Source organism: Nicotiana sylvestris, chromosome 1 (genome assembly GCF_000393655.2).
Source record: "Nicotiana sylvestris chromosome 1, ASM39365v2, whole genome shotgun sequence".
Taxonomy (NCBI): Eukaryota; Viridiplantae; Streptophyta; class Magnoliopsida; order Solanales; family Solanaceae; genus Nicotiana; species Nicotiana sylvestris.
Genome location: NC_091057.1, coordinates 66,216,796 through 66,288,884, shown reverse-complemented (window position 1 = coordinate 66,288,884; position 72,089 = coordinate 66,216,796). Strand labels below are relative to the sequence as shown.

At 39.0% G+C, this 72,089-nt stretch overlaps 3 protein-coding genes across 3 annotated transcripts; 1 reads left to right on the top strand and 2 right to left on the bottom strand.

The window, feature by feature from the left end:
• Positions 1-29,857: 29,857 nt before the first annotated feature.
• On the bottom strand, positions 29,858-31,636 carry LOC138878742 (uncharacterized). The gene is made up of 2 exons (XM_070158444.1): positions 31,465-31,636; positions 29,858-30,992 (listed from the first exon to the last, which is right to left on the bottom strand). The coding sequence occupies exon 2, from the start codon at positions 30,982-30,984 to the stop codon at positions 29,950-29,952; it is 1,035 nt and encodes a 344-aa protein (XP_070014545.1). The 5' UTR covers positions 30,985-30,992; positions 31,465-31,636; the 3' UTR covers positions 29,858-29,949.
• A 450-nt stretch (positions 31,637-32,086) lies between these two features.
• Positions 32,087-32,956, top strand: LOC104241826 (uncharacterized). The gene has a single exon (XM_009796779.2). The coding sequence runs from the start codon at positions 32,153-32,155 to the stop codon at positions 32,873-32,875; it is 723 nt and encodes a 240-aa protein (XP_009795081.1). The 5' UTR covers positions 32,087-32,152; the 3' UTR covers positions 32,876-32,956.
• A 315-nt stretch (positions 32,957-33,271) lies between these two features.
• LOC104241825 (probable LRR receptor-like serine/threonine-protein kinase At1g67720) lies at positions 33,272-39,211 on the bottom strand. Its single transcript, XM_009796777.2, has 9 exons — positions 38,962-39,211; positions 38,170-38,716; positions 36,937-37,391; positions 36,511-36,646; positions 36,272-36,343; positions 36,125-36,193; positions 35,763-35,834; positions 33,777-33,848; positions 33,272-33,694 (listed from the first exon to the last, which is right to left on the bottom strand). The coding sequence occupies exons 1-9, from the start codon at positions 39,038-39,040 to the stop codon at positions 33,652-33,654; spliced, it is 1,545 nt and encodes a 514-aa protein (XP_009795079.1). The 5' UTR covers positions 39,041-39,211; the 3' UTR covers positions 33,272-33,651.
• Positions 39,212-72,089: the final 32,878 nt, after the last annotated feature.

Below are 72,089 nucleotides of genomic sequence, written 5' to 3'. Positions count from 1 at the left end.
AACCCAACATATCCTATTCGAGGGCGGATGAACCCGACATATCCTGTTTGAGGGCGGATGCACCCAACATATATCCTATTTGAGGGCGGATGAACCCGAAACTATCCTATTCGAGGGCGGATGAACCCAACATATCCTTAAAACTTGAAAATGTCTTACCTCAATACTTGCTGGGGATTATTTACTTACCTGCTGGGGGATAAGTGTTATGAGCTGGGGATAACGCTGTTGAGGATAACACTGCTGGGGGGATTTGCATTCCTTCAAAATTGGTGCTCCACTCTTCTGAAGCCTGCTAGGAGCGACACTGGCCCTTTGCCTTTCCAAACACAAGTTTCAATCTTTTTGTTCGGTCTGTTGAGGATTCATCTTCCTTTATTAAAACTTGGGGATAACACTGATTCAAAGATCAGCTCCCTTGAGACTGGTGTTATCTTTCTTCTTCACCAAATGGGCACCCGCCTTCAAGAAAATTTTCACAATGAGAAAATTTTCTGCCCCGGTTTGATGATTTTCTTTATGGCATGTCTTTCCGCCATCAATAACGTTCATTTTCCCTGTTTCTAAATCAAAGAAAATTTTGTTAGTTTAAAAACATGGTAATAGGTCATGCCACTCTTGTTGTGGATGGTTTCCTCTTTCTCCTTTCCCAGCTTTGTGTTCCATTATGCTATCAAAACTTGCTGGGGATGATATTAATTGCTGACACTGGCCCATCCCTTTTATCAATCTCATCTTGATGGGGATACCCTTCTTGACACGGGTTTTGCGCCTGTTCCTTGTACCACTTGGGTGTACTAGTTGATGGCCTATTTTGAAGTCATTTCCCACTGGTTCTGACCAAACAGACTCTACTAGGGAATTTTTTTATGAAAGGAAAAAGATAAAAAGAAACAAAATATAAGACAAAGGAAACGATGACTCTTTTACAAAAGAAACTATAAATAAAAATCTATCAAACGCAGATACCGACTCTATTGGTCATGACATGCACATGTGGCCTATCTTCTGTCGTCAATCATCTTTCAAGATCTTCAATTGGCAATTCCCCATCTGATTCTCAATCTTATTCGACTTGTAGTGCCCGAAGGGTTTTCACTATCAAGCCTCTCTCATTTTGGTTCTCTCAGCTTTCATCGCCTTATGGTGCCTGTGAAGGTTTTCACCGATAAGACTCTCTCATTTGTATCACTTTCCAGCTGGGGATTTGGAGTGTTGCCGGTATGACTCTCTCTGCTGGAGATTAGAGTCCTTTCTGCTATGGAACAGAATGTTAGGTTTGCCGGTAAGACTCTTCATTTGTCTGACTTGGCATCTTTTGAGGACTGATCAGAAGGTCTTTCTTTGAACCGTAATGTGGGTTTTGGATAGGGTTAGAAAGAAAGGGTATAAAAGGCTCAAAAATTCAAAATAAATTCTGGGTTAAAAATTACAACCTTCGGAACTAGATTTATTTACAACAAACGCAACCTCTGCCCCGGTTTCTTGCTTGGGGATATCCTAATTGATTTTTTCATTTTTTCAAAACCATGACCGAGCCGTGAAGCGCCTACGTATCCTCTTTGAGGAATCAGGTCAAACGTAGTTCCCAATTCCTCTTTTTTCATTTGACTTTCCCTTTTTTGTTATCATTTCTCTTTTCTTTTCTTTTCTTTTCTTTTTTTTCGTTTAGTTGTTTTCTTTTCTTCCATTTTTTTTTCGTTGCTACTGATTCCGAACAAGGGGTATGAAAGAAAATAAATAAGGCTCAAAAGGGGTAACGAAGGATAAAGTGTTTAGGTAGCAGAACAAAATTCCTTCGTCATTCCAGTCTTCAAAACATGCCAAGTGCAAACAACACAATTTAAATTTGTAGTCTCTTCTGATGGTGCTGGACCTGACAATTATATTCAACATCTGTTTGTTCATTTGTCACTTCTAAATCACCGTTGGGCGACACTCTCATTCTCATTATTATGAACGACCCTCATGCCAATTTGGCGAATCTTTGCTTTCTAACGGTTTTCTTTGTGTTTAACTTACCCCAGTTCCACATGACTCGGGATCCCAATAATCTCAAACCGTTCTTATTTCCTTTAAATGCTTTGATCACCTTCCCAGGGTTTTATGATTAACTTTAAGATTGGGCCCAAACTGTGTGCGCATGTCATGTCACTAGAATCGACGTTGAATAAAATGATAAAAGGACTAAACAAAAGAAAATTGAAAATAATAAAAGACCGGATTTTGCATTAGACTACCGGTGAAATGGTTTGAATAACAAAACAAAACAAACCAGAACAAAATCCTAAACAATCCGAATTACAATCCTAATGATCCGAACAACAGAAATGACAACAGAATAAGCCACCACAAGCTTCTCTCTTGTTAACCAAGGAACAGAGCGTCCTTCCACTTTATCAAGACTGGCATCTTAGCCACTGAGCTTTGCATCGATACTGCCAAGACCATTACCAGCCTCAACATCATCAACCTCCGTCGACAAGTTCTCGATAGGGTTCGAGTGCTCCATGTCACTGTTATTGATCGCAATTCGCCCTTCTTGGATCATTTTCTCTACTTTCCTTCTCAAAGTATGACAACTCTCAATGTTGTGCCCTATGCCATTGGAATGGCATGCGCATTGCTCTGCCGGATCAAAGTTCCTTGCAAGTGGATTTGGAGTACATGCGGGGAGTGGCTCAATCAAGCCAGCATGCCTTAGCCTTCCAAACAAATTGGCATAAGATACTCCGATAGGGGTGAGAGCCTTTCCTCGTTTCAACAACCTCTTCATTCTTGCATGTTGACAAGGCCGGAAACCTGATCCAGATGGCTTTTGGTAGGCTTGTGTGGGTGGGTAGGCATTTTGTGGAGCTGGGTACCTGGAAAGTGGAGTATGGCTTCTAAGGTCACGGGGAAAGAAGTTGTGTTGGGGAGCAGAGAAGCATTGAGGAGTGATGGAGCTACTCGGGTAACGGGGAAAACTGCCATAAGCGGGTTGGGATGGTGAGTACGGGGGATCTTCCATTATGGTGTTGGGTGCTTGGGAAATGACAGAGTTCAAGAGGCTTGGTGGTGGAGGGGGTGGTGCTTTTCCAATTATCCATGCCTGATACATGTCTGACACATGCTGTCTCAGCATTTTTACTTCTTCCACCAACCCGTTGTTCCATTCCACCAATTGTTGTCGGTTATTAGTACCGACCCACTCGGTTCTACGGTTCTGAGCCATTGTCCTTTGACTTTGCTTTGCAGGGAGGAGTTACCACAACCAACCACTTTTCTATATATGAACACAGCAAAGGGAAGCCATCACGTTAGTGTTAGGGCATTTGACAGACAATCATATGTAAGAAATACAATGCACCTAAGCAGTTAGACAATTGTGCCCCTCTGAAAATCCTCCCACACTTTCCTTTATTTATTTATTTATTATTATTATTATTATATTTTTTGTTTTTTTTTGTTTTATGGTAGCGGTCGAATCCTATGGAGATTGCCTACGTATCATGACCCCGCATGAATCAGACCTTGCGTAGTTCGGACAAAATGAAAGGTAACAGCAATGAAACATTTTTTTCTTTATCAATTTTCATAATAAAACAAACTGGGTTTCAAAGGTTGGAAGATGACCAACAAACTCAAAAATCAAACAACCCACATATTCTAGTCAAAAGATTTATAACCTCAAACGACTATTTTTGCAAATGTGGACCCTTCCAAATTTCACATGAATTTTGAGGCCGGGAGGATTATTTTATGACACTTTACAAACTTGTCCATTCTTTTACGAAAATAGCCTTTCGACAACTGAAAGATACTCTAAGGCTATTTCGACAAGAACGGTTTAAGACGCGGCCGAAGCTGGCTCGGCTTGTTTTTGACAAAAAAATCCAAACGGTATTCACCTGACCGCTGACTCTTTTTTTTTTTCAAATTACAATAAAAACCTGGTGTTACAAACACGACCCTTCAGCGCCTCGGGGACGAAGATTTAAAAGGCTGTGTGGGTCATCTAGACCAAAAATCCTAAACATGACCCCAAAAGGTGGTTGTTTATGTAAAGTTAGCCTTCCGGCGTCCCTTTCGAGAACATCCGGCTATTTATGACAAAACATCACCTAACTTATTTATGACTCTTTTTATCGTTTTTCGAATTAGAAAAGTCAGTATTGCAAACACGGCCTTTCAACGTCTCGGGGACGAAGATTTTCAAGGCTGTGTGGGTCAACTGGACCAAATCTTAAAAATGACCCGAAGGTGGCTGTTTATGCAAAGTCAGCCTTCCGGCGTCCCTTTCGGGAACATTCGGCTATTTATGACAAAACAGCATCACCCGACTTCTTTATGACAAAATTAAAATTTTGACATATTATTTTTTTTTTTATTATTATTATTTATTATTTGTTCGTTTTTTGGTTTTTTTTAGTAAAAGGTGGGGTTGGACCCGATGAGGGTTGCCTACGTATCTCACATCCGGTGAGAATCAAACCCGCATAGTTCGGGCAAATAAACTATTTTTTAGAAGACCCTTTTCCATTTTCTATTTTTTTTCACAACAAACAAACAAACTATTATTTTTCATTCATAACAAACAAACAAACTAACGTAAAACATAAAACATTCCTTCTTCTTTTTTTCAGAATTTCGGCAGAGTTTCGATACTACTTGGACATTGGTTTTTTTTTCTAAAAATAAGTAGCTATATCTCTACACTGTTATTTTCTCCTCTTTTCACGATTTTTTTTTAATTTGTGGAAAATGTTGACAACATACAAAATCTTTTGAATTTTCATGTTTTTTTATATATATATTTATTTTTTATATTTATTATTATTTTTCAAAAATGTGGCATGGGGGACATAGGGAATTCCAAGACTTCTTGGATTCCACAAATGTTCCCCATGTGCTTTTTCCCAAAAATGAAGCATGGGGGACATAGGGAATTCCAAGTCTTCTTGGATTCCGCAAATGGTCCCCATGTGCTTTTCCCAAAAATGAAGCGTGGAGGACATGTGGAATACCAAGGCTTCTTGAATTCCACAATGTTCCCCATGTGCTTAATTAACATAATAGCATGCTTATCTAAAAAATCGTGCAACTTTCTTATTTAACGTGATCAGCATGATAAGGAGTGTCATTTGTCATCAACTATCATTGGTCCGCCGAATGACCCATTCACCCTTGAATAAATAGTACAGAGCAAGTAGGATGCATTAGAATGGTCTTTTCATTTCAGGTTGCTAGTCCTAGACGGACCCAACCCCTGTGTTGAGTCCCCTAAGTCAAATGCAACGTGATGCAAATAAGCGTTCCTACTAGGGATCCGGCATGAGGTTTCGTTATACTAGGTTTATAACCTGGGTATATGTTCTAGACTGTGTACCCGAGCGGACAACTCGAGTCGAGGAGGGGGCAACTTACCGGGAACCAAAAGGCCATCCGGCTTCGTAACTTATCCGTCCTCTTTCTTATTTCAGGTATTGACACTAACAGAATAGGGAGCCTCGACCAGCGAGCTTCTCCCCGGAGGTAAGAAGAGAAGGGTTTCGGCACAGTTTATATACAGTTCAGATAATATCAAAGCGGTAAAAGACAACATTTAGTATGTTATGTCAGAACATGCAATATATATCAGATAATAAAGCCAAATATAACAATTATTCTAAGCTCGAATTCTTGAACCCTGAACTAGTGGTTCTGGGTCGTTGTCCCCAGCAGAGTCGCTAGAGCTGTCACACCTCCTTTTTCCGTACCCGCGAGGGTACAAGGGAGTTTTTTCCAATTAAAGGACAATCGAAACGGGATTTATTTATTTATTTCAGAGTCGCCACTTGGGAGATTTAGGGTGTCCCAAGTCACCAATTTTAATCCCGAATCGAGGAAAAGAATGACTCCATATTACAGTCTGCGTACCAGAAATCCGGATAAGGAATTCTGTTAACCCGGGAGAAGGTGTTAGGCATTCCCGAGTTCCGTGGTTCTAGCACGGTCGCTCAACTGTTATATTCGGCTTGATTATCTGATTTTATACAAATGTGAACTTATGTGCCAATTTTATCTTTTAACCGCTTTTATCATTCACTATTATTTTTATAGGACTTGCAACGTCGTGAAAACATATCTCGAACCACGTTACATCAATGCACCCGTGGTTATTGACATATCTCGACTCGGTTGAGATTTGGATTTGGGTCACATAAATGTGCACCCGAATTAAGGAGAATAAATTATTAAGACGCGCCTAAAGCAACTAACGTATTGTTATTTTGGGGAAGGCCGTAAAATTTGTTAAACGGCCTGTCCCGAATTCTAAGTATTTTAATATATATGCATTTAGAGGGCCCCGCAGCTTCTACATTTTTTGTTTGTCGAGGCTCGTCTCATTTTATTATTAAAAGGAATTTACAACGTCATGAAAATGCATCTCGGGCCACGCCACAATCAATGTGCCCGTGACTAGAGACATATTTCGACTCCGTTGAGATTTGGATTTGGGTCACATAAATGTGCACCCGAGTTTAGGGAGATAACATTATTAAAGGCGCGCCTAAAGCAACTAGCGCATTATTATTTTTGGGTAGGGCCGTGAAATTTGCTAAACGACCCATCCCGGAATCTAAGTATTTAATACATATATTTTGTGAGGGCCCCGCAATTTGTCCCTTTTATTTGGCGAGGCTCGTCTCATTTTATTTTTTTATTATTATTTTTTTTTATTTTTATATTTTTAAAAGGATGCCATTTTTATGCCTTTAACAATACTAAACCTTACGGCTTCTTTACAACTAAAATCTCATAACTTGTCAAGATTTAATAAAATGAGTCTAGTGAATGGGTGTTTCGGAAGTGGTAACAACAAGTACTAATGCTAATTTTGTCCGAACGAACTAAGCAAAGGACCACGAACAAATTAACGTCAAACTTGTGTCATAGAACAACTAGCCCAACTTAATTAAATGACATCAAATAAACAAGAATAATACAACGCAAAATGAACAAAATGCATACGGTGAAAACATAAGCAGAGAATTATCATACGAATTTCTATATTGCATCTTCGAACATTTAACGTAACATTTTCTTATCTAATACTTGAGGTTTACTAACCTGAACAAACAGAAATGGATAGAGCCATGGACCAAACCTCTACATCGACCTCAACGACCAACCTCGACGTACCGGACCTCGACGAACAAAACGACCTCACAGGAAACTGAAAGCTCGGCCCGAAAGTGCTAACAACCTGCCATGTTCGCTGCTACTGACTTTTCTCGACGCAGCAGATCGGTGCGAAAAGATGAAGCAGAAGGGGTCGAGGGACAGTGACGACGCAGCAGCTGTTGCTGCTGCTCGACGGGGGCTCCGATGGTCGTTTGGCTTGAGGAAGGAGCAGCTATGGAGGGTCATTTGTGCAGTGACGACACAGCAACAATGGAGGGTCGTTTGTACAGTGACGACGCAGCAGCAATGGAGGGTCGTTTGTGCAGTGACGACGCCGGGGAGTGGGGGTTAGGGTCCCGACGAGGGTTTGGACGGTAGGGTCGAGGGTTATGGAGGTCTGGAGACGAGGAAGGGTGACGACGCGACGGAATGAGCTGGGTTGGTTGGTTGTTGGAACTGTGGTGTTTGGACGTTACTGGTTTTGGACGAAGCAGCAGCTCTGCTGCTTGACGGTGGTTGGGTTCAGGCGTTGGGAGGGAGCTGGTGGTAGGTGGTGTTTGGACGGTGTCGATGGAGGTGGTCTCACAGAGGTTATGGCGTTACTGGTTTTTTGGACAGTAGGGTCTTGCTAGGTTTTTGTTCAAAGGAGGAAAGAGCATCAACAGTGCCCTCCTCCAAAAAATTTTAAAATCTCCTCGTTCCAAATGTTTTGCCCTTGCATTTGTAACCTTCTGCCAAAAAAATGAGCCCCACGCGTGGTGGGGTTCAAGGTTTGTGTCCCCCATGCGCGGTGGGGTTCCCCGTGTACGGTGTTCCGTCCGTGTTCCCCACGCATGTCCCTCCATGTGTGATGGACTCGGATTATTATGGGCTAGGTCCGAAATTAGGCCTAAAACCAGGTAGTTTGAACCCGAATATTATTCTTTTGCCCAGACCCGAGAAATAGGAACACGACGTTGCTCAACTGATTATGTAAGCAAAATAGCTACTAAAATAAGATTAATTATTTAAAACAAAACTATATTATTGTTTTATAATATTTTTTCGAGATTAAAATAGCTACAAAACATTAATAAAACTATTTTTGTAATTTTCGTTTTTTAATATAAAGACAAAATATAAAGTAATATTTTTTGTATTTTTCAAAAAATGAAAATAACTACAAAACATTAATAGAACTATATTTTTTGGTAATTTTCGAAATTATATAAAGTACAAAATAAGGTACTATTTTTTGTATTTTTCAAGTTTATGAGAAATACATAAACTAAAATTTATATATATTTTTTTTTGCAATTTTTCCTTTTGCGACGAAATAAAGTAAAAATAGTCAAAATAGCTATATTAGACCTAAATTAAATATTTAAACTAAAAATGTAAAAATTCCCGGGGAGTGTCAAAAATCACGTATCTACAGCTATTATTGCTGATTTTTGCTTGCGCCGAGCTTTACTGAGCTTCCTAGCTTCTTTTTGTTTCTTGCTTGTAGAGGTACGATTCCTACTATTGAGAACTTTCAAATGCTTGTAGTCGCTGAAATTTGTGAGATATAATTATTAAGCCTCATGTGTGTTTTCTTTCATTGTCTTATTGTTAATGTCCAAGTTGCAAGTAAAATGAGTTGAATGACCAATTTTGCTAGTTCTTCAACATATTTCTGTTTGAACACATTTGTTTCAGTTGTTCTATGTGATTTCTACTCTGAAATGATCTATATGCAAAGGCATATTTCAAGATCTGTTAATTGTGTGGGTTTAGCCCCTTTTAGTAAGACAAGTACTCCACCTTTCAATTTGTTTGCTCGTGGAATGAAAGAACGAGTCAGTAGTGTATAGTACTTGGTTGTTTTGGAAAATTGATCTTTTGGTATGTAATGTTATCTACCAATCTTGTTTTTTTCTTTTTTTAGCTCTATTTCTTTATTTGTTCAAAAATGAATAAAGAAAATAAAACACTACAAAGGCAAGACAGTAGGCATAGGATGGCATGAATCTTGGGACAAACATTTTGGTTGTTTACATCGGCAGCTAATTTTGATTTAATTCCATTCATGTAATTGTACTACCGGATGTTCTAAGTGCTATGAAACCTGCTTATATATTCTTCATTTCGACACTTTGTCGGACTATTTTATTCGTTTACCATGTAATTTGCAAATTGATGTTAAATGCTTGATGAAGTTGATCTTTGGAGTATGTGGTAGATCTTAGCCCTTTATGAAAAAAAATGAATAAGATTTTCCTATTCACTATCACGCCTTGTTCTATAAAAGAAAAGTTGCAGCTTGTGCTGCACATATACCAAAAGGCAAAAGTAGTTAGCCGAATAGTAATCATGTTGATAATTAGCTTCAGTTTTTCCACCTTGGTATCAATTGTGCATTTCCATGCGTTCTGTTGTTGTTCTTTTGAATCTCGTGCGTGATCCAGGATTGCAGCTTTATCATGGAAGTTATAAAGTAAAGTCACAAATTGTTTTCAGTACTATAATCCACCTTCCATGTGAACAATCATAGTTTGCTTTAAGCTTGATTTAGATTAGTATTGCAATTATGTATACGTTCGCGTAACATGATTGCGAATTTAATTCTAAAAAGTAGCTCGAGGGATGCGTTCGCGCAACTTCAACCAAATTTTTCTTAATAAAATAAATAAAGCGTTATTAATTGTGGACACGTTCGCGTGACATGATTTTTGACGCGCTAAAGGAAAAGAGTATACGTACGCGTAACTCAATTCTTTAATTACGAATAATCAAGCAAATAAAAGCGGTAAAAAGGTAAATGCACATAGGTCCTAAAAATGAGTAGTTAAATAATTTAAGCCAAGTATAAATTGCTAAGCGACCGTGCTAGCACCACGGAACCCAGGAATGCCTAATACCTTCTTCCGGATTAACAGAATTCCTTATCTAGAATTTTTGGTTTGTAGACTACAAAAGGAAAGTCGAAATTTCCTCGATTTGGGATTTAAAATAAACCGGTGACTTTGGACACCAATTAAAACATTCCAAGTGGCGACTCTAAGAATTAAATAAATAATCCTATTTCGAATAATGTCACTTTAATTGGAAAAACTATCTTATATAGTCCCCTCGGGTGTTAAAAAAGGAGGTGTGACATACTTCATGCTATTACTGCCCATTATATGGCAATAATCAATCTGTCCTCAAACGGATTTCTTTCATTAATTAAACCTGCTACTGCCCGTTAAACTGTGATTCCTTAATTAAAGGGAATCACTTATGTTAATTGATTCTGATTATGATTATTTCCATGTTTGTGTTTAAGACTTTACCTCTTCTTCACTCATTTTCAAAACTATAAATACCCACCCCCTCTTCTTTCAAAGACACGAATAATTTGAGTTCAAGAACACACACTTACACTCAAAACTTTCTCTTTTTTTTTCTATTACTACTTGTGCTACTGCTTTGTCTAGCCAGTTGAAAGCCAAGGCTAGGCTGTGAAAATTTGCTTACTCTTCCTTTTTGCACTTTATTTCTCTACTGGTATATCCTAGTTAATTTTCAAGCATCAACAACAACATGTTTCTTTAGCTGTTTCAGTTTCCTTCACTCTTGTCTACTTCTGTTTCTGTTTATGCAATCAAGTTACATTACTAGCATGCTGTAATATGTTCCCCTTCCCTTTTAAATTAATGTTTCCCTATGTATGTTCTCTGTCAGTCACTTGTTATGTGATTTGCTGACATATGAATCTCACATCCCCCTATGTGTTTGTGTTCTCTGGCTGGTTTGTGGGCATGCCAGCATCATCTATTGTTGCACATGACCAAACCTGACCCTTTCTGGGGTCATATGCTTCATACAGTGTATTCCCAAAATCCCTTGACCCCTTTGTGTAACTACTGATCCAGTTTAGTTTAAGCTTTACTACTACCATTTTCAAATCATCCTTACCATTTGATATTTCCCAACCTAGTTTTAAATAAATCTCTTTCAACTATGTTTTGCACTTCCACTATATTCTTAGAACCTAGGTTCTGCCCCTCTTGTGTGAGCCTTGCCTTGGGACCCTTGTGCTCCCTCTGAACTTTGACACATAAGGGCTGGCCCTTTCACACTGCACTCATCTCTGTCTAGTTATGCAACCTGGGTGTAAGCACTGCACGGGGTCTCTTGAGACCCTTAGGGAACCTTGACACATCTAGGTATGAGAAAGGCTTTGAGAACATTGGCATTGGAGGTAGTTTATTCCATAACTCAGAGAGGAACTCAAGAATCAGGCTTCCTATGATTGTAACTCCTTTTTTTGCACTTTTCTGATGTAATTCATTCATTTTTGGTCTGTAATAATTTGTAATAAATATTGGGGTTGGCTAGTGAAAAGGGATGGGGTAATTATGCATGTTTTAGCTATAAGAAGGGTAGATAACATGCCTATAGGATCTGTCTAATAAATTCTGCATATTTTATTTCCACACTTAGACACCATGCCTATAGGATCTAAATGGCCATAATCAGACATCATGCTACAAGGTTAAAATCAGCTTCGAAATTAGATGTCATGCTTATAAGGTTAAAATCAATTTTTTCAAAGAAATCATGCCTATAGGAATTTCGTTGTGATCAAATAAATTCTGCCTGCTTCATTTCACGTTCGACTAGATACCATGCCTATAGGACCCAAATCAGCCTTTAATATTTAGATACCATGCTTGTAGGAATTAAAATCAGCTATAATAGAAATCATGTCCATAGGATCTGAAACCAGTTTAGCAACCTACTCCTTTTAATACGGTTTAGAAAGCATGCCTATAGGATCCAAATCACCTGATTAAAAATTAACCGCTGCTCTGCTGCACTCATAATTAGTAATAGATATCATGCTTATAGGACATCACCAATACACACTTAGGCAAGCCTTAGGTAATAATGGTAAAACTGAATCCGCCTTTGTTAATTAACAACTGCTACAACCAGCAGACAGGCCTGATTCGGACTTCTTATCTGAGTTATATAATAAATTGGCCTGCTTCAACAATTAAAACACCTTGCCTTAGTACCTTTAAATTCTGACTCTAACTGTGTTTAAGTCATGCTATTTATTGCATTGTCTGCGGAGGTATATATGAGCCTCTTATTTGTTTATATGTTTCTCCTAATATGCAGTCCTATGTGTTTTGTATGTTAAAAAACACCCCGTATATATGAAGAACCTAAACTACGCAATCTTCCTCCTCTTCTGCTTCTAACAGGAGCAAGAGGAAGTTCATCAATAATGGGGACTCTTCGAGGATTAGGGGTTGAAGAAGACATGGCAGTACGAGCAAGAAGAAAATAAGAGTGAACATTTCAAGATATGAAACTTTTTATGAGAGAGACAAAGACAAAAGCTATATTTATACTCAGAAGCAACCATCAAAGAAAAAGGTGTAATGATGGATACGTCATGATGGAAACTGTCGCTTCGTAATTGATGAAGCCGCAAAAAGCCCTAAAACACGCTGAAGAGTTGCAGAACCAATCAAAAGATGCCACGCATCATGAGCATTAAATGGAAGTGACATATGAAGCGTCAGTTCCAGAGAAAGTATAATGGCGGCAAAAATTCCCGCATTAATGAGATCCACTTTCCAAATATTCTATTGATGAATAAATGGCAAGTGGGGGACTATCTGTATTGGGGAAAATTAAGTTAATATATCGAATTAATTATGTGCTGACATGTCATGACACGTGGATCAGTAAAGGAATGACAGTTGGCGAAGAATAGTTGAAGAGGAACGAGTTTTAGCAGGCACGGGCAAAGATCCAAGAAAACCAAAAGGAATGGGTGCTCGAACCTCTTGATAATTTGAAGAAGTATCGGAAGAATGAACCTAAATAGCAAAAGAATATAGATATTTATTATTCGTAGTTAATGAGCATTAATTACGGAAAACGTTATAGAATCTGTATTGAAAAGTTATGATTGTCAATTATAACGTTACATTAAATGTGATTAATTATCCATAATGACTCCATTATGGAAGGAGTGAAACGTATTACTTAGAAATAGCTATAAAAGGTGAGGAATGAACATTTGTAAGGACACGAAATACTATTGAAATATACTGATTTACTTTGCTTACTATCCAGCTATTATTTACATCAATTACTCCTATTTCTATTTGATTATCAGTAACCCGAGTTCTTCTAAAAACAAGCTTTAACCGAAATCCTTATTTTTGGTTAAACACAATACATTTTGTCTGCGGCAGAAGAATAGGTGAAAAACAGCAAGGGTCATTGCTTCTTTACTGGAGTCCGGAATCTATTTGTGATCTTTTTGGACAAGTGTGACATAAATGAGTGCAAAAAAAAAGAATGACCATTCTATATACTTTAATAGAATTTTGAACGTTAAAGTATAGCGCTCTTTAAAAAAGAGCTACATATGTATAACACATTAAAGAACTGCGCTATGTAGTGCTGATAAGACAGATAAGCATAGCGCTCTATATAACCGCGTTATATGGGTATAGCGCAGTAATAAAAAGCATTATACATAGATGAATAGGGCCCCTTCTTCTTCCCCACGATCATCGAAGCAGACGACCCCATTTTTCTTAAAAAACATAACAGTCCCCCTCTCCCAAAATTTCATCTTAAAAAAATTATAGTGGACCCTAACCCTCACACAAAAAGATAAGATTGTAGGTCCCACATTCTACCCAAGTATTCCATTATTGTGGTTTCCTCGTTTCAGGCTCAAAATTTCAATTCATCGACTTTTTGAAAAACATAAATCAAGGTATTCCGATTTAGTTTATGTCGAAACTCATATAATAATGCATATTAGTTATCTTTAATGTGTTTCTATGTTGTTTTGTGTTTTGTTTGCGATTAAACTAGTATGTTATTTTTATCCGGACTAAGATATTAGTATTTTAAAAAAATATTTAAAAATTGAGAAATTATTTTTTGTTAATAAAAATGTTCATAAATTTCTTTTACTGTTTTATATGTAATTTCGTAAATGTTGTGTTATTAAAATATATTTGTTATTTTTATCTAGTTTAGATTATTTATTTGCTTAAAGACTAGTGCCCTTTTAGCGGAGTAAAATGTAGAGTCTTTTAGCGTAGTAAAATATAAAGCCTTTTAGCATAGAATCTATATAGTTTAAGTATCTATTATATTGATAGATAAAACACAAACTCTGTCCAATTACAATTTACATAAATTAATTATTTAATTTATAAAACAAAAACACAAAATTATGAAAATATTAAAATTGACATACATAAGAATTCAGGATAGTTTTGTGTTACTGGGTCTCAAATATCGAGCCTGGAATCCATAGGTATATACTCTGTCCAATTACAATTTACAAAATTAATTATTTAATTTATAAAAACACACAAAATTATGAAAAATAATGAAATCGACACACATAAGAATTCATGATAGCTTGGTGCTACTGGGCCTCAAATATCGAACCTGGAGACCATAGCTATATACTCTGTCCAATTACAATTTACAAAAATTAATTATTTAATTTATAAAACAAACACACAAAATTATGAAAAATATTAAATTTTACACACATAAGAATTCAGGATAGCTTGGTGCTACTAGGCCTCAAATATCGAGCCTGGAACCCATAGTTATATACTATATCCAATTAAAATTTAGAAAAAATAATTATTTAATTTATAAAACAAACACACAAAAAACAAACACACAAAATTATGAAAAATATTGAAATTGACACACATAAGAATTCAGGATAGCTTGATGCTACTGGGCCTCAAATATTGAGCCTGGAACCCATAGGCATATACTCTGTCCAATTACAATTTGCAAAAATTAATTATTTAATTTATAAAACAAACAAACAAAATTATGAAAAATATTGAAATTGACACACATAAGAATTCAGGATAGCTTGGTGCTACTGGGCCTCAAATATCGAGCCTGGAACCCATAGGTATATACTCTGTCCAATTACAATTTAAAAAATTAATTATTTAATTTATAAAACAAACACACAAAATTATGAAAAATATTGAAATTGACACACATAAGAATTCAGGATAGCTTGGTACTATTGGGCCTTAAATATCAAGCCTGGAACCCATAGGTATATACTCTATGCAATTACAATTTAAAGAAATTAATTATTTAATTTATAAAACAGACACACAAAATTATGAAAAATAATTGAAATTGACACACATAAGAATTCAAGATAGTTTGGTGCTACTGGGCCTCAAATATAGAGCTTGGAGCCCATATGTATACTCTGTCCAATTACAATTTAAAAAAATTAATTATTTAAAATATTGTTTAATTTACAGTAAACGACATGGACGTGCGCCTGTGCATCCTAATCCTGTCTCTGATGAGCTATTAGTGTTACAGGGCGATCATAGGTCCGCCTACGTATGGGAGGGAGAACTATTGGCCCAGCCTTTCCACGCCAGGAGAGTGGACGACTTATGGCACTTTATGAGGGACAGAGATCTCCATCCTCGTGTAGTCCAGCGCCTGTGGGATACGGGCTTCTACAGGATTTTTGAGATTGGGCGGCTGCAGCTCGACTGGTCTATGATCATGGCCTTGATAGAGCGGTGGTGATCGGAGACGCACACTTTCCACCTGCCTATTGGCGATGCCACCATCACGCTGCAGGATGTGGAGGTTTTATATGGGATGCCTGTTGATGGACGTCTCATTGCACTGCCTCAGGGTATGAGATATATGACGCATGTGCAGTATTTGGACTTGCTGCAGTAGCTCACTGGTTTCAGGCCACAGGATGAGACTATACATTTAGAGTCCAGTCGCATGAGTTTGACAGCTATTAGACAGCATTTGGAGATATTTCACCCTGACATCACCGGCGAGATAGATAATCTACATATTCACCGGTATATGAGGTTGCTGCTTCTTCTTTTGGGGGAGAGGTCTTGTTCCGGAACACTTTGTGAAATCTAGTGAGTTTGCGATTTCTACATCATCTTCAGCTGCTAGATGATTTACCCCAGTACAGCTGGGGTGTTGTTGTTCTTGCTTACGAGTACAGGCATCTGTGTTGGGCGAGCATGGGCGCCCAGAGCGACGTATGTGGTTTTTTGTCGCTTCTACAGGTGACAACATATTTGAATACTCTGTTCATTACTTCCAATTCTATCTAGTTAAAATTTATCTTAAACTTTACGTCAACTTTGTATGTTAGGTTTGGGCCTGGGAGCGGTTCCTGCAGTTGCAGCTACCTCTACCACCATTACCTCTGGATGTACCACCTCCGTTTCTCCCTCTAGCTAGGAGGTGGGTTCTCTGGAGTGGATATGTACGAGATTATGATGCTCATCATAATCTCCCCCTTTGCAGGGATGTGTTGGATATGTTGGAGGGCGCACATGTAAATGTGTACCTAAACTTACTTGGTATAGATTCGCTTGTGTTGCGCATACTCACTTTTATGTTCTTATTTTATAGTTGATCTGGACACCATACATCGACGACTTGATAGGTGGCCTGCCCGATTATTGCTCAGCCAGCCGACTGATTTGGAGCACTTTCGTCCTGCTGATGTGCCTCGATATTGTGGAGCATCATGCCACGAAGCGGGTACTTCGCCAGTTTGGCCGTTCGCAGTATATACAGAGGGGGCCTACATAGGAGGCTACACATTATCAGCGGGATGATCATTCTAGGAATGACGACACATTTGTAACATGGCTAGAGGCGCTTGTCCATACTTGGGACTAACGAGCTGACCTGATTCCGCCCCCATCTTCACAGATCCAGACGACGACTATTCAGCTCTATACGTCCTGGTACCGCCGTGTTATCCGACTTTTTGTTGGGAATCTCATTCATCAAGTTGGCGGTCAATACGTTCCATACACCGGGAGGCACGGGGTACTAGTATGTTATTTGGTATTTTTACTTATAATTGTGATATAGCATTCTGTAATTTATATTTTACATGTTGTGCAGGCTATTGGTCTACATTTATTCACCAGTTGGGATTGCAGATGCAGCAGCATGCCGGTGATCATGCGGTCGCTTTGCAGGAGTATGGCCGGCAGGTGACAAAGCTGGATACTCGGACACTGTAATGAGCCAGAGAGGGTGAGTACTTAGATCATGACCCTGGTTATGTGGCGCCAGAGCACTACCATTGGGGTAGGCCTGTCGCATGCACGAGGGGACGGGGACAAGGCAGGGCTTTCCCACGAGGCAGGGGTGCACCACGGGGTCGTGGGGGCTGGCGAGGAGGTGGTCCCCAGCAAGGGGGCATTGAGGCACCTGTTGAGGCACCTAATGAGGAGGTTGGAGCTGATCTACAGGGTTACATTCCTCAGCCAGACGAGCATCCCAACAGCATGTCGTCGTACATCCTTCAGCTGTCGCTGCCAGCATCGCAGGTGACCCCGTCAGATCCATTGTTGATTACGGGCATGAGTTTCACCGGAGATTGGGAGTAGTTATTTTTAGGCCCATAGACCGCAACTGAGGATCGGCCGACCCGAGACGTGGATGGTGGGCGCAGGTTGAGTTTTGGCTCATCGTCGTCGGGTGCTGTGGATCTATCACAGGTGCATGTATGCTTGTATTACTATTAAATTTTAATTTGTTTTTTTTCTCATTGATTTGCCATAAATTAATTTTTAATTTTATTATTAAGGCTTCATCCCAACCCGTCACGGAGGCCATTTTGTGCGATGTTGAGGACACCACAGATGCTTATATTCAGGAGCCCGACGAGACCATGGTAAGAAAATGTTTTTGACTTAACACGTACATTATTAATATACATTTGCATATACTGAGCTTACTTATTGTTTTGTAGGTTGCTGATGGACCGACGACCCCTTCTACCGACCCTGCCAGCCTATCTGTCGATCATGCTGCAGCGCATCCTCATATAAAGAGGCGACGTGATGAGGATGATCCTGATAGTGTATCCAGGCGGGAGGGGATGCGCCTCAGGCCAGTGGCTGCATTGAAGGACAAGGGTTGTGGGACTCATTGATTTTCTTTTTTTTTTGTATTTTATGTAAATAATAACAATAATTTTTTATGCTTACATAATATGCGCATTATATTTTTATTACCCCATTTCTTCTTTATTTTAACACTACAATATAAACACAAATATAGAAACTTAACATAACTTAAATTCAGTACAACTAATGAAAACACATGACACGGAAAACATAAAGATACACTATTACGCTCAACACATACATGTCATTGTTTAGTCACCACCGCCTAGTATTCTCTGCTCCAACCACCTAAATTTTTCTTCCAACTTATTTTTTTCTTCTTCCACCTCTTTGAGTTTCTCCTTCAACTCCGCAACTTCTCGTTTGTATTGTCATTCATATTCCTACTGTTTTCTGATCAAATAATGAAGATACTGCAACTTTTCTTTGTAGTATTCATGCTGACAGGGTTCATCAATCCATACCTCAAAATTGCAAACAGGTTCGTCGGGAACCCTATTGAACTTGTTCATACACATCCAGTAGCAGCGTCCAGCTTCACCATCATCCCAACAATCATTCATCATGCATTTTTTTCCGCACTCGCACCTTGGTACATAAAGGGGTTCAGACATTTATTAAAGCGTAAAAAAACCTTGCTTTTATGAAAATATTTGCTATTGCTTATTGTTAAGCACAGAAAATAACTAAAATGCGCCCGTTATTTATAGGCAAGGCAACACAGAAAATATAGTACTTAACCGCGCTATATATATTCGCGCAAAACGTAGTATTTAACTGTGATATTCTTAGCGTGTTAAAGATTCTTTCTGATACAAAACAACTTCTTCGCAGTCGGTTAGCTTTTCAGAACGATAAGACAACACACAAAACGTACTATTTAACCGCGCCATACATATTGACTTTTTCTGAAACGAAGCAGTTTTTTTGCAGTCGGTCAGCTTTTCAGACAGACAAGACAACACACAAAATGTAGTATTTAACCGCGCTATACATATTGACTTTTACAGAAACAAAACAGCTTTTTCGCAGTCGGTCAGCTTTTCAGACCGACAAGACAACACACAAAATGTAGTATTTAACCACGCTATACATATTAACTTTTTTTGAAACGAAACAGCTTTTTCGCAGTCGGTCAGCTTTTCAGACCAACAAGACAACACACAAAACGTCGTATTCAACCGCGCTATATATATTCACACAAAACATAGTATTTAACCGCGATATACTATGTGTGTCCCTATATATATAGTCACATAATCAAAACATAAAACACACTCACAAATTCAAACCCTAAACTATGGTTGACTCTTCCTCTACCAAACGAGTCTTATCTTACTCTTCTACTAGCAGTGATGCTTACTCTTCTACTAGCAAGGATAATGAAGAAGAGAATACTCTAACACTTGAAGTGGTTATGACTGATTCATGCATCGACGACAACGATCTGGTAAATTATTATGTCCATTAAACTTTATTTTTTTAACATAAAATACTTTTCTTTGTTATACCTTAACTCAAGAAAATATATATACATCAGTATTGTATATCTTTATTCAATTTCATATTTTCCGTAACTTAATAGTAATACTATTTTTTAAAGTATATTCCAAGAAAAATCAGCAAGCATCTTCCTCCAACATTAGAACATGCGCATCTTCACCATCGTGGAAAAGAGTGGCATATAAATATGAGTGTTGGTAATCAAAGAAAGTTCAAGGTAGGCTGGAGACTTTTTGTGTTGGAGAATTTTATCAGTCGAGGTTTCGTTGTCAAATTTACGTTGGTTGATATTTCACCAATGCGTGCTATCTTCAATGTGGACGTGAAGGGAGACGGATATCCTATTTGTACTAATCCATTTTTTACTTGGTACTAGGATGTGTTTGTCTTGATTTATCTTTTTATTATCTTTTATTTTCATGTATGTTGCTTTAGTTATGGTTGTTGTGCTTTTTTCTCTTGAAGTATTATGTTATGAAATTTCAATCTTCATATTGGTCTTCTTTACTAACACCAACAAGTTGAATGTTGGAACTATTATATCACCATCCCAATTCAAAAGGTCATGTTAGATAATAAGATGTAACAAGGCTGTGGAACATTATTTTATTTGATACATCTTGCAACATAAACAAGTACAAACACTTATTAAAAAAAACATTACGAAAACAAAATACTAGGTGTATCCTTAATAGTTGGGTACATTAGACAAACTTGCACCAGGAGCTGGATTACCACCGCCACCCAAACCAGCTGAAGGACATTTATGGCGATCGTGTCCTGTTTGCGAGCATATGCCACATTTACGAGCATAAACGGTATTACCAGCATCCATTTGGTTCCGTATACGCGGTATTTTGCACTTGCAGCTTGCGCAAATAGTCCTTGTTACCCAGCATTTTAAATGATTATGACGGCCAATAATGCTCAGCACCCAATGGCTGCAACTACTCACTATATGTGTTTACGTATGCAGCAATACTGTATTGCCTATCAACATAGTTGGTTGCCCCTAAACCAACTTGTTGAAAGCACTTCATGGCATGTACGCACGGCATGTGGTAGATGGTCCATTTCCCACATGAACACAACCTACTAGCTTCATTCATGGTGTGTAAATTATTCCGCCGGTGTCCGCGGATAGCGGTGTGAACTTCAAAAACACCTCGGTCGTGATCATACTATAAATATGAATGCCAATGTGCTCGCCTCCTATATTTCTCAATCTTCTCATCGGTATTGGCATAAATTCAACACCCTTGTCCATCAATTCCGGTGCAGCTCTATTCCTTTCAACAAACCTCTCCGCCATCTGTTTGAATGTCATCCGGACCATGGTAGTGACACGCAATCCACGTGCAGACTTCAATAACCCGTTGAATGACTCCAACACATTTGTAGTCAAGGCTCCCCATCGTCTGCCACCATCAGCATGCAATGTCCACTTGTGAAGCTCATGTCCCATCAGCCAATTATAGGCTCTTTCGTCTAACTGTCGGATCGCTTACGCGCGCCTCCTAAATTTGCACTGCTTGTGCTTAGTTGCAGCCATCCACATTAAATCATGCAATTCCTTGGTAGGATATTTCTTCTGGAAATTGGCCTTCAGGTGCCTCACACAGTAACAGTGGTATGCATAGGGTTCCTGCCATTCAAGCAAATGCCGTACAGAACTTAAAATACCATCATACCGATAAGATATTAGACAAATACCTGAACGCTGTTTAAAAATGTGTTGCTTCAAGTGGTTCGAAAATAGCGTCCACGTCTCTTCTCTTTCATTGGCACAAATGGCAAAAGCTAGTAGAAATATTTGTCCATTGGCATCTACTGCAACGGCGATCAATAGCTTAATATCATTCTTTCCATAGACATGAATACCATCTATGGAAATTACCGGACGATAATGTACAAGAACATCAATTGTTGGTTTAAATACCCAGAACACGTATCTGAATATATATTCCCAGACTCCGCTCATTCCTCTATTCAACAACAGTCCCGGGGTTAAATTGTTTCAGTGCGGCCATGTACCTTGGTAGAGATGAAAATGACTTATCCCAGCTACCATAAATAATTTCAAATGCACGTTTGCGCCAGAGATATACCTTTCTTTTGGTAATAGTACGCCCATATTCCTGGTGGACGGATGTAATACACTATTTGATCTTGTACTTAATGGACACTTCCAAATGTGGAATCAAGACAAGAGAAATCAAGTCTACATCCAAGTTGAAGTGATTCTCATTGGATGTGTCCATTTCACAAATGTGGGTGCTAATATATTTACCCACTTTCCACAACCCTTTTTCCTTCTTGCTCGCACGCAAACATCCAGTTACAACCTATAAAGTATCTACGGCATACGACCTTGTATACCTCTGGAGTTGACTTCCATATCGTCATCTCACGGCACTCTCTTACGCTGTATGTTTTTACAGCCCTGGTTAGGCAAGCTTTATCGGGAAAATACATGCCCTTTTCCAGCAGCGTTGGCCTAGACTCATCCCACATTGCTGACCAAAATTCGTCAGCATTCCTTGTGAGGGCATCCACATCCAGCATACTTGGCAAATTATCAAGGTAGGGAATATACCTTAAATGAAACGACACGTGGGACTCGTACACTCTTGGTCTAACGGGAGGTGGAGGAGCATGCTCCCTCGTCAGCTCAGGTTCGACATTCACTTCCTTATCATCATCACCCTTGTCAGGGAAGGGTGTGTCATCTCCAGACTCATCGGCATTGTTGTCAAAGTCACTATTATCTTCCTGACTCTGCGCATCTGCCAAATCCCGAGTAAATATGTCGTCTACATGCAACTGAGTGAGTTCAGGACCATCAAATTGCTCGTTTTCACTGCACAAACAAAAAAATGATAAGCTATTCAAATTGATAAATACTTTACATATAGCTATATCACTTCACTTACAAGTCGTACTGTGTTGACATTCTATGATGGATATTTTTCTATTGGTGATGACTCCCGGATAGACCACCGTGATCCAACACGCCAAAACTACGCATATTCCAACTAGGCGTGGGGCCATAACTTGCAAAATTCATATCCGGACGGTACCCCTTATGAAATATATGAGTGTTAATATAAATACAATTCAACAAAAAAAACATCGTAACAGAAAGGAAAATTGAAGTTTACCAGTCGCCTTGTGGATTATGTAAAGTAGGAGAGAAATTATTTCCTCGCTCCTCGTTTGCCCGCGGAGATAAGTTAAGATCCGGCCAAACTCTTTCAGCCAGAACTTGTTGGGCTAAAATTGCTCCAGAATAACCACCCGATGACTGGGAGTTATCCTTGCTTTCGCAATCTCATTATTGCGAACGTCTTCAGCCTTGACGTACATTTCCAACAATTTTATCACAATAATTTTCTGTATTCATCCGGAATCCGCAAAAAATCTCTCAGAGTTTCATCATCTTCGATGTTAAACTCAGAATAACAAGCAAACCCCTGTGGAGTCACAGAATACGAATATCTACCAGTTACTTTAAGGTTCACCGAATGTTTCCTCACACTCATTTTACGTAACAACGATACCAATGTATCGTACTCCATTGTAAGCGGCAATTAAGCGACAATTTAACATGACACTGTGAAGATAAAATATACATCACAGAGTTGTTCTCCACTACAACCTCACCCCCTCCCCCAATATAATGAAACCCTTATTTTTTGCTCTTCGGACATTATAAAAGATGCTTGATAACAAGAAGAAAAGTTTACTGGAGTTAGAATATTTTTTGAATGGATTTTCGTAAAATCCTAACGCCTTTAAATAAGGCAATGCCTAGCTCGGGGGCTGAATTTTTTTATGTATGGCGCTCTTTTAAAAAACACTATACTCATTTGAATCATTGTTATATCAGTTAACCGCAAGAGACTTATTGGTAAGCCCACAAACAGGTATAGTGCGGTACATAATTGCACTATATATATATATATATATAGCACGATTATATAATGCGTTATACATATCTGTCACATCAGGTCAACATAGCACCGTTTACTCATGGGTTATACATATATAACCTTGTTTGACTGCGTTGTCATTTTCCTCGAATCTATCAAAGTAAATCGAACTTACTTATTTTTGCTGCAGGATAATTTTTTTACTCGCTCGATCTATGTGAAAATTGTATGTTAACATCTGTTTTTCATTTTTTACAAAATATTTTCCACTGTATACTATTTAGAGAATTAAATAATCTTTACTACAAGTTCTTACATATCTTGTGAGTTCTAATATTATTAGCTGTAGGATTTTTGGATTTAAACTACTTCTTTGTTAACTTTTCTGTACTCTCTTTCCGGTTGTTAAGAAACTATGTTTACTTAAGAGAAACATTTTTATTGTATATGCATTGATGCTTTTTCTACTTTACTGTAGGAAATATAAAACCTGAACTTTTATCTCCACTTAATTATATACTAGCCTTAAGCTAATCATTCAACTTCTCCTTTAGTACATATTCCCTATAAAATATATTAATAATAAATGCAATACCCAATAAAATAGGTTAACAATAAAATGATACAGAGAGAACCCATACCATTTCCAAAATAAATAAAATTGATTTGTTCCTAATTTGCAATTTGTAATGGATGGATTGTGTCTATTAATTATTAATCATATAAGTCTACAATTTCTCAAATAGAAAATAAATTGAAAGACAGATCATTTCAAAGTTATCAAAATTGCATCAGGGTTATTTTACTTCTTCTACTTAATTAGATACTTAATAAGTAACATACATGTGCATATTGACCAAGATAACATAAAATAAGAAAAACTTATCATTTTTTCCATCTCCCAAGATCATCAATTTTATTTATCATATGAGCCGTTGTTAAACTCCACCAGTATTTTCTTAATCACAATTAAAAAAAGCCACTGATTGTGCAAAGGTACCCTGTCATTAGAAAAAGAAAAAATACTAGTAAAACTTGTCATAACACCTATGTATACATGTAATAATGAAAATGATTCACCCAATGTTTATAGCTGTCTTAATTAGATAAGATTATTATAAAGTTCTAAATCTTCATGTAAGCCTTCCGAGAACAGGACATGATATGTACCACATTGTAAACTTTGTCAAAGGATAAAATTACCCTTTGCAGTGTGAAGAAATTACAAAGTGACCAGCAAAAAACAAGCTATTTCAAAGGGCGGTCCTGTCAAAAAGAAAGATTATTTTGTGTATTCTACTTGATTTAATTGGGAAGTGCAGAGTCTCACATGGCTTACAAGTTAGTCTCATGTGAGTGTGACCACATGCCTAGAACTCCTCCCATGTTATTATGAACTATCTATTATATGAAGGGTCAAACTGCTAAAGCACCCTCTTCCTTTGACTAATTGATACTTCTGTTTTTTTAATTTTATATGATATAGGTTATAGAGATAGTGAAACTGAAATCGGAATGGATATGATTTATTACATACAGTTGATGTTTTGCTAAATTTATAGGTATACATTTATGGTCTAAGCTGAAATTAGATGCAACTATATCTTTATCTATCGTCAAGGTAGATCTCAATAGAAAAAATCGACTATGATAAAGATTTTTAGAATTGCATTTATGAATCTTAATTGTTACTTTTTGCCGACCTCCTAAAAAAATAATCATACAACTAAAAGAACATTTGTAATGGACCATAAAATCAGATCTCCTGGGTGCTGAGATGTGGGCTATATTCTACCTTTTACTTTCAAGGAAATTTTCCCATTGTTTCACTAATTATGACAGCTTCTTGCGCCGGTTTGTCATTTTAACTAAACTAGTCTAAGGTCATTGAATCATGGGCATTTTGACATCTGAGAAAAATGGCATCCAAATTCACCAGACCAACTATTTTGCTTAACTTAGTCGACGGATTACTTCTTTAAACAGAAGTTTTACTAGGTTCATTCTATTGTTCTACTGATTAATATTACAGAAGCTTTTCATTTATTTTGTAATTCCAACTAAACTTCACATGCAAAGAAAAATTTAGGTTGTAAGAATTAAGCATATGATATATGTACTGCCATAAATAAAATGATTATAATGATACATACCTCAATAAAATATGGCTCAACTTAGCTGGAGTTAAGAATAAAATTAGAGCTTCGTGCTGATAACGTGTTATGAAATATAACCCAAAATAACAATATAGAACAAGCAAAAACAAACTAAGAGATATAGAGAGAAAGAGAGGAAGAGAGATTCTTATTTCTTCTTCAATTGTGTATTTTTCCTATCTATTACAAGGCCTTTATATAGGCATAAAAAGTGAAGAAAATATGTCATGGAATATGTCATTGAACATACAAATTATGTCATTGAATATGTCATTAAGCATTTTAGCTAAAGATCATGGAAGAAGAGTAGACATCCACCATAATGTGATATTCATCATAACACTCCCCCTTGGATGTCCATAGATAATGTGCCTTGTTAAAAACTCTCTAAAAAAATATTGGGATGTACATAATTATTTATGATATGCATTGCTTGCTGCCTCATTAAAAACCTTACCAGGAAAACCCAGTGGGACAAAACCTTGGTTAAGGAAAAGAGTGCAGCGTGTAGTTACTCCCCCTGATGAAAAATCACTTAATGTCTCGAAGACGACGCATTCCAATCTTATATATCAGCTTTTCAAATATTGAGGTTGGTAATGCCTTAGTGAACAGATCAGCCAAATTATCACTTGAACGAACTTGTTGTACATCTATTTCACCATTCTTCTGAAGATCATGAGTGAAAAAGAATTTTGGTGAAATGTGTTTTGTTCTATCTCCTTTGATATATCCTCCTTTCAATTGAGCTATGCATGCAGCATTGTCTTCATACAATATTGTTGGAATATTCTCTTTCGAAGAAAAACCACATGTTTGCTGAATGTGTTGAGTTATAGATCTTAACCAAACGCATTCTCGACTTGCTTCATGAATGGCTATTATCTCTGCATGATTTGAAGAAGTAGCAACCATAGTTTGTTTTGTCGAACGCCATGATATGGCTGTACCTCCACTTGTAAATAAATAGCCTGTCTGAGATCGACCTTTGTGTGGATCAGACAAATATCCTGCATCTGCATAACCAATCAATGATGGCTTGGATTCGTTTGAATAAAATAAACCCATATCAATGGTCCCTTGGAGGTATCTGAATATATGTTTAATACCATTCCAGTGTCTTTGTGTTGGCGAAGTACTAAATCTTGCCAATAAACTTACTGAGAAAGCTATATCTGGTCGGGAATTATTGGCAAGATACATTAATGCCCCAATTGCACTAAGATATGGTACTTCGGCACCAAGAAGCTCTTCATCATTTTCATGAGGTCGGAATGGATCTTTCTTTATATCAAGTGATCTCACAACCATTGGGGTACTCAATGGATGTGCTTTATCCATATAGAATCGCTTTAAAATCTTTTCGGTATATGTTGATTGATGGACAAATATTCCATCTTTCATATACTCAATTTGTAGACCAAGACAAAATTTTGTCTTTCCAAGATCTTTCATTTCAAATTCTTTCTTCAAACAGTCTACTGTTTTTGGAAGCTCCTCAGGAGTTCCAATGATATTTAAATCATCAACATACACAGCGATTATAACAAATTCAGATCCAGACCTTTTTATAAAGACACAAGGACAAATTGGATCATTCTTGTACCCTTCTTTCAACAGGTATTCACTCAGGCGATTGTACCACATACGACCTGATTGTTTCAATCCGTATAAAGATTTCTGAAGCTTTATTGAACAAGTTTCTCGAAAACTTTTATATGCTTCTGGCACTTTAAATCCCTCAGGTACTTTCATAAAAATTTCGTTGTCTAATGATCCATACAAATAGGCTGTAACAACATCCATTAGATGCATATCAAGTTTTTCTTGCACTGCCATATTTATGAGATACCTGAAGGTGATAGCATCCACTACAGGAGAATATGTCTCCATATAATCAATTCCAGGCCTTTGGGAAAACCCTTGTGCCACAAGTCGTGCTTTATATCTAACGACTTCATTTTTATCATTTCGTTTCCGCACAAAAACCCATTTATACCCTACTGGCTTTATGCCTTCAGGTGTTCGAACTATGGGTCCGAAGACTTCACGTTTTCCAAGTGAAGTTAACTCTGCCTGGATAGCGTCTTTCCATTTTGGCCAATCATTTCTCTGTCTACATTCATTGACAGATTTTGGTTCAAGATCCTCATCTTGTTGCATTATTTCAACAGCAACATTATAAGCAAAAATGTTATCGATAACAACATTATTTCGGTTCCATCTTTTCCCGGTTGAGACGTAACTTATTGATATCTCTTCATTTTCATTATTTTCAGGTACCTGGACCTCCCCTAAGGTCTTATCATTTGTTACGTCTTGGGGCTCTTCTTGAGCCACTACCTCCGTGTTATGTTCACTTTGATCATTTGCTCCTTTTCTTCTTCGAGGATTTTTATCTTTAGAACCGATTGGTCTACCACGTTTCAAGCATGGCTTAGACTCATTTGCTTTAATTAATTGTCCTGTCGGGATATCAACTCGAATTGGTGCATTAGCAGCTGGAATATGTGACTTGGTCACCCTTGGTAGGTCAGTGAATGCATCTGGCAATTGATTTGCAATATTTTGCAAATGAATAATCTTTTGAACCTCTTGTTCACATTGATTTGTTCGAGTATCTAAATGAGACAGTGATAATGCATTCCAATCTATATTCTTTTTCAGCTGCTTATTTTCTCCCCCTAATGTTGGATATACTGATTCATCAAAATGACAATCAGAAAATCTTGCCGTAAATAAATCTCCAGTCATCGGCTCTAGATATTTTATAATTGAAGGAGATTCATATCCAACATATATCCCCAACCTTCTTTGAGGACCCATCTTTGTGCGTTGTGGTGGAGCAATTGGAACATATATCGCACAACCAAAGATCCTAAGATGGGAAATATTTGGCTCCTGACCAAAAGCCAATTGCAATGGGGAGACTTTATGATAACTTGTGGGCCTTATCCGCACAAGTGATGCTGCGTGCAAAATAGCATGACCCCATACTGAAATGAGAAGTTTTGTTCTCATAAGCATTGGTCTAGCAATTAATTGGAGGCGTTTGATCAATGATTCTGCTAGACCATTTTGTGTATGAACATGAGCAACCGGATGCTCAATTGTTATCCCAGTTGAAATACAATAATCATTAAAGGCTTGGGATGTAAACTCACCAGCATTATCAAGACGGATTGTCTTAATTGCATAATCTGGAAACTGTGCTCTTAGCTTTATTATTTGAGCCAACAATCTCGCAAATGCCATATTGCGAGTTGATAGTAAGCACACATGTGACCATCTTGTAGATGCATCTATCAAAACCATATAATATTTGAATGGTCCACATGGAGGGTGAATGGGCCCACATATATCACCTTGTATACGTTCCAGAAATGCAGGGGATTCCATCCTAACTTTAATAGTTGATGGTCTAATAATTAATTTTCCTTGAGAACATGCAGCACAAGAGAATTCCTTAAATTGAAGAATTTTCTGATTCTTCATTGCATGTCCATGTGAATTCTCAATTATTTTACGCATCATATTAGAACCAGGATGGCCCAACCGGTCATGCCAAATAATAAAATTATCTTGATTAGTAAACTTCTTGTTTACTACGGCATGTGTTTCAATCCTGCTAATACTTGTGTAGTATAAGCCGGAGGAAAAAGCGGGTAACATTTCAAGCACATATTTCTTACCGGACGTTATTGTAGTAATATAAAGATATTCAATCTTTTCATCATTTGTAGTCTCAATATGATAGCCATTTTGGCGAATATCTTTGAAACTTAATAAGTTTCTTTGAGATTTACTACAATATAGTGCTTCATCAATAGCCAAATTTGTTCCTCCTGGTAGTAATAAATTGGCTCTTCCAGAACCTTCAATTAATCTTGTACTACCGGATATTGTATTAACATTCGCTTCTTTCATTACCAAATAAGAGAAATATCTCTTATCTTTTAAAATAGTGTGTGTTGTAGCACTATCCAGAAGACATATATCATCTTTATTAATCTTGAGTCCAACTGAAGACTGTGGAATTTTCATATTCTTCATAAAAAAGACAAATAATACATCATAAGAAATATGAAAGACAAGCAAAAATAAAACATTAAGAAATACATTAGAAATATAGAAACTAGCAACACATGATGCATTAGGAAAATACACTCAAGAAAAAATAAACTAGTTGCAAACATAAACATAACAACTTTTATAACTTCATTCCCCAGTAAGATGATTCATTCTTCAGTCAATATCCTCAAAGAAGTCTCCAACTTCTAAATGAGTAATATTTGTTAGGCCTTCAAAATCATCATCTTTATATGCAGGATGTGCCTTAGAATCATATTTATTTGAGGGACCTGCTTCATCATTATTATTTTGAAAGGTCAAGTGTGCCTCCACATTATTTTCTTTTTTCTTGAGGGAGGCTTGATAAAGTTTGACAAAATGTTCTGGCGTACGACAAATGCGTGCCCAATGACCTCTCATACCACATCGGTGACACATACTAGCTTTACCTTTTGAATGATTAATTTGAGAACCCTTATTGTTCTCCAATTTATTTCCACCATAATGACGATAATTGTTTCGCCCCCTGCCACGTCCACGTTTACGACCATGTCCACGACCACGGTAATTATTTTGTTTTCTTTCAAACTTATCATATGTTGCTACAGCATTCACTTCCGGAAATGGAGCTGACCCAGTGGGACGGGCTTCATGATTTTTCATTAATAGAGTATTATTCTGCTCAGCCACAAGTAGGCATGTGATTAACTCAGAATATTTCTTAAAACCTTTTTCACGGTATTGTTGTTGTAGCACCACATTTGAAGCATGAAAAGTAGAAAATATTTTTTCCAATAAGTCCTCATCTGTGATAGTGTCTCCACATAATTTTAATAGAGAACTTACTTTAAAGATAGCAGAATTATACTCACTTACAGTTTTAAAGTCTTGCAACCTTAAATGTATCCACTCATACCGAGCTTTCGGTAATACCGTAAGTTTTAGGTGGTCATATCGATCCTTCAAATTAATCCATAATTCAAGTGGATCTTTTACTGTTAAATATTCAGTTTTTAACCCTTCATGTAAATGATGGCGAAGGAAAATCATGGCCTTCGCTTTATCCTGATTTGATGCTTCATTTCCTTGTATAATCGTATTTCCAAGACCTTTAGCGTCAAGGTGAATTTCAGCATCAAGGACCCATGATAAATAGTTCTTCCCGGTGATGTCAAGTGCCACAAATTCAAGTTTTGATAAATTTGACATAGTGAAAACTATCATAAAAGATGAATAAGTTAGAGAAATAATTATAATAATAAACAATTAATGAAACAAATCGATTAAGGTAAAACAAATGAAAATAAAGTTATATCATGTTAGCAATCTACTATTTCATTTTATTCATGCCATAAAATAGAAACTATATATTATTTCATTTCACTTTATATTATTGATATATATATATATATATATATATATATATATATATATATATATATATATAGAATTTAACGTTTTATTAGTTGCAGTGACTAGATAATGTATACACTACATACATATGCATACATTTTTTTTAATGGTATTGTGTCAGGTGTGAAAAACAACATGATAAACAAAAATATGAAAAAGGGAACAACAACATGAATGATGTAAATTATCAAAAATTGCAAAGAAAAATTTAGGTTGTAAGAATTAAGCATATGATATATGTACTGCCATAAATAAAATGATTATAATGATACATACCTCAATAAAATATGGCTCAACTTAGCTGGAGTTAAGAATAAAATTAGAGCTTCGTGCTGATAACGTGTTATGAAATATAACCCAAAATAACAATATAGAACAAGCAAAAACAAACTAAGAGATATAGAGAGAAAGAGAGGAAGAGAGATTCTTATTTCTTCTTCAATTGTGTATTTTTCCTATCTATTACAAGGCCTTTATATAGGCATAAAAAGTGAAGAAAATATGTCATGGAATATGTCATTGAACATACAAATTATGTCATTGAATATGTCATTAAGCATTTTAGCTAAAGATCATGGAAGAAGAGTAGACATCCACCATAATGTGATATTCATCCTAACAAGTATCACTTTATTGTCCTATGTATTGCTGATTATTTGAATCCATTAAAATACAGTAAGATTCCATGGTAGAAAAGCTTGTCTTTAGTTCCAAAGGTGTCCATGTGCTGTTCCCATATTCTAATACATAACCTTACTTCATTTGTTTCTACTTCTCCAGACCACTTGGTTTAAATATTCTCACCCTCCTTGAACATTTACTGCTAGCAAATAACAAATACAACAGCACACAAATGTCATTACTTCTATATTTCCTCCCCTTATAAAGTATACAAACTTAGGTTCTTACCTTTATCCAACTACATTTCCTCAGTCTCAATCTCTCCCCTTTGTTTCTTACTACCATGGTTTCCTTAGAAGTTGCCTCTAGATCCGATGAGCCAACTTCTAGTCCCCGAATTTCCTTCTCTTCAGAATTTCTTGATGAGAAAAACTTCATATCCATTACTCCAAACGCACAAGCAGAGAAAGAGCGAAAAGATCAGCAAGAGAGAGCGCGGAGTGCAGCAGATTTTGAGTTCCTTTCGAGCAAGTTAACCAGCGAAAAGATGATTACAGCAGACGAGCTGTTCTTCGAGGGTAAGTTACGTCCTTATTGGCAAATGCATTATGCTGACAAGCTAAACAAGATTAGTTTAAAAACTGAACATGCTGAGGAAGAAACAATGAAAGAAGCTGAGGTGAAGAGCAAGGAAGAAAGTAGGCCTATAAATTGGTTTATTGATGAGGATCCATCACCTAGGCCACCAAAATGCACTGTTTTATGGAAAGAGTTATTGAGATTGAAGCAGAAGAGAGCTTCTTCATTATCACCTTCTTCTTCTACTTCTTCCTCTTCTTCTTCTTCGAGTTCTATTGCTGATATTTCTGTAGCAGAACATGAAAAAAGCAAAGGTCAAGGAATCAAAGAGAAGAATGTGAAGAGAATTAAGAAAGGATTGGAGAGAAGTAGATCAGCAACTTTAAGAGTTAGACCTGTGATTCATATGCCACTTTGCACGCAGGGGAAAAACACTGCACTGCCGCCTCTGTTTTCCCTTAAGAAAGGAAGAGCACTAGAGAGGTGAAAACAACTTGCCATTGTTGGTTATTGCGTAGAGATGTTCTTTAATGTTTTTTTTTTTTTAAAAAAAAATTTTGCTTTTTTTTTTCAATTCGTTTTGGTTTTGATGCTTCTTTTCATTTCTTTCATCGCCTGTGTTTTAGATTACATGTTTCATCGTAGGATATGATGAATTACCATGTTGATGTGTTCATTTCTTGTAATGTACGAGAAACTAATTCCATCTAGTTTCAAGAGTTATTGTAATCTGACATTTTTAGCTTTCATTTTCATGCTAAAAAATATTGAACCAACTAGGCATATGCCTCTTGAATTTCTTTTGGAGTTGTGGATGTTTACTTTCTCCATTTAATGTTTCATTGTAGAGGGTAAGGAACAAAGAATTCACTTAACAATCAACTAAAAACAATCATATTGCATCACTTTCATAATAAATAGTAAGAGTTACAAACATGTTTATACAGTTGAGTTTCAGTAGGTATGAATCAAAAGAGAAAAATACAGAAGAATGACTGAAAACCTCAAAGACTGTACATACAGCTATGGACACAAAAAATTACAGCAAAATTCCATTTTACAAGACTATTTGGCTAGACAATGTGCTGGCAACCAATTTGAATAATTGGTGTTGGTGAGTGTATTCCAGAGATCCAATAAATGAACTTTCAAGAATTTTTTTTTTCCAAAGCTTCAAGATTGCAAAAGAGGTTCTGAAATCTAATGCCGAAAAACTGAATATTTTATACTTGTCAATGTCCAAAAGAGCAAGGACAACCTCTTTCATTTAGGGGGTTGTGACAAGAATGGATTCCCAGGGGTGGTCCTACAAAGAAAGCAACCAAACAATGTTATTAATAGAACAAAAGTAAAAAAGCAATGAAAACAATATTGCTATGTATGAGTACCTGAGGTTCAGCTTTGGATTTCCAAGAAGGCTGCTTGGCACATTACCAGTCAAATTATTGTTCTGCAAGAAGCTGCAGCAAATAATACTGTTATTTATAAAAACTCAACATAGACAGTGTTAGTCTGAGCATAAAATAAGATGAGTATATATAACAATATAGCATCAAGAAAGTTCCTCCATTTTATCCTTTTGCAGGGCATCAACTTTTTATAACATCATTTGCATTGCTTGACAAAATGATATTTCATGGAATTCTGTTGCCGTGAAAACTAATGTAGGACGGAAATTTAAGGGAAATATTGTGTGAAATAACGCCAATAACAGATAAACCTTTTTTTTCTTAATTCCTCGCTGACGAACTATAAATGATGCTTTAGAATCAACATGAACGTGCATGATTTCCAGGTGTACACTGATGTTCAACTGACTTGACAATATGTAACATATTTCGGGGGGGGGGGGGAATACATTTTAGAAACACATGCAAACCAATACATCTATCTTTTATTTCTCTTTAAATTTGCATTTGGTATCACAAAAATTATCTGTATTGTGGTCGCTTAGAAAGAAAAAAAAAAAAGGAACACAATTAGTATGTACCTTATGAAATGAAATTCTAGGAGCAAAGTTATATACCAAAAGCAGTCAAAGATGCTCTTTTATGAGCTCTGATCAAATGAATACTTTGCAGTGGAATCTCTATAACATGAGTGTTATCTCGTGGGCTGTAAGGGTCATTTTGCCTGATAGAAATCCAGTTGGGTAAGTGACCAAGAAATATTTGAGCTATGTACAACTGTGGTAACCTTAGCTCTTTGCTTTCTTTGTTTGAGAAATATTGTTCACCCTCAATGACCTCACCACTTGCATCCCGAAACTAGAACTATCACCGGTTAAGCTCTGTGATCCTATTTCTCATGTACCTCATAAATTTTGCAGTAGTGCAAATATTAGAACTTGGGAGCAGACGAATACAGTAAAGGTCAATAACACGTTTCTCATGTATTTCATGAGATTGGATAGTGGTCCAATATTGGTTGTATTACTTCTCAAAAATTCTCCAATTTAATAGGAGAAACGGTGTGACCGTCCAGAAAGTATTCAAAGTGCGGATCCACAATCTCTATCAAGAATTTACAAGCAAGCAGGGTCAGAATACTTTTAGAATAACCAAGTATATATATATATATATATGTATATATATATATATCAATTTTAGCAACTACCAGGAAGCGATCAAAAACTTTGCTAGAGTTTAGCATTACGATTCTGAACGGCTTTATATTAGTCTCCCAGATTCTCAAACCCTGAAACACAAGGGCACAAATTTCTAGTGGATCCGATTATGTGACTAGGATTTCCTACTCCTTTCTCAAAGTTTCGACATATTTTCAAGCAATACCTTTTTGCTTGTTATTCCTTCGAGTTCTCTCCTTTTCCAACTTGAGCAATTGATCTATAAAATTATAGTATATGCAAGTGGAAAGCTCATTTCACACATGAGATCGATGAAAACCTCAATTTGACAGTTGGACTCTCACATTAAAGAGATCTATGGTTGCTCTATCATCCATCAATCTAAGTATCTGACAAATTTTCCAAAAACCTGCTCCAACCTTCTTGAAAATGCTCTCTGTACCAAGAGAAAACCACTTAACAGACTATTATAGGTACTTAATTAAGAGTTTAGCTCCATAACCACATCTACCAGTCTGTGGGTCCAGCAATCCTAATTCCCTCGCTTAGCATATGTCAAATGGTGCTGTGTCCCCCCATTACCCACTTTCCCCGGCTGAGAGAATATCTAACAAATCCTATGAGAGGTGGTTATAGAAACTGTACTTATACTAGGACCATAGGGCTAATATACTTAAGAAAAACTTTAGTGCTGCATATCACTAATTGATATCTGTGCAAACACAGAGAGACCAAAATCCACAACGTATTATACTCATTTTGTTTAATTATGTAAAGCCAAACTTACATTTCATCAAGGCTCTTAATGTTTCCAAGAGATGGCGGAATTTCCCCAATAAGCTGATTGTCTTCCAAATGCCTGAAACAAAAGACAAGAGTAAAGAGTATTAGGAATAGATAAATTATAGTTAGGCAAGGTTGAAGTAGCTTGCATGCTTTTTGGCGAAGCCAATTACCACGTCCACAAAGTTGAGCATCTACATTTAAGCCAAGTTTTGAAAGCTATGGTAAAACACAAAAGTCTAAGTGGTATCAAGAACTACAAGATCAAGAGTTTATTTTTTGACTTTTTCATAAAAGCTTGGGTTGTACTGAAAAAAGTGCATTATTGCAAAGCAATTAGGAAGAAAACTACAGAAACTAACTTACAAAATCTCCAGGTTACTCAATGAACTCAGATCTGGTATAGATCCAGTTAAACTATTATTCCCAAGCCATCTGTGGTAAATAAGACTGTTAAGAAATTTATTTGCAGCTGTAAATCTATCAGCAGATAAGAACTTTATATTCACGTACATGCCACTCAATGCTGTCAATCTGGAAATGCTAGGTGAAATTGAGCCCGAAAGACCCATGCTCATTAGGTTTCTGCAGACGATAGAACACAAGGAACACAAGTTAGTAGATATAATCACATGCACAACCATAATGTGGTTGGGGTAAGGTAAACTACTCTTTTTTCCCTTTCTTTCTTTTCTTTTGGCAGGGGAGGGGAGGAGTTTGAGACTCATGGAGTAAGAGATATCTGAACTCACAAAGTAATTACACGAATTCGTGGTCCTCCAGAACATGTAACTCCAGTCCATGGGTATTGAGGGGGTAAACACGGATCACCATTCCAATCAAGGGGAGGATTCTTCAAACTCTCCTTCAATCTTTCCAGAGCTATCACTGCAGAATGAAATATATCACATTAATGATGCAAAAGATAATTAGTCTACAGAAAAAGAAGTAAAAACAAATTGATCCGGACTGAAAGGTGTTAGCCTTTGATCATCAGATTACATGTTAAATTCAAGTTCTTTGGCGGGCCACAAATCAAATATTTGAACCACAGTATTAATAGCTATTTCACCATGGAGACTGGTCCAAAAGTGATTATTTGGAGACTAACAATACTAGAAGACAGCTCATACTGTCCAAGTACTAGGTTTATATTCGACGCAGGCAAAGCAGATTACCGTCTCGAGTATGAGTTTTTCCACCGAGGGGGAGCACTTCAAAAACCTCTCCTGCATTAATCAAGGGGCCAATACTTGATCCAACCAGAGGAGTTAAAGTTATCTTTGTAATATCATACAGACGCCACTGATTTGCAAACACAACCATGCCAGCTGGAGTAACATTAAGGTTGGGGTAAAACACTATATCATTTATGCTTATGTTGAATGCTCTTCCTGAGAGTGAATCTTGATCTTCAGCAAAGTAAAGAGCTATGTAATATGTTGCATTTGGGAGAGGTGCCGGAGGCCATAATAACTCCATAGGTTCAAGCTGACTGATTGTGAACCGTGTCTGAAATACTTTTGCAGGGGGGTGATTCCAGATACCAGAAACAGAAACACGACTGACACTGGCTGCAGGAGAATGTTGTCCATAGGGCTCCCAGTAACGATCAAATTCATCATCAGGATATCTGTTAGGTGAAAATGCTTGCAGTTATTATAAACATAACCAAAAGGAACATGTTTGTTTAAACATGACGAGATACTACGTACTTTTACAACCACTACAAACTAGTAAGTAAACAGACTTGAGTATATTTGTATTTAGCCAGTTTATCAATTATATATGTTAGAGGCAACTTTTCTTGCTTTATTTGTACTTGGAAACACTTTCCGGAAACATGCCACGAAATTATTCCGACAAAGGCTGCTATCTGTTAGAGCAATACCCATGCCTAGGCATTTTTCTATCTTCCTTGTAATAAATTTAGGAGAGATGAGGGAAAGCATAGGTCGCTTTGTAGTCTGAAGCCTGCTTCAAATGAACACTAAGAATGAAGATGTGAAGATACAAAGGTTTATATTCACACTGTGATCGAACAAAGCTAAGAATATGGATTTCTAAAAGAACCTTTTTGACATCTATAATTTGGGTGAATAGTTGATTTTACACTTTCTTTCTAATTTTCTGCACGATAAATTTTAGTTTCAGGAGAACGTTGATGGTCAATAGGGCTTGAAATACAAAAATTGTTGACCATTTTAACACCAACGGGATTCAGGTTTACATAAATTGCAAGTATTTGAATTGCATTGTAGGTGGCATCTCGGAATTCAGGTATCATAACTGGAGCTTATTACCAACTAAATTAAAGCAAAAACAGTTTTTCGTCAAAGCTAACGATTTTAGGTCCAATATATGTCTTAAAGAAATTGCCACTAATAATTAGAAAGTCGAAACCAGGTTACCTGATAATTGATCCATTGTTCCCAAAGCTGCTCCTTGCAATCAAAGTCAAAGCATAAGTGGTAAAATCAGTAGAATTATACAAAGAATCAGACACTAAAACAAGCTCCAAAGCAGATATAAAAGGGTCCGAATCGGTTAAACGATTAGTAGCCAAACAAACACTCATAGTCTTTCCTATAGCCATAAAAACCCCTTCATAATAAGAAGACATTCCATGCCAATAATCCTCAGTTGTATTCACTGGACTCCAAAATGTTCCATCCACAATTTGATCAAACACAGGAGGATTCAAATTCCCATTAACCCCACCATAAAAATAAGTTGTCCTAACCAAATATTTCCCTCCACGATAAACAGGAACCTCATAGCAGAATTTCTTGAAAACATTGTTCTGTAGGGGGAATGTACGGACAGTTGACAGTGTGGAATCAAGAACTTGTACTGTAACGTTCTTTGGTATTCCTGCTGATATGAAACCAGTATCTGACACCCATTTTTGTTCATTAAACACAGTATCAACTGAAGCACCACAATCAATCAGAACACCTGAAACCAACAAAAGAAACAAAGAGAAGTTGAAATCTTGAAATAAAGTTGCAAATTTTTGACAAAAAAATTAAATTTCTGCAAAGACAAATGATAATCAACTAAAGCACCATAATCAATCAGAAACAACACCCAAAAACAATAAAAGTTGAAATCTTGAACGAAAGTTGAATTTTTTTTTTAGAATTTGACCAAAAAGATCAAATTTGTCAAAGGCAAATGATGAAATAGGTAAAAGGGTTTACCTCTAAGGGATTGAGAAAGACAAGGAAAGAAAAAAAGGGAAAGAAAGAAGAAAAGGAAAGAGGAAGAGAAGGAGGACATGGTTAATGATTATGGTTGAAGAAAGAAAGAGTCATTTTTTAGACAATAGAGAAAAGGGTAAGGGGAGTTGAGAAGTTGAATGAGTCGTGGAGTGAGCCAAGCAAGAAAAGAATAGAAATGGGGAGAAAGAGAGAGGTGAAGTTGGTGAAGAGGAAAGAATCAAAGTTGAATGCCATTTTCGGCTATTGCTTTTTGGGTGAAGGGACGCGGGAATGAACAAGGTCAGCCTGCTTCACTTTGCTGCCATTTGCGGGTTAGGTAATTTCCTTTTTTTTTTTTTTTGGGTATCGTTTCTAAATTAAAAGAGATTTAAAAAAAAAGTTATGATGTGATTAAGCAACTCATAGAGTTTTTGAATTCAAAACATTTTAATTAGATATTTAGATACTTTTAATAAATGCGGTAATAGTAGTTAAGAGTATATTGTTTTACTTTTTCAGTAGTAATATAGTTCGTGTTAAATGAGAGAGAACTTTTTTTTTTGGTTTCTCTCCGGTTCTCATATTGGAGCCCGATTATATTCGGATTTGCGCCACGTAGGGCCCATTCGAGGGGAAACGCTTCCTACCAAAAAATTTTCTATATCGAAAGCTCGAACTCGAGACCTCTGGTTATGGGAAGAACAATACCATGAGAGGGAACTTATAACATATGAAACGGATAATAGCATGTTCAGCCTACTTCACTTTGCTGCCATTTGTGGGTTAGGTAATTTCCTTAATTTTTTTTTTTTTGGGTTTTGTTTCTAAATTAAAAGAGATTAAAAAAAAAGTTATGATGTGATTAAGCAACTTATAGAGTTTTAGAATTCAAAACATTTTAATTACTCCTTCCGCTCCAGTTTATGTGAACCTATTTTTTTTTTGGTCTGTTCCAAAAAGAATGACCCATTTTTAAATTTAAAAACAATTTAGCTTAAACTTTCAATTATACCCTTAATGAAATACTATTATAACCACACAAATACTCTGGACCCCTTTTTGACTTGTTTAGGACCACAAATTTTAAAAATCTTCAATTTTTTTCTTAAACTTCGTGCTCAGTCAAACATATTCACATAAATTGAAACAAAGAAAGTAGATATTTAGATACTTTTAATAAATGCGGTAGTAGTAGTTAAGAGTATATTGTTTGACTTTTGCAGTAGTAATATAGTTCGTGTTAAATGAGAGGAAACTTGAAAGATATAAAACGGATAATAGCATGTTTGACCAAACTTCTAAAATAGGCTTATTTTGAGAAATATTTGTTTCTAAAATTATTTTTCTCAAAAATACTTTTGGTGAAAAACAGTTTTTGGTTAATTAATTTGAAAAATATTTTTGAGTAATAATTAGTGTTTGACTAAACTTTTAAAAATTGCTTCTAAGTGTATTTTTTTTTAAAGTACTTTTCAAAAAAATGCTTTTGGGAAGAATCTAATTTTTCCTCAAAAGCACATTCTTTTTTCTTCTAAAAGTTTGATCAAATACTTCAACTTTAAAATAAAATGCTTTTGAGTTTGGAGAAGTTTGGCCAAATAGGCTATAAGTCTATAAGATAGCAGTTGAATTTTAAGGATTCGAAAATACTCAAATACTAGCACGACCTTTTATTTAGTACTATAATTGAATCTTTTTACCAATGAATGAATGAACAAAAAGTAATTTATTATCTCAAAAAACGTTAAACTCTACATTTTAAATTTTAATTCTTCCTAGTCCAATTCTTGATTCGAGATAATTGGACGCACGATGAGGCCACACAAGCTTTTGTTTCCCCTTCTTTTTCATTCTTTTTTCTCTTGTAACAAGTCAAGGCTTTGAAATTTCAAAAAAAAAAAAAAATGTCAAGGAACATAGACCACATCGCCCATCCGGTTGCCTATGCAACGTGTGATCTTTTGGTATGAGGAATTGTTGGTGTCTTGGCCTTTATGGTGGAAGAACACAACTATAATTGTCGTTTTCTCTGATGAATTTCATACTCGTAGCTAGAAGCGCATTACAGTAAATACATAGGAAAATTGCAAATGTTGAGAAAATTAAAAGAAGGCAAGTGCTGAAGTTCGATTTTTGAAACTGGTTAATGTGAAGGAATTAGCTAACTACCTAACTGTGCACTAACGACCTAATTTGTCTTAGTTATATTAGTTAGTGAAGTATAATTAGTTATTGGTTAATTATGTTGGTAGTAAAAGTAGTGGAAGTTAGTTAGACAGCTGGCATGAGCTAGCAGCTTGTATATATATAGGTGTAGCTAGCTCGTTTGCACTACTATTCCACTGATAATGAACAGAAAAATTTCCCCAAATTTTGCATGCGTTCTCCTTCTCTCATCTATGCTTGCTCTGCTTCAATGTCGGTCAGAATCTTAGCGAGTTTCTCCATGGTATCAGAGCGAGGCTTTGTCAGTAAGGTCTAAGGATTGTTCTTCGCGGATTGAAGACGATCGAGAAATTCATTGACAATTCTATAAGAAAACGATTTCTGATCTGAATTGTTGCAAATTCAATTGATAAACTCTGTTTTTGATTAGCGATTCTTCATCTCATCTACAAGTTTACTGAATTTGTTACTGTATAACCATGGCGATTGAGGATGCATAAGCAATTTAGGGTGAACTTGCATATGCAATTTAGTGAACTTCTAGATGAGATGAAGAATCGCTAATCAAAAACAGAGTTTATCAATTGAATCTAGGGCTCGCTACAATTCAGATAAGAAATCGTTTTCTTACAGAATTTTCAATGAATCTCTCGATTGTCTTCAATCCGCGAAGAACAATCCTTAGACCTTACTGACAAAGCCTCGCTCTGATACCATGAAGAAACTCGTTAAGATTCTGACCGACATTGAAGTAGATCAAGCATAGATGAAAGAAGGAAAACACATGCAAAATTTGGGGAAATTTTTCTGTTCAATATCAATGGAACAGTAGTACAAATGAGCTAGCTACACCTATATATATATAAGCTGCTAGCTGGTGCCAGCTGTCTAACTAACCTCCACTACCTCCACTACCAACATAATTAACTAATAACTAATTACACTTCACTAACTACTATAGCTAAAACAGATTAGGTCGTTAGTGGACAGTTAGGTAGTTAGCTAATTCCTTCACACCCCCTCAAGCTAGGAGCTATGGAGATGTTCTTCATGCCTAGCTTGGACAGCAAATAATGATGTTGGTCGTTAGTAAGAATATCTGCATGTTACTCTGAAGAGGGAAGATGTAATAGATGAACGAGGCCAAGTTGCACCTTCTCGGGAATGAAATGACAATTGATATCAATATGCTTTGTGCGCTCATGAAACATTGATTAGCAGCTATTTGAATCGCTTGAGACAGTTTACTCTATGTTATCTCTTGTTATATGATTTAATTGCTATATGTTCTTACTTGTTATCCATGCCTTACTTGCTATTTGTTGTTTATCTGTTACTTGTTTTGATTGTATATTTCTCACCCAATATCTGTTCACTTGCTATATATTTTTAATTGTATATTTTTATTATCTTATGTTCCACTTGCTTTTATCATTCTTATATTACTTGAAGTACTTTATTTTGTTATTCTGTTCATGTGGACCATCTAGCTATTTGGTACTATTGTTTTGCCAAGGTTTGAGATTTCAAAGTATTGGTCATTCTTTGTTTGTTTGGTAGTCCCTTATTGTTTCGTATGTTTCATCTCTCTTTGAATTGGTATTTCGTAAATATTGGTATTGAGTTGTTTATGTTAATAATTTAAAATTATTGGGATCGAGTTATGCATCACAACGATATTGAAATGAATTGATATGGTGGGCACGGGTTGCACGCCGCACCGATATGGAAATGATATGATATGAAGAGATAAGGAAGGAATATGATATGAACAGATGATGATATGGGGGGATCAGGTTGCCCGCCGCCACATATATGATGTGTTGTAAGTTGTTTGTGGATGTAAAGATTGTTCTCGGTATTGTGATATGATTTTTGAAATTATGCTATTCTAGGGCCCTCTAGTAGTTGGCCTACGAGTCTGGTTATTTGAGTTTACTATTTTATTTCTATTCTTGTTTATGTTATTATTGTTTCGTGCATGTTTATTGTGAGTGTCTTGTCATAGTCTCGTTAATACTTCTTCGAGGTTAGGCTCGGCACTTATAGAGTACATGGGGTCGATTTTACTCATGCTACACTTTTGTACTTTTTGTACAGATATCGGTATTGGTCAAATACCGGTATTGGTCCCAATGGTATGGAGAGGAGATTACTCGAACAGGCTATCAGTAAGATACTTGAGGTAGGTCTTCAGGCATTTGTAGCCCCTGAAGTCCCCTTCCATTTTGTCTTTAATGTTTACCTTATTTCAAACAACAATATTTTGTTCAGATTTTATTTGTAGTACTCTAGATGCTCATGTATTCATGACTCCAGATCTCTGAGATATGTTTAGACTACACTATGTTTTATTCGTCATATCTATTTCACCCTATTACAGATTTGTTCTATTAATGTTCTGCTTTAAATTGTTAAAACTAGTTAAGTAAATAGCTAATGTTGGCTTTCCAAGCAAATGAAATACTAGGCACTATCACGGCCTCGAAGATGGGATTCCGGGTCGTGACAAGTTGGTATCAGAGCATTAGGTTTCTAGGTCTCATCAGTCATGAGCAAGCTTGGTAGAGTCTGGAGGATCGGTACAGAGACGTCCGTACTTATCTTCTAGAGGCTATAGGGCTTTAGGAAAATTTCACTTCGTTCTTTCTCTATCGTGCGACTTTATTCTATTATTGATTTTAAACCATTTTCTTCTTGTTCTCTCGCAGATGATGAGGACACGCACATCATCTACAGCCGGGCAGGAGCTAGATCCCCATGTTTTAGCCACTACCAGACGTAAGGGCCAGGGCCGAGGTAGGGGACAAGGTAGAGGAAAAGCTGAGCCTAGAGCACGTGCAACAGCACACATTACAGAGCCTCAGACCGAGCATACGGAGGAGATTTCGGTTCAGATCGCACTAGTCGGACCCACTGATCTACGTCCAATCCCCACTTAGTACTAAGTGGAAATGGTCGTTGGAAGAATGGTTCCCAAAAAGAGTTGGGTCGATTTCCATAGAGAGTTTAATATGAGTGTTAGGGTATACACTTGATGAGAGCAAATGAAATAACTAAATTGCGCTTCCAAACAAAAGATTTTATTTTCTACTTCTAAATTATTACTAACAATTATAAACTAATGAGAAGAAACTAGAAAGCGAATGATTGTTTTTGTTGTTTTTACCAAATGGTTAAAAATCCTAGGGATATGACCTTCACCTAGGTGTTTGCCTAATGGGTTAAGTACGTTAATACTTGTTTTATTGATCGGGGTGTATTATAGCTCTCAACTCTAAGTTACCCACTCAACACCTCTCGGTCATAGAGCGATTTTGCGCAATTTGGCTTTCTGAAGTCCAAATGGGTATCAAGCTAAATAGTTGATATGAGCTCAAGTCGGGTTTTCCTATCTCTAGATCAAACTTTTTAATTAGGATAATCAAATTCTTAATTAGCCCAATTACTTATTTGCCAAGCTTCCCTAGACTAGGTCTCTCTTTCTCAAGTAAAGACCAGGTCAAAAGGCATGAATTAATGTTTGTAACCACTAATTCTAAAATTAAAGCATGAACAAGGCTGAATAATCAACACACAATCATAAACAAGCATTAATTAAATTACCATAAGATTTACATACTAGGGTTGGGTCACAACCCTAATAAAAGTCTAGCTACTCATAGTAGAAAGTAAAAAAAACAAATAAGAAATACTAATTAAAATCATAATGTAAGATTAAAATGATAAACTATGAGGTTTTAATCTCAAAATGATCACAAATTTCCTAAAATGGAAAATTGCAATGGCTACAACTACTTGAACTTCAAAACTTGACCTAAAAATGTGATTCTCGTCTATTTATAGTGGCCCAAAATTCGCTAGCAAAAATGCACCTAGGGAGGTTCTGCGACCTCACAATTCCATGTGTGGTCCACACATTGCTTGGTCTTGTAGGAGCTTGTATTCTACAGCCACACAATTTTGTTTGCGGCCGCGCAATTCTTGTGTTGTCCGTACTTCAAGCAAGGCTTCAAGTTTTGGTTATTTGCACACTCTCTGAACATTTGAATTCTTGTCAGTGTGGACCCTGTTATCCGTACTTCTGCTGAAAGTCTGCTGGGCTTCTTCACCAGTTCTGCGGTTGCAGAGGGAATTCTACGGTCCGCAATTGCTTTTGTGACCGCATAAATACCTCTGCGGACCACACTTCTTGTGTGTTGCGCCCTTCTTGCCTTGTGAGTCGAAACACTCCTTTTTGAGTCAGATTTCTTTGTAAGAGCCCAAATTTCAATATTCCAACAATTTGCACACTTTTATTAGTTTTGGGAACATAAATCAATACTTTCGGACTAAAACAAAAGTTAAAAGGTACTAATAAGTTGCCAAAATCCACATTTATCAACTCTCCCAAACTTAAGTCTATGCTTGTCCTCAAGCAAATAAATTAGTCCCCACCTTCTCAAAGTTAGTGTTCATTTCAGCGAGTCAATGGTAGCCATTCATACTCAGTTGGGACCAATAACTGCCCACACTAGTCATGCATTATGAACAAGGTGACAAGTCAAATATTCATGCACATATAGTTCTAATGTGATATTTGAACTTCAAGAATTGACTTTACTCGTCAAGAATTCTTGTTCTATCACGTAGGTCATGGTGGACTCCAAACTCTTCCTCCTCTACTTTCCATTAGTCAAGATCACTTAAAAAGTTTGCACTTAATCTTAAGATTCATGAGAGGTTCACTCTTCTCTCACAAGAGAATGTCACAACTGCGGCTTCAAGTACCATAGGCTTGTCCCTCATGTAGATCACCACTAATGTAACCTCACTCGGTTCAAAATAAAGTAGCACTTCTTTCGGGTTGTAATGAAGGCTTTTGGATTAGGGTAGGATAACATATGTGTAGGTGGTTATACCTTTCCTTAAGCACTCCACATTTTCATTTCTCGGCTCACAATTATAAAATCTTAGAGGAATTTTTTTTATTTTTTTATTGGGGGCTAGAGAGACTTGACATCGCTCTTTCTTGTTTATTTCATTCTTTTTATCCCTTCTATACTCATGTTAAGGATCATTACCTCTTTTTGAATCCACCAACACTTTCACTTATTCTCTTTTTTTGCATTTCTCTTTTTGTTCCTTTTCTTTTTCTTGCCTTTACTCTTCATAGAGATAATTTCTTTTCTCTTTTTGTGCCTTGATACCTTTTTCAAATTCCTCATCTCTCCCCCAAACTTATGAGTTAAGCCACTTATTTTACAAGAGTGTTAAGGAAAGTTCAGGTGCCAATAGAGGATCACGATAAAATGGGTAAGGCTTATAACATGGTTTTCAAATCAGAAAGACTAGAGGCTCAAAGGGGGTTGACTAGGGATAACAACATTAGTTGGCTATAGAAATCTCAAATGGGCCAAGGAAAGCCTACAATCATTTCTCAAACCAAGAAAAACTTAGGATTTCACCTTGAAGAACATTCCCGAAAAGTTCTAGACCATTCGCACGGGTACTTGGACTAGCAATAATTCATCTCACCCCTCACACAATTAAATCATAAAAGAGGATAGAATCGAGTGCCTACAATAATCACATTCAATTTTAAAGATCATTATGGTCTAGTAAACCACTCGATGATTGACAAAGTCAACTCAAAAGTCTTAAAGTCATTAACTAGAGCTATTTCTTTCAAAAACCTTGTCTCTAACCTTAAGCACGCAGTTAAGTGTGTTGGTACCAAATGAAGATTAACTCTTTCTCGAGAATGACTTGATTAGGCCTTTTTATTCATTATTACTACTATTATTATTACCTAAACACAAAAATAGACTCATTTCCTTAAGAAGATTATCACGCCATCCATTGTTGGGATGAGTGACCCTGTTCATACAAACACTACCTTTGGAAAGAACTATAGCACTAAGAAATCAAAGGCTTATTATCTACGAAAGCATAAAAAGAAGTTACTTAACAAAACAAGAATTAAAATGGAAAAATAAAGAAGCTAATAGACAATAACTACTAAAGATAGATAAATACAAATAAGTAAAATAAAGAGAATCAATAAATTATTACAGTCAAAATGTGTCAATGTATCAAATGAACCCCCCCCCCCCAGAATAAAAGTAGGCATTGTCCCCAATGCTTAGCAAAATAAGAGTGAAAGAAGAGAGGGTGAAGAAAACTCCCTAAGGATCCTTGGAAATCTCAGTGTCCCCAGCAATATCATCTCCCTCAGGATCAGCCAAGTGTATCTCATCATCATCAAATCTAGGCGCGGGGGGAATAGTGAACATGGCACGCACTGCCTCAGTGGTGTCGGCAGCCATGTCTAGCTCTCCAGACTAGCCAGAGACAGCATTAAGGTCAAGTAGCATATCAAAAGGTAGGTCCCCAGCTGTAGCAAGTCTAGGTACCTCCTTTCTGAGCTTGTCCACTAATTTCTTACTTGCCTGAGATTTCCTCATCTTCTCCACTTCCTTTCCCAACTCCTCAATAACTGACCTGTGCTACACCAAGGTCTCCATGATCGTCTTCTGGTTGTCCAGAATTTTCTTGAGTGTCTCATCAAAGTTAGAGAGGTTCTGTGGCGCCTGTGTAGAGGACTGTGCTACAACGGTACTAGATAAGTCAGACAACTTTAAAGTGGCTGTCTGCATCTAGTTGTCGAGACTCGCCAATGTTTGGGAGACTTGCAACGCAGATAATAGAGCTGTGGGAATGGGCACTTGCCTTAGAGTTGTAGCAGGGGCTTCCCTAAGGGCTGTGGTAGGAGTTGCAGATGATGGCGGTGGCATGGCAGTGGCACTAGAAGAGGGCTCAACAGAGGTGGATGGAAGGTCAACTGTCTCAGAAACTACCACTGCCGGCTCATCAGACTGGCCTGTAGTGGTAGAAGGCTGGCTTTCATTTTCGGGCTGGTCTCATCCATCAGTGAATACCAGTCAAATGGCTTCTTTGGCTTCACCTTAGTGTCAAAAGATCCCGGCTCTACCTTTGCATCGGTGAGTTACTCTGTGATAGTACTGGGATTAGTATAGGTCGATCTAGCCTGCCATGTTATCGTGTCTTCGTGCAAAGAGGGGCAGCTGTAAGCACGTGATTTTTGCTTCACGGACAATCACTCCAAAAGAAAACAAAAATAGTGACCAGTGACCTCGCTGTACAAATTTTCAATTTTTCATGACATGTACTGCTAGTCATTTGTGGTTCGTCCCATTTTTGCATTTTTGATCTTATCAATCAAAATACAAAGTATGTCTGTCATAGTAATCAAACTGTAATTCGGTCGTTGAAAGAAAATTCAAAAAATATATATATGCATCGTTCGTTCTAGGTTGTGATTTAACCTACTTAAACATTTTTATTTGGTGTGATAATTGTGTTGAAGTGTTACATTGTGTTTATTTTAATTTCATTTTTCATTTTTATTTCATTTTTTGTTTTAAAATTAGGAAAAAAAACAAAAGAAAAGAAGTGATGAAAATCGGTTTGGGCCCAAGAAATAAAACAAAAATAGGCCCAAAAACCGGCACACAAGTCCAGTCCAAGTCCGGCCTGCCCAAACACTAATTCAAACGACGCCGTATCAGCGTCCTTATTGGAGCCGTTGATTTGATTCAAACAAACGGTCCTGATCAGGTTGATCACTTCACCTCAACGACGCCGTTTTAGTCAAATTAATCTGAACCGTCCAACCCTTAGATCCAACGGACCCAGGCCTTCCCCCTAAACCCGTCCAATTTTGACCCGATCCAGCCTTACCCGGTCTCACCCACTATCAAACCCAAAACGACACCGTCTTCCCTAAGTGAATAAATCCTGGCCATAGATCTCATCTGATCCAACGGCCAGGATCTAAACCCCTAGATCATATATAAGCTTTCTATCGTACCCCACGCCCCCTATTCGAACCCCCCTCCAATCATCGTCTTCACCAAACACTGAAACCCCCAAACCCGAGCAGCCGCCCTAGTTTCCCTTTCACCAGAACCCGGCGGCATGAACGCCGGTGACCACCTCCTGAACACCCTAGGATTACCTCACTGTCCTGAACATGGATCTGCTGTCCATTTGCCTCGAATCACCTTCCTTCGTCTCGAATCTTCATTTGAAGATTCGAGTCGAACTCTGACTTATACCAAACCTTACCATCTTCATACCAGACACTCCCCTGACCTCCCTCGTGACCAAACCAGGCTTGGTTTGGTCCGAATCTACCCACAACTCCTAAAAAACCAGATCTAAAGATCCAGACCCTAGAACACAAGAACCTGGGAATCCGGCTAGTCTTAACGGGGGTTTGAGGTCTAATAGACCTTAATCAAGGTGTTATCGTTTGAGAACACCCTGATTAAAGTTTGTTCGGTCTCAAAGGGTCAAAGTTGAGTCAGACTTGGGTCAATTTTGTTTGGACATTTTTCGGTAAGTCTTTCTTTTGCTTTCTGTTTTATTCGAGTGGTAATTAAGTTGTTAGCATGCTTTGTTGTGATTGCTTGTTATTTCTGGTATTTTTCTTAATTCCTTCCATCTTTGTAAGGAATTTATTTGGTCGTTGGTTTGTCTGTGTGTGTTCTGAATGTGTTCTGTGATATACATGATCGTCAATTAGATTAGTCGTCAAATAAGTTAATTCATATAGGTTCCCAGTAATCGAACAAAGTTGTCTGAAGTCATTCGGGACTTTGTACGTGTTGTTTATATGAACGACTGGTTATTATGTGTTACGATTAATATAGTCGAGTCGATGTATGTCGTCAATTAGTTTCAAGTCATTAATGGTAACAACTTGGTTCGTTTGTTTATTTATGCTGTGATCGTATTTGAATCCCATTAGGAACTGAATTGTATTGCCTATTGGTTTTGTTTAATTTGAATCAAAAAAACATCTAGGGGGTAGGTTATAATGGCAGTTCAGACTGTGATCTTAAATGGATGCCATGTTTATTTGGTTCAGATTGTGGGCAGCATGCGTATGGTCAGCTGTTAAGGAATTAAAATAATTGGACAACATGTGCTGTCAGATTATATTCCTGCTGCCCATACTTTGGCTAAATAAACAAGAGATTAGGACACTTTAACAACAAAAAGAGAGAGGGGCTGTCAGGGATATCATGGGAGTTTTGTTATTTAAAATAACTGAGTGGAAAAACAACAGGGAGGGGGAATTTTGAGTTGTCCAGCAGGCTGTAAAGTGCTAGGATTAGGCTATAAGAAGGGGGACCTTCCGTTAGAGGAGGGGGATTCTTTTTTGGAGCCTAAAAGAGAGGTTTTTTTTTGCTGGAAAAAACTGAAAGAAAGAAACACAAATTCAGAGGATATTGTAACCAAACATTGTCTGTAAACTACATAAGAGCTCACATTGGTCAAGCTGTCTTGGCCAAGTTCTGTTGTTTACCCTTTTAAGCTGGTCGTGATTGTCAAACTGTTGGTGTGGTTACTTTGAATACTCTGCTGTTTTTGCTGGTTCATTACTCTGTTTCTGGGACTGTTAGTTTGGTGCTCGACCAACTATTGGGTTTTTCCTTGTGGTGGGAACTGCTGCTGTTTGCCTGTGGACTATTACTGCATTGTTGCTCCATTGTTGCTGTGTGTCTGTTTTGCTGTTGTTTGCTGCATACTACTCAACTGATTACTCTCCTTCTTCCTTGGCTTTCCTTACCAGGTACATGACTAATACACCACCAATGTAATTTGAAAGTCGAGCATGAATACAAAAGAGAAGGGTTGAAGATGTTTATTTCATATGTAGACTGTTATATGGATTATCAGTGTAATGCATAGTAGTTTACATTTCTGTTTGGATACTGGCTTTAGTCTTCATACTTAGCAAAAATGACGATTATAGGGTAACTTGATCTTTTAGTATATGTATAGGATGATAAACGAAAGGCTTGATAGTATGCTAGGTTATAGTTCAGAAACTAGTTATGCCTATGATTAACATGACTATGAATGCTTGAAGGCTGCCAATCATTAGTTAATTTTCTTCCTCTTTGATCAAATTGCCTTGTTATAACTGATAAACTCATTTTTGGAACAAAGAACCAGTTCAGGGCCTCAACCTCATGAAGGTCGAACCCAGGTCGAAACAGACCAAGCAAGCCCGCATCGGATAAACAGTGGCCCAGGTCTGGCCCATCCCGCATGAGCTGGATTTGGGCCCATAATGTTCGATTAGTTGTCCATGTGTGTAATCACGTTTTCTTATTCTGTAAAAGCATTTTGAATCCTGTTATAAATAAGCCTGCAAGCATGTAATTAACTAGGACTATCTCTGTTTTCAATTAGTAGAGACAAACGCGACAAGAAACGTAGTTGCTATAGGAAATCCTTTTAAAATAAGGACGAGATGAGCCTCGACAAGACAAAGAATAAGCTGCGGGGCCCTCGTTAAATGTATATATCGAAGCATTTAGTTTCCCAGGTGGGTCGTTTAGCAAATCTCACGAACCTCCCGGAATAATAACGCGATAGCCTCTTTAAGCGCGTATTTAATAATCTTACCTTCTTAATTCGGGTGCACATTTATGTGACCCAAATCCAAATCTTGACAAATTCGAGATGTGTTTCTAATCACGGGTATATTGATTGTGACGTGGTTCGAGATGCGTGTCCATGACGTCGCAAATTCCTTTTAATGAGACGAGCCTCGACAAACAAAAATGTACAAAGCTGCGGGGCCCTCTAAATGTATGTATATATTAAAGTATTTAGAGTTCGAGATGTGCCGTTTAACGATTTTTTTACGACCTTCCCCAAAATAACAAGACGCTAGCTGCTTTAGGCACGCCTTTAACAATTTATTTTCCTTAATTCGGGTGCACATTTATGTGACCCAAATCCAAATCTCAACCGAGTCGAGATATATCGATAACCACGGGTGCATTGATGTAACGTGGTTCGAGATATGTTTTCACGACGTTGCAATTTTGTAAAAATAATAATAACGACAAAAGCGGTTAAAAGTTAAAATTTGCACATAAGTTCATATTTGTATAAAATCGGGTAATCAAGCCAAATATAACAGTTGAGTGACCGTGCTAGAACCACGGAACTCGGGAATGCCTAACACCTTCTCCCGGGTTAACAGAATTCCTTATCCGGATTTCTGGTACGCAGACTGTAATATGGAGTCATTCTTTTCCTCGATTTGGGATTAAAATTGGTGACTTGGGACACCCTAAATCTCCCAAGTGGCGACTCTGAAATAAATAAACCAATCCCGTTTCGATTGTCCTTTAATTGGAAAAACTCCCTTGTACCCTTGCGGGTATGTAAAAAGGAGGTGTGACAGCTCTGGCGACTCTACTGGGGACTATTTAACCCAGAACCACTGGTTCAGGGTTCAAGAATTCGAGCTTAGAATAATTGTTATATTTGGCTTTATTATCTGATCCTTATTACATGTTTCTGCATAACGTGCTAACTTTTGTCTTTCACTGCTTTGATATTATCTGAACTGAATAAACTGTGCCGAAACCCTTCTCTTCTTACCTCCGGGGAGAAGCTCGCTGGTCGAGACTCCCTATTCTGTTAGTGTTATACCCTGAAATAAGAAAGAGGTCGGACAAGTTACAAAGCCGGACGATCTCGCGGGTCCCCGGTACGTAGCCCCCTCCTCGACTCGAGTTGTCCGCTCGGGTACACAGTCTAGAACAAATACCCAGGTTATAAACCTTGTATAACGAAACTTCATGCCGGATCCCTAGTAGGAATGCTTATTTGCATCATGTTGCATTTGACTCAGGGGACTCAACACAGGGGTTGAGTCCGTCTAGGACAGACAACCTGAAATGAAAAGACCATCCTGCTGCATCCTACTTGTTTGCGCATTTATTTGCTTCAATTCCGCATGCTTACCGGTTTCTAAACAAAAAATTTTTTTTAGCAAAAAGGGTAAAAAAAAAATAAAATATTCTCTTTAATTACTTTCAAAAAGGGGTATTTATTTTTTTAAAAAAAAGAAAAAAAAATGGAAAATTCGTAATTCAAAAAATGTTGTTTCTTTTAATGTACCTTTTCTATATTTTCAAAAAAAAATATATATTTTCTTTAGTCTTTATCTCTTTTCAAAAAGAAAAATATATTCTTGCTTTCTGGGTTTAATTGATTTTTCTATTCATGATGTACCGAACTACGCCGGTTTGATTCTCACCGGATGTGAGATATGTAGGCAACCCTCGTCGGGTTCAACCCCATTTTTGCTAAAATAGCCAAAATCAATAAATAAATAAAAAAAATGTGTCAAATTTTAAAGAGTCATAAATAAGTCAGGTGATGCTGTTTTGTCATAAAAAGCTGAATGTTCCCGAAAGGGACACCGGAAGGCTGACTTTGCATAAAACAGCCACCTTTGGGTCTTGTTTAGTATTTTGTCCAGTTGACCCACACGGCCCTAAAATCTTCGTCCCCGAAGTACTTAAAGGCCGTGTTCAAAACTTGATCCCCTTTGTAAAATATTATTGAGTCAAGTCATTTTGTTAAAACCACCTTAATAAATGTGCAGGATGAGCACGATGCAAAATGAACATTTTTCAATAATGACCAAAATCCCTGTCAAGTTACGGCTATGGTGGAATGATCTAGGTGTTGAAGGACAAAATGAGGTCAAGAAATATTTGAAAGGTCTCGTGGGTTTGTTGGAAATCCAACCTCGGGGAGATATCATAAGAGCTTTGGTTACCTACTGAGACCCGGCGCACAATGTTTTCCATTTCTCTGATTTTGAACTCACCCCGACTTTGGAAGAAATGGCTGGGTACATCGGAATTGCTGAACTTCCGTTAAAGCAAAAATACTTGGTCGCCCCAAGAGCTGTCACGGTACATCGGTTCCTCGATTCACTGAAGATACCCAGAACGGTCCACAACCCGGATCTGGCTGCCGGTTTTTGCACTCCATGCTTCATATATGATAGGTACGGTCATGAAGAGGGATTCAATAATCCAATCAACAAACTGTGCAGCAAAGGTATTCGTCAGAAGTGGGACAAACACAGACGGGTAGCCTTCATGATGATGTTCCTGGGCCTTCTGGTATTTCCAAGGAAAGACGGAAACATTGATTTGAAGATATCCGGGGTCATCAGCACCTTACTCACGCAAAGTGACAGTACTCTCATGCCTATGGTGGTATCTGACATCTTCCGAGCTCTCACAGCTTGTAAAGCTGGGGGAAATTTCTTCGAAGGTTGTAACTTGCTCCTACAAATGTGGATGACCGAGCACCTCTGCCATCGTTCCGAGATTTTGAGCCATGGTTCCCCGGAAAAGACTTGCATAGAAGAATTTTACACGAGAACCAAAGAGATCAGTTTGCCCAAAGGAGTCCTGGCATGGACCTCGTTCTTTCAAGCTCTTACTGCCAGCCAAATACAATGGACGCTGGGATGGTTGCCTGTTGATGAGGTCATATATATGCCGGCAGCTAAAACTCATTTCTTACTGATGGGGCTTAAGAGCATTCAACCTTACGCGCCCTGCCGAGTTTTGAGACAGCTCGGAAGATGCCAGACAGTACCTCATGAGGAAGATCTTAGCACTCAAGCAGTTGAGATAAGTCCTGACGGACAGTTTCCAGAAGCGAAAATTCGCCAAATCTGGAGTGAGTGTCAATATTTGAAATCAGATACTTGCGTACGGGATCGAGCCAAAGGTGAGACGGCACCAGGTTACCTTGCATGGTATAGAAGGGAACTTGAGCATGAAAGGTCGGCTAAGAGACCCCACATCCTGAATTTCGCCGAATCGTCACGAAAGTAGTGAGATTGGTTAGCGAAAGAAAGAGGCTATTGCGCCGAAATCAGCAGGTTGAAGCAACAAGTGGAAAGTTTGAAGTATGAGCACAACCTGCAAGTTGCTACCGATCTGGGAGAGCAGAACAGGTTAATTTAGGAAAACGAAATGCTCAGAGCACAGATCAAACAGATAAGGATGGACGCGGATAAACAGCCAAGGCGTCGATCAGATGAGCAGTTGATAAAAAGGCTAAAAGGCAAAGTCAGGGAATGGCAAGAGGATTTAGAGAAATCTAAAAACGTCATAACAGAGCTCAGGGCACAGTGGGATACAAGAGCAGATAAGCATCGTCGATACTTGAATCAATTGGAAGGCGACCACGAGAAAACTGTTGCTAAAATGAAGAGAGAGATGGCTACACTTGAGATTAGAGCAGCTAATCAGGCCAAGGATTTCCAAATTGAGAGCAGATACTAGTACGACTTGTTGGCCCAGATGAAGTTAGAAGTAAGGCAACTGAAGCATCAACATGTATAGGATGCTCAAGCATTCAAGATATGTAGCGATCAGATAAAACGCCTACTCATGGAGAAGAAGCAAACCAGAGATAGGATCAAGGCCATTGCCCATGCCATCACCAGACGATGTCTACGATGTGAGAACATGACCAGCGTTACCGTCCTCTCGGCAGTGATGGGTTATGTCAAGCAGACTATGCATGACCTGGAGCAACTTGAGAGGGATCTCGCACCTAGGACCGTGGCAAGGCCGAACGATGCCCCGCGGACACCAATTTTCAAAACCATAATGTACTCATAAGTCAAGTCTGTATCTTAGCACCTTCTGCCTGTTTTTTTATCAGGTGATTTTTGGTCTATTTTTTGAGTCTAGGCTTATTTTCAAAGTTTGCTCTTTCTTTTGCAAAATGTAGTTTGTAATAGACCATTTCAACAATAAAAGGTTGTTTGCTTTTACGCTAATTTGTGTTTTGAACTACATAATGATCTGATTCACGCGGCATCGTGATACGTAGGCAATCCTCATCGGATCCAGTCGCATTTTTACCGCAAAATAAAAACATAGCCAGAAGCCTAAAAAGAAAGCCGGGATGACGCATGTTGTTCGAAGCAAAGCATGCAGAAACGGTTAAATGCCTAGGAGCATTGCATCCTCTATGTGATATGATCAAATCTGTTAAGCTCTAACGCTAACAAAGTTTGTTGTTGTCTATACCAGACAAGTTAGTTGTTAAAGAACTCTGGCAACACACTCCTATCAAACCAGATCCAAAGGACCGATAGCAACAAGCATGACTACCTCAGAGAATAACAATGAGGAAGAGAGGCCGATGAGCCAGTTGTTAAAAGAAGCGATGGAAAAGATTGAAAGGATGGTACTAGAGATGAACGTAATGCAGCTAGCCATAGCCAAAACACAAAAAAGCCCTGAAACACTGGGACACACGCCGGAATACCCTCACTCCGGCCCTTCCACAAGCCTCCCAAATCCCCGTTATCATCAAGAAAGAAGCCCTCATGATTCCCAAGCTCCACCACCCCATCAACCTCTCCCAACACCCAATATTCCCATTTTTATGGGACCCACATCAGCCCCCTTGCAAAGAACAACCAGTGAGCCATTGTTTCAGGCTCACGATACGCAATACTATCCCTCTGAGCCTACGTTTCATGCCCCCTAACCACATGCTTACAATCCACATTTGGAAATGCCGGCAGAGATTGAAAAGCCGGTTAAGGCCCCTGAACAGGATGAAGTATTGAGAAAGTTCAAAAGCCTGGAGCAGTCCTTCAGGAACTTGCACGGGCTGGGCAATCAAGTCAGCGTAGCATACAAAGATCTGTGCCCTTTCCCAGACGTCCAACTCCCGGCTGGGTTCAAGATGCCTAAGTTTGATTTATATGAAGGGCACGGTGATCCCATGGCACATTTGCGGGGATTCTGTAGCAAAATGAGGGGGGCAGGCGGCAAGGATGAGCTGCTGATAGCTTATTTCGGCCAAAGTCTGAGCGGATCTGCACTAGAATGGTATACCAGGCAGGATTCCAGTAGGTGGTATACTTGGGACGATCTGGCGCAGGCTTTTGCAGGTCATTTCCAGTACAATCTCGAGATAGTCCCTGACCGTCTCACATTATTAAGAACTGGGAAGAAACCTGGGAAAAGTTTTCGCGAATTCGGGTTCCGCTGGAGAGAGCAGGCAGCTAGAGTCGACCCTCCTATGAGAGAGGGAGAGATGGTAGACTATTTCTTACAAACATTGTATCCAACCTACTTTGGTCACTTGGTGACAACGGTTGGAAAATCCTTCAATGAGGTGGTCAAGATAGGGGTCATGATAGAAGGGGGTTTGAGGTCTGACAAAATCTTGAACTACTCGGCACTCAAGGCCACGACACAGGCTATTCAGAGCGGCACGGGAGGTGCACTGAGAAGAAAGAAAGAAGAGGTTACCACGATCGAGGCAGGCAGTTGGTCCAGGGCTGGCAAGCCACACTACAACCAACCCAGACCTCACAGGTCAAACTACCCATACAACCCACCCCAAAATTTCTATCCACCTCGAGAACCACATTGTTCCGTACACCAGGCCCAGGCATACACTCCGCCTCCGGTTCGCCCGCAATGGCGCACGCCGGCTCCCCAGAACATATATGCACCACCGCAAAACACCTATCCTCCACCGAGGGCATATAGAAACCCTTCAGGGGCAGGTTTTCGGGGAAATCCAGATGCTAGGAATGACAGGTTGCGGAAACAGAGAACTTTCACGGAGTTGGGAGAAACCTTCACCGCTTTGTTCCACAAGCTGAGGCAATTGGGTCTGGTTAGTCCTGTCCAGACTCGAGAACCAAATCCCCCACCTCAGAATTTGGATCGATCAATAAGTTGTGAATACTGCTCAGGGATGCTCGGGCATGATACCGAGAAGTGTTGGAAATTGAGGTCTTATTGACACCAATAAGATCGAGGTCCAGACACCGGAGGCTCCCAATATCAACCAGAACCCACTACCAGCACACCACGGGACTCACATGATTGAGTTGGTGTATGAGGGAGGAGAGTTGAGGAAACCCTCACAAATAGTGATGATGATCCAAGCCGCCCCGAAAGAAGTCTCAACCAGTGGGGGAATGAGGGTACAGTCACAGGGAGAAAGCGTCAAGCCAGTAGTGATATTGGGAAAGAGCCCGTCCGCCATAACAAGCAAACCCGAGCCAAACAAGTTGGTAATATCAGGGATTCCGCCCGCACCTGCAGTTGTGTTGAAGGGGGCATATAGAGAACTGGTCACCATAAAGCCTGTAGTCCAGCTGCCGATGATTGATAGCAAGGCTATGCCTTGGAAATATGAAAAGGCGGTGGTGATGTACAAAGGAAAACAGGTGGAAGAAGTCAGTTGTGAAGCGCAAGGGCTGACTCGATCAGGTCGATATTTTGCTCCGGTGGAGCTAAGAAGAACCAATCCAGTTGCAACCAAGAAACCTGTGTCCGAAGAAGAGGCTGAGGAGTTCCTGAGGAAGATGAAAGTGCAGGACTACTCCGTGGTCGAACAACTGAGAAAAACACCGGCTCAGATCTTATTGCTGTCATTACTGATCCATTCTGAGGAGCATCGACGGGCTTTGATGAAGATATTGAACGAAGCTCATGTACCCAACGAGATTTTTGTAAACCACCTGGAAACCATTGCCAACAAGATTTTCGAGGTGAACAGGGTAACATTCTCAGATGATGATCTGGCGGTGGAAGGAACGGAGCATAATAAAGCTCTATACCTAGCTGTCAAATGTGAGGACTCGGTGGTAACTCGAGTATTGATAGATAACGGCTCTAGTGCCAATATTTATCCACTATCTACCCTGAACCAGTTAAAGATCGACCACGGAAGAATCCACAAGAACAGCATCTGTGTCCGAGGGTTCGACGGAAACGGAACAGCCACTGTGGGGGATGTTGTACTTGAATTGACCATCGGTCCAGTCCTGTTTACCATGGAGTTCCAGGTGTTAGACGCCACAGTATCTTATAACCTGCTGTTAGGACGACCATGGATTCATGCAGCCAAAGCAGTGCCCTCCACCCTACACTAGATGGTGAAGTTCGAGTGGGAAAGACAAGAGGTCGTGTTACACGGCGAGGACACAACGTGCACCATGGGCGGAGCCATTGTACCTTTCATAGAGACCGATGATGGCAAAGGTCCTGGGGTCTATCAGATTTTCGATACAGTGTCGGCCAACAAAATTTCTGAAGGAGAAATCATCCCGCACCCTAGGGTAGCTGCCACAACAGTCATGATGGTCTCGGAAATGCTAGGTAATGGGTTTGTGCCAGGAAAGGGCCTGGGAGTCGAGCTTCAGGGGATTGTCCAACCCGTCTCCCTGCCTAAAAATTTGGAAACTTTCGGATTGGGGTTCAAACCAACCGCAGCAGATAGGAAGCAGGCGCGAAAAATGAAGAAGAGGGTTTGGTTTCTGCCCAAACCGGTGCCACGTCTCTCAAGGTCTTTTGTCAGAGCCAGTGCCGAGGGGTCGCCAGTCCCGAAAATCCTAGGACCATTGATTGGCATGGATGAAGACCTGAATCAGAGTTTCGAGAGGCTATTCACTGATATCAGCATGATAGAGGCTGGAAAAGGTTCCAGCAGAGCAGAGATACAGTTTGTGGGGCCTGAGGCCAAAACCAACAATTGGACTGTTACTCCTCTTCCTGTCCGAGGGGAGTCTTGGTAGTAGGCTTTGATTTATGTTTTGTTTGTTCTGTTTTGTTCGGATTATTCCAGGGTGTAATCCAAATTTTACTTTTGTCTTGTAAAAGTGTGAACCCTTTTATCCCGCAAGTTTAATAAAGTTCTCTCTTTTTGTCCCATTTTAATTTTTGTTTTGTTCTTTTTCTTTCTGAACAGTTCTCTTTTTACTGGTTCTAATGACATGGCATGCACAACGGATCTTCGACCTAGTCTAATAAATCAATCTGAATCCGACTCAATGATGCAAGAGGTCGTTTGTGACGATGAATCTGAATGTGACGAAGGTGAAGCCTTCGAAGAGATAAACCGAGAACTGTGCCAATTTGAGAAAAAACCCAAACCCAACCTAAATGACACTGAGGCTGTGAATCTAGGAGACGCTGATAACGTCCAAGAGACCAAAATTAGCATCCACATTGAGCCGAATGTCAGGGAAGAATTGATCAAAACCCTCATGGAATTCAAAGATGTTTTTGCATGGTCATATGACGATATGCCTGGATTAAGCACCAATTTAGTGGTTCACAAATTGCCCACTGACCCGGCATACCCTCCGGTCAAGCAAAAACTAAGGAAATTTAAAACAGAAATGAGTGTAAAGATCAAAGAAGAGGTGATTAAGCAGTTGCAGGCGAAGGTCATTCGGGTCACTCGATATCCCGAGTGGTTGGCCAATGTGGTACCAGTCCCAAAGAAGGATGGAAAAATCAGGGTGTGCGTCGACTACCGCAACCTCAACAAAGCAAGTCCCAAGGACAATTTTCCGTTACCCAACATTCATATCCTGATCGATAATTGCGCTGGGCGCGAGATCGGATCCTTTGTGGATTGCTATGCGGGTTATCATCAGATCCTAATGGACGAGGAGGATGTGGAAAAAACAACATTTATTACACCATAGGGAACTTACTGCTATCGGGTAATGCCGTTCGGATTGAAGAACGCCGGGGCAACGTACATGCGAGCAATGACTGCTGTGTTTCATGACATGATACACAAAGAAATCGAGGTGTACATCGATGACGTGATCATAAAGTCTTGGCGTCAGGAGGACCATGTAGCAGACCTAAGGAGATTTTTCCAAAGACTCCGAAGGTATGATATCAAGCTCAACCCGGCCAAATGCACATTCAGGGTTCCATCAGGAAAGTTGCTAGGTTTCATCGTTAGTCGACGAGGGATTGAGTTAGACCCATCCAAAATTGAATCCATCCGAGATTTGCCACCGCCAAGGAACAAAACAGAGGTAATGAGTTTGCTGGGTAGACTCAATTACATCAGCAGGTTTATTGCTCAACTCACGGCAACTTGTGAGCCCATATTTCGGCTGCTGAGAAAGGATGCTGCGGTAGGTTGGACGGCAGAGTGTCAGGAGGCCTTCGACCAAATCAAAGGGTATCTGTCTAATCCACCCGTATTGGTCCCGCCTAAGCCTGGGAAGCCCTTAATTCTTTACCTGACGGTCTTGGAAAATTCATTTGGTTGTGTACTGGGGCAACATGATGACACAGGAAGGAAGGAGCAGGCCATCTACTATCTTAGCAAGAAATTCACAGTACATGAGGTCAAGTACACTCAACTCGAGAAAACATGTTGCGCCCTAACTTGGGTAGCTCAGAAGTTGAAGCACTACCTGTCTTCGTATACTACTTATCTCATATCCCGTTTGGACCCATTGAAGTATATCTTTCAGAAACCTATGCCCACGGGAAGGTTGGCAAAATGGCAAATTCTGCTCACAGAGTTTGATATCGTCTATGTGACGAGGACAGCCATGAAAGCCCAGGCGCTGGCCGACCATTTGGCAGAGAATCCCGTTGATGAAAAATACGAGCCCTTAAGAACGTATTTTCCCGACGAAGAGGTAATGCATACAAATGAGTTGGAATTACCTGAGGAACCGGGTTGGAAGCTTTTCTTCGATGGAGCTGCAAACGCAAAAGGGGTTGGAATAGGAGCAGTACTCATTTCTGAAACAGGACGCCATTATCCTGTTACGGCTCAACTACGCTTCTATTGCACCAATAATATGGCCGAGTATGAAGCTTGCATTCTGGGTCTGCGCTTAGCTGCAGACATGGATGTCCAAGACGTCTTGGTCTTGGGAGACTCGGACCTCTTGGTACATCAGATTCAGGGTGAATGGGAAACGCGAGATTTAAAGCTCATACCATATCGACAATGCTTGCATGATCTGAGCAAGCGATTTCGATCGGTGAAGTTCAAACATATCCCGAGAGTTCACAATGAGGTTGCAGATGCCTTGGCCACCTTAGCATCAATGCTGCACCACCCTGACAAAATGTATGTGGATCCCCTGCACATTCAGGTCTGTGATCAGCACGCTTACTGCAACGCCATAGAAGAAGAAGCAGATGGCGAACCCTGGTTTCATGATATCAAGGAATACCTCAGAATGGGGATATATCCGGAACAGGCCTCTGGAGACCAAAAAAGAGCCCTTCGGCGTTTGTCGAATGGTTTCTTCCTCAGCGGAGGAGTGTTGTACAAAAGAACCCCGGATTTGGGATTGTTGAGATGTATAGATGCCGGTCAAGCCACGACGGTTATGGCAGAGGTACATGCTGGAGTTTGTGGGCCACACATGAGCGGATATGTATTGGCAAGGAAAATCCTTCGAACAAGGTGTTATTGGCTCACCATGGAACACGACTGCATCACTTTCGTGAGGAAATGCCATCAGTGCCAGATACATGTAGATCTGATTCATTCTCCGCTAACAGAGTTACATACGATGTCAGCACCCTGGCCGTTTGTGGCATGCGGCATGGATGTCATTGGGCCCATCGAGCCGGCAACATCCAACAGTCATAGGTTAATTCTAGTGACCATTAATTACTTCACCAAATGGGTTGAGGCCAAAACCTTCAAGTCGGTAACCAAAAAGGCAGTGGTGGATTTTGTGCACTCCCATATCATCTGCAGGTTCGGGATCCCAAAAGTGATCATCACGGATAACGGTGCGAATCTTAACAACAGCCTGATGAGAGAGGTATGCCAACAATTCAAGATTACACACCGCAATTCCACCCCATATCGTCCCAAGGCGAATGGAGCGGTCGAAGCAGCCAATAAGAACATCAAGAAGATACTGCGAAAGATGGTGGAAGGGTCCAGACAATGGCACGGAGAGATTACCCTTTGCTTTGTTAGGTTACCGCACTACCGTCCGGACTTCCATAGGTACAACTCCTTATTTGTTGGTGTACGGAACTGAGGCCGTAATACCAGCAGAGGTCGAAATTCCGTCCCTCCGGATTGTCGCTGAGGCCGGGATTGATGATGAGGAATGGGTCAAAGCTCGATTGGAACAGTTGAGCTTGATAGATAAGAAAAGATTGGCAGCGGTGTGCCATGGTCAGCTATACCAGAAGAAAATGGCGAGAACATATAATAAGAAGGTGCGCCCCAGGAAGTTTGAAGTAGGGCAGCAGGTATTGAAGAAGATCCTCCCACATCAGGTCGAGGCAAAAGGCAAATTCGCCCCAAATTGGCAAGGGCCTTATATCGTGACCAGAGTATTGTCCAACGGTGCTTTGTGTTTGACAGATATCGAGGGAAGATGTGTCGACATGGCTATCAATTCTGATGCAGTCAAGAGATATTATGCGTAATTTCTTTAATTATGGCAATTATTGGTTCGTTTGTTTGTATTTGGCATTTATTGGATAATGAGATGACGGAGGCAATTCTTTCTTATATCCAAACACTTTTAACCCTTGCTTCCCCTTTTGAGCCTTAAGTTATTCTGTCATACCCCTCTTTTGGAATCACTAATGGAAAAGACATGGGAAAAAAGGAAAAAAAAAAAAAAGAGAAAAGAAAAGAAAAAGAAAAAAAAATCTTTAAAGGAAAATGAGAAGAAGGAGAAAGAAAAGAAAAAAGAAGATAAAATCATAAGAAATACAAAACCGTGGGAACTACGTTTGACCCGATTCCTCAAAGAGGATACGTAGGCGCCTCACGGCTCGGTCATAGTGTGCATCATAGTGTATATAGGATGCATAATATACATAGTGTGCATAATAGGCACAATGTGCGTAACGCACGTAGCTCAACATAAGTATAAAAAATAAAATTCCCCAAGCAAGAAAACTGGGGCAGAGGTTATGTTTTAAGTTCCAACAAAGGTTTGATTCCAAAAGTTGTAGCAGATCACCCATCAAAATTATTTTCATTTTTGATAGCCTTTCTTTAGCCCCACACCAAAACCAACATCAACGTCCAAAAGACCTCCCGATCAATATCCAAGAGATGCCAAGTCAGGCAAATAAAGCCGAGAATAATACATCGATTCCCAGCAAAGAAGAGGATCATAAGACTGGGAATGAATTGATGGTCAAAGGAATCTCCAAAAGAGAGGGTCGTATCGACAACACCCCGATTCCTCAATGAAGAAATAAAATAAGAGAGTCTTATCGGTGAAAACCTTCACAGGCACCGAAAGGCGACGTAAGATGAGAGATATAAAATGAGAGAGTCTTATTGGTGAAAACCTTCACAGGCACCATAAGGCACCGGGAGATGAGAGAAAAGAGAGAGTCTCATTAGTGAAAACCCCTCGAAGGGCACTATGAGGCGACAAGACAGATCAACAAAAGCGTTCACATTCGCAAAAAATGGACACTCATTTATCCCCAGCAAGTCAGGCCATCGGGCAAGTCGATTGATACAAATAGACTGGGTCGAGAATCTATGGTGCACGTCATGATCACGGGGACCAGTCATGTCCTCCAGATAAGTTCTTCTGAATTTCTTCTCCCACCAAATATTGGTTCAGAAAGATTTTCTCCTTTTTCTATCTTTTATTTCTCTTCCTAAAAATTTGTCTCGAAAAGGATTTTTCAAAGCTTACTACCAGAGACCGAAGGGGAATTCATCCAATGCAGGATAACACAAACAGTCTTAAAGGCCGGCCCCAAGCAATGCAATGATCGTGCCTTGCAGTTTCGGAGGAAGTAAGCTCCTAAAGGGAGTGGTTTCGGGAGTAGAAGCAGACTCCCACAACATGTACTTAAAGAGAAAGCAGAAAGGGGGATAAATTGAAAACCAGCCCCCAGCAGGCCGGAAACCCCCAGCAAGCAACTTTGTCCACCAACCAGTTATGGGGGCACAGAGCATGAAAAGGGAAAGAGGAGGAAAATCATCCACCGGAAAGACACCTCCTCCCACCATAAGTGAAGCTGATTAAATCCTTTTGTCTGCTGCAGGAAAATAAACATTGACGATGGCAGCAAGACGCGATGCCAGGGAAATCACCAAAACCGGGGCAGAAAATTTTCTGTCGATTGTCAAAAATTTTCTCGGAAGAACGAGGAAACAATTTCAATACTTTTAAGTTCTAGGTCGCCCACCAGTAAAATGCGGGAATACATTTAAGTTCTAGGTCGCCCACCAGTAAAATGCGGGAATACTTTTAAGTTCTAGGTCGCTCACCAGTAAAATGCGGGAATACTTTTAAGTTCTAGGTCGCCCACCAGTAAAATGCGGGAATACTTTTAAGTTCTAGGTCGCCCACCAGTAAAATACGGGAATACTTTTATGTTCTAGGTCGCCCACCAGTAAAATGCGGGAATACTTTTAAGTTCTAGGTCGCCCACCAGTAAAATGCGGGAATACTTTTAAGTTCTAGGTCGCCCACCAGTAAAATGCGGGAATACTTTTAAGTTCTAGGTCGCCCACCAGTAAAATGCGGGAATACTTTTAAGTTCTAGGTCGCCCACCAGTAAAATGCGGGAATACTTTTAAGTTCTAGGTCGCCCACCAGTAAAATGCGGGAATACTTTTAAGTTCTAGGTCGCCCACCAGTAAAATGCGGGAATACTTTTAAGTTCTAGGTCGCCCACCAGTAAAATGCGGGAATACTTTTAAGTTCTAGGTCGCCCACCAGTAAAATGCGGGAATACATTTAAGTTCTAGGTCACCCACCAGTAAAATGCGAGAATACATGTTAAGTTCTAGGTCTCCCACCAGTAAAATGCGGGAATACATGTTAAGTTCTAGGTCGCCCACTAGTAAAATGCGGGAATACATTTAAGTTCTAGGTCGCCCACCAGTAAAATGCGGGAATACTTTTAAGTTCTAGGTCGCCCACCAGTAAAATGCGGGAATACTTTTCAGCTCTAGATTTTGGAATCAGTAACCCCACCTGAAGGAGGAAGGTTACAACAGAGATCCCCAAGCAGGAAACAATAAAATCCCCAACACCAAGAAGCAGTAGGCTGCAAAGGCAAGCGCGCGATTCAAAAGGAAGAAGGAACGCGTCTCAAAAGAAGCAGTTTGGGAACGTTATAGCATGCCCAACATAACAATTTTGATGAAGAAAGCCATACCACTGAAGAAACCATTGAAAGGCTTAAAGAAGAGGGCCATGTTACCAGCAGATCAAGCGAAGTGATGAAAACTGGCATTCAGAAAAGGCGAAGGACCAGTATCATCCCCCGAGTTCGCAAAATAAAGGCATCGGAGGAAAGCGTTAGCCGACAAGAAAGCAAGGCAACAAGAACAAGTTGAAGATAGATGAGACCTCATGATCCATAGTCTAGCTTAGCTTCTTGTTTTTCCTTTCAGAACAATGTAACAAGGAGATCGGCGAGCGGTAGCATCCTGCAGCAGCATGCAACAGCGCACAACAACAGCGAGCACTACAGTCACACGGTAGTCCCAGCTACCAAAATTTCCCGAACTACATTGACCTGATTCCTGTTCAGCCCAGGATATGTAGGAAACCTCTGAAGCAAAGGTTCGGTCAAACCTTTTTCAAAAAATGCTTCACACGGAGTATTCGCACGGGCAAAAATTGCTCGCTTTATCTTTGCGCGGAAACCCTTCGTGTCTTCGTGCAAAGAGGGGTAGCTGTAAGCACGTGATTTTTGCTTCACGGACAATCACTCCAAAAGAAAACAAAAATAGTGACCAGTGACCTCGCTGTACAAATTTTCAATTTTTCATGACATGTACTGCTAGTCATTTGTGGTTCGTCCCATTTTTGCATTTTTGATCTTATCAATCAAAATACAAAGTATGTCTGTCATAGTAATCAAACCGTAATTCGGTCGTTGAAAGAAAATTCAAAAAATATATATATGCATCGTTCGTTCTAGGTTGTGATTTAACCTACTTAAACATTTTTATTTGGTGTGATAATTGTGTTGAAGTGTTACATTGTGTTTATTTTAATTTCATTTTTCATTTTTATTTCATTTTTTGTTTTATAATTAGGAAAAAAGAACAAAAGAAAAGAAGTGATGAAAATCGGTTTGGGCCCAAGAAATAAAACAAAAATAGGCCCAAAAATCGGCACACAATTCCAGTCCAAGTCCGGTCTGCCCAAACACTAATTCAAACGACGCCGTATCAGCGTCCTTATTGGAGCCGTTGATTTGATTCAAACAAACGGTCCTGATCAGGTTGATCACTTCACCTCAACGACGCCGTTTCAGTCAAATTAATCTGAACCGTCCAACCCTTAGATCCAACGGACCCAGGCCTTCCCCCTAAACCCGTCCAATTTTGACCCGATCCAGCCTTACCCGATCTCACCCACTATCAAACCCAAAACGACACCATCTTCCCTAAGTGAATAGATCCTGGCCATAGATCTCATCTGATCCAATGACCAGGATCTAAACCCCTAGATCGTATATAAGCTTTCTATCGTATCCCACGCCCCTATTCGAACCCCCCTCCACTCATCGTCTTCACCAAACACTGAAACCCCCAAACCCTAGCAGCCGCCCTAGTTTCCCTTTCACCAGAACCCGGCGGCATGAACGCCAGTGACCACCTCCTGAACACCCTAGGATCACCTCACTGTCCTGAACATGGATCTGCTGTCCATTTGCCTCGAATCACCTTCCTTCGTCTCGAATCTTCATTTGAAGATTCGAGTCGAACTCTGACTTATACCAAACCTCACCATCTTCATACCAGACACTCCCCTGACCTCCTCGTGACCAAACCAGGCTTGGTTTGGTCCGAATCTACCCACAACTCCTAAAAAACCAGATCTGAAGATCCAGACCCTAGAACACAAGAACCTGGGAATCCGGCTAGTCTTAACGGGGGTTTGAGGTCTAATAGACCTTAATCAAGGTGTTATCGTTTGAGAACACCCTGATTAAAGTTTGTTCAGTCTCAAAGGGTCAAAGTTGAGTCAGACTTGGGTCAATTTTGTTTGGACATTTTTCGGTAAGTCTTTCTTTTCCTTTCTGTTTTATTCGAGTGGTAATTAAGTTGTTAGCATGCTTTGTTGTGATTGCTTGTTATTTCTGGTATTTTTCTTAATTCCTTCCATCTTTGTAAGGAATTTATTTGGTCGTTGGTTTGTCTGTGTGTGTTCTGAATGTGTTCTGTGATATACATGATCGTCAATTAGATTAGTCGTCAAATAAGTTAATTCATATAGGTTCCCAGTAATCGAACAAAGTTGTCTGAAGTCATTCGGGACTTTGTACGTGTTGTTTATATGAACGACTGGTTATTATGTGTTACGATTAATATAGTCGAGTCGATGTATGTCGTCAATTAGTTTCAAGTCATTAATGGTAACAACTTGGTTCGTTTGTTTATTTCTGCTGTGATCGTATTTGAATCCCATTAGGAACTGAATTGTATTGCCTATTGGTTTTGTTTAATTTGAATCAAAAAAACATCTAGGGGGTAGGTTATAATGGCAGTTCAGACTGTGATCTTAAATGGATGCCATGTTTATTTGGTTCAGATTGTGGGCAGCATGCGTATGGTCAGCTGTTAAGGAATTAAAATAATTGGACAGCATGTGCTGTCAGATTATATTCCTGCTGCCCATACTTTGGCTAAATAAACAAGAGATTAGGACACTTTAACAACAAAAAGAGAGAGGGGCTGTCAGGGATCTCATGGGAGTTTTGTTATTTAAAATAACTGAGTGGAAAAACAACAGGGAGGGGGAATTTTGAGTTGTCCAGCAGGCTGTAAAGTGCTAGGATTAGGCTATAAGAAGGGGGACCTTCCGTTAGAGGAGGGGGATTCTTTTTTGGAGCCTAAAAGAGAGGTTTTTTTTTGCTGGAAAAAACTGAAAGAAAGAAACACAAATTCAGAGGATATTGTAACCAAACATTGTCTGTAAACTACATAAGAGCTCACATTGGTCAAGCTGTCTTGGCCAAGTTCTGTTGTTTACCCTTTTAAGCTGGTCGTGATTGTCAAACTGTTGGTGTGGTTACTTTGAATACTCTGCTGTTTTTGCTGGTTCATTACTCTGTTTCTGGGACTGTTAGTTTGGTGCTCGACCAACTATTGGGTTTTTCCTTGTGGTGGGAACTGCTGTTGTTTGCCTGTGGACTATTACTGCATTGTTGCTCCATTGTTGTTGTGTGTCTGTTTTGCTGTTGTTTGCTGCATACTACTCAACTGATTACTCTCCTTCTTCCTTGGCTTTCCTTACCAGGTACATGACTAATACACCACCAATGTAATTTGAAAGTCGAGCATGAATACAAAAGAGAAGGGTTGAAGATGTTTATTTCATATGTAGACTGTTATATGGATTATCAGTGTAATGCATAGTAGTTTACATTTCTGTTTGGATACTGGCTTTAGTCTTCATACTTAGCAAAAATGACGATTATAGGGTAACTTGATCTTTTAGTATATGTATAGGATGATAAACGAAAGGCTTGATAGTATGCTAGGTTATAGTTCAGAAACTAGTTATGCCTATGATTAACATGACTATGAATGCTTGAAGGCTGCCAATCATTAGTTAATTTTCTTCCTCTTTGATCAAATTGCCTTGTTATAACTGATAAACTCATTTTTGGAACAAAGAACCAGTTCAGGGCCTCAACCTCATGAAGGTCGAACCCAGGTCGAAACAGACCAAGCAAGCCCGCATCGGATAAACAGTGGCCCAGGTCTGGCCCATCCCGCATGAGCTGGATTTGGGCCCATAATGTTCGATTAGCTGTCCATGTGTGTAATCACGTTTTCTTATTCTGTAAAAGCATTTTGAATCCTGTTATAAATAAGCCTGCAAGCATGTAATTAACTAGGACTATCTCTGTTTTCAATTAGTAGAGACAAACGCGACAAGAAACGTAGTTGCTATAGGAAATCCTTTTAAAATAAGGACGAGATGAGCCTCGACAAGAAAAAGAATAAGCTGCGGGGCCCTCGTTAAATGTATATATCGAAGAATTTAGTTTCCCAGGTGGGTCGTTTAGCAAATCTCACGAACCTCCCGGAATAATAACGCGATAGCCTCTTTAAGCGCGTATTTAATAATCTTACCTTCTTAAATTCGGGTGCACATTTATGTGACCCAAATCCAAATCTTGACGGATTCGAGATGTGTTTCTAATCACGGGTATATTGATTGTGACGTGGTTCGAGATGCGTGTCCATGACGTCGCAAATTCCTTTTAATGAGACGAGCCTCGACAAACAAAAATGTACAAAGCTGCGGGGCCCTCTAAATGTATGTATATATTAAAGTATTTAGAGTTTGAGATGTGCCGTTTAACGATTTTTTTTACGACCTTCCCCAAAATAACAAGACGCTAGCTGCTTTAGGCACGCCTTTAACAATTTATTTTCCTTAATTCGGGTGCACATTTATGTGACCCAAATCCAAATCTCAACCGAGTCGAGATATATCGATAGCCACGGGTGTATTGATGTAACGTGGTTCGAGATATGTTTTCACGACGTTGCAATTTTGTAAAAATAATAATAACGACAAAAGCGGTTAAAAGTTAAAATTTGCACATAAGTTCATATTTGTATAAAATCGGGTAATCAAGCCAAATATAACAGTTGAGAGACCGTGCTAGAACCACGGAACTCGGGAATGCCTAACACCTTCTCCCGGGTTAACAGAATTCCTTATCCGGATTTCTGGTACGCAGACTGTAATATGGAGTCATTCTTTTCCACGATTTGGGATTAAAATTGGTGACTTGGGACACCCTAAATCTCCCAAGTGGCGACTCTGAAATAAATAAACCAATCCCGTTTCGATTGTCCTTTAATTGGAAAAACTCCCTTGTACCCTTGCGGGTATGTAAAAAGGAGGTGTGACAACACCCACATTAATTGGGCACCTGGCCATGATGGAAGCCACAAGAACTGCCTGAGGAATAGGAAGATGAGTCTCATTCTGGATTGGATCCAATCTACTGCAGACAAAGGTCTACCACCCCTTCACCTTAAAACTCAAAATGCTCCGGTGGATGGGAACCCCAACAATAATACATGGTGGCGGTGTCCTCGGTGGTGCTAAGATCTCAGCCAGCCAATGTCAGACTTCTTCCTTCATTGTGCATTTCTCTAGATACTCCGTTAGCTTTACATCCTCAAATTCTAAGTAGGCATTTAACGTATTCTTATCATACTTCACCTTGAGGTTGCGTAATTTGGTCACGTTCGTCCCCTTCTTTATGTGAGTAACATTAGGATAGAACTCTCGGACGAGGTATTCCTTGGCATTCTCAACTCTCTCAGTGAACCACATCTAACCCTTTCGTGCTCTAAACTGCCTCAAGATCACTGGGTTGTATGTCTCCAAGTCTTTCAATAGGAACTGTCTCTCAATAGTCAAAGACCTCACTGGCTACCACATACAATAATCAGTGAAGGCGGCCAAGCTGACAAGCCTATCCTCCCAGATTTCCTTCTTCTTTGATCTTTCCACACATGTAGGTGTACCATCTCCTCCTATACCATCATCGGGGATATCTTCTATAGTCTGTGCCTCTGTGTCTGGTGTAGTTGATGGCTCAGATGCCTGGCTAGCCTTCTCTGACCCCTCAGAGGTGCTGTGAGATGATGAAGATTTATTCCTGAGCTGGTATCTCACCTATGGCCTTGACTGTGTGGCTGTATGCTCCTCTTGAACAGAGACTGAGTTTCCTTTCTCTAGACGGGACATAGGAACTAGACTCGAAGAGGTCTATACTTTTCCTTCTACCTGATGTGGCTTTCTTTCTGATGGTCTTTGGCTGTCCAAGGGGCAAGGTACCTCTACCTCGACCCTGGGAAGATTCACGCTTTCCCTTTGCAGTGTCGCCTCGGCCTCTTGATCTAACCATTGTCTGTATCAAAGCAAAGAAGACTGTTAGTTGCAATTCATTATTTAATACATTCAGGACTTATGTAGGCAAGGGAGAAACAATTGGACACAATAGGGTTATGAGTATAACACATATCTGCAGGTAAATGGATCTGCGGTCTGCACATTTTTGATATACGTCCGCAGAAGGGGATCGCGGTTCGTAGAAATTGGTTGTGCGGCCATAGAAAGGAAGTGCAGTCTGCAGAATTTGCAAGTGCATCCGCACTTCAGACACTCAAAATATAGTCTCTGAAGACAGAGATATGGCTGATCTACGGCTGCAAAGGGAGATCTGCGGTCCGCACATTTTAACTTGCGGCTGCAAATCCCTGCTTCACTGAGTTGCCAAAATTTCTAA

What these genes read in the sequence shown, in the direction of transcription:
- LOC104241826 (XM_009796779.2), top strand. Translation starts at nt 32,153, where the DNA reads ATGGTTTCCTTAGAAGTTGCCTCTAGATCCGATGAGCCAACTTCTAGT.
- LOC104241825 (XM_009796777.2), bottom strand. Translation starts at nt 39,040, where the DNA reads ATGTCCTCCTTCTCTTCCTCTTTCCTTTTCTTCTTTCTTTCCCTTTTT. An exon ending in AAAAACTCATACTCGAGACG is followed by an intron (nt 36,647 to 36,936) that starts GTAATCTGCTTT and finishes TTCATTCTGCAG; the next exon opens with TGATAGCTCTGGAAAGATTG. An exon ending in TTGAGTAACCTGGAGATTTT is followed by an intron (nt 35,835 to 36,124) that starts GTAAGTTAGTTT and finishes CTTTTGTTTCAG; the next exon opens with GCATTTGGAAGACAATCAGC.
- LOC138878742 (XM_070158444.1), bottom strand. Translation starts at nt 30,984, where the DNA reads ATGTCAAATTTATCAAAACTTGAATTTGTGGCACTTGACATCACCGGG.